Source organism: Trifolium pratense, linkage group LG3 (genome assembly GCF_020283565.1).
Source record: "Trifolium pratense cultivar HEN17-A07 linkage group LG3, ARS_RC_1.1, whole genome shotgun sequence".
Taxonomy (NCBI): domain Eukaryota; kingdom Viridiplantae; phylum Streptophyta; class Magnoliopsida; order Fabales; family Fabaceae; genus Trifolium; species Trifolium pratense.
The window spans coordinates 21,678,745-21,745,683 of NC_060061.1; the positions used below are offsets into that span (position 1 = coordinate 21,678,745).

At 34.2% G+C, this 66,939-nt stretch overlaps 3 protein-coding genes, 3 long non-coding RNA genes and 1 pseudogene across 11 annotated transcripts in view; 2 read left to right on the forward strand and 5 right to left on the reverse strand.

Moving 5' to 3' along the window:
- Positions 1-1,770, reverse strand: part of LOC123913147 — a 10,057-nt gene extending 8,287 nt beyond the window's left edge. Inside the window, exons 1-3 of one of the 2 annotated variants that reach the window (XR_006811578.1) lie at positions 1,423-1,770; positions 879-983; positions 699-753 (exon numbers count right to left, since the gene is read on the reverse strand). This is a non-coding gene — a long non-coding RNA (uncharacterized LOC123913147). Of the gene's footprint in view, positions 1-698; positions 984-1,422 lie in introns of both variants that reach the window. The other variant, XR_006811577.1, reaches the window with a different exon arrangement.
- Positions 1,771-22,891: 21,121 nt separating this feature from the next.
- LOC123913148 lies at positions 22,892-24,885 on the forward strand. Its single transcript, XR_006811579.1, has 2 exons — positions 22,892-23,007; positions 24,629-24,885. It is a non-coding gene; the product is annotated as an uncharacterized LOC123913148 (long non-coding RNA).
- A 3,847-nt stretch (positions 24,886-28,732) lies between these two features.
- On the reverse strand, positions 28,733-29,911 carry LOC123914759 (serpin-ZX-like). The gene has a single exon (XM_045965932.1). The coding sequence runs from the start codon at positions 29,909-29,911 to the stop codon at positions 28,733-28,735; it is 1,179 nt and encodes a 392-aa protein (XP_045821888.1).
- A 6,968-nt stretch (positions 29,912-36,879) lies between these two features.
- On the reverse strand, positions 36,880-46,260 carry LOC123914760 (annotated as a pseudogene).
- A 5,817-nt stretch (positions 46,261-52,077) lies between these two features.
- On the reverse strand, positions 52,078-54,727 carry LOC123913152 (two-component response regulator ARR11-like). 5 transcript variants are annotated; one of them, XM_045963754.1, is made up of 6 exons: positions 53,839-54,727; positions 53,513-53,733; positions 53,232-53,372; positions 52,846-53,151; positions 52,660-52,736; positions 52,078-52,548 (listed from the first exon to the last, which is right to left on the reverse strand). In XM_045963754.1, the coding sequence occupies exons 2-6, from the start codon at positions 53,616-53,618 to the stop codon at positions 52,363-52,365; spliced, it is 816 nt and encodes a 271-aa protein (XP_045819710.1). In that variant the 5' UTR covers positions 53,619-53,733; positions 53,839-54,727; the 3' UTR covers positions 52,078-52,362. The 5 variants fall into 5 exon arrangements, with proteins under 5 accessions (XP_045819710.1, XP_045819711.1, XP_045819712.1 ...); XM_045963755.1 differs by having other exon boundaries at positions 53,513-53,914; positions 54,245-54,726; XM_045963756.1 differs by having other exon boundaries at positions 52,078-52,536; positions 53,513-54,726.
- Positions 54,728-56,024: 1,297 nt separating this feature from the next.
- On the reverse strand, positions 56,025-60,397 carry LOC123913151 (cyclase-associated protein 1). Its single transcript, XM_045963753.1, has 10 exons — positions 59,842-60,397; positions 58,990-59,158; positions 58,853-58,917; positions 58,095-58,395; positions 57,867-58,014; positions 57,648-57,757; positions 57,481-57,536; positions 57,324-57,380; positions 56,992-57,135; positions 56,025-56,525 (listed from the first exon to the last, which is right to left on the reverse strand). The coding sequence occupies exons 1-10, from the start codon at positions 60,118-60,120 to the stop codon at positions 56,439-56,441; spliced, it is 1,416 nt and encodes a 471-aa protein (XP_045819709.1). The 5' UTR covers positions 60,121-60,397; the 3' UTR covers positions 56,025-56,438.
- A 6,004-nt stretch (positions 60,398-66,401) lies between these two features.
- LOC123913153 overlaps positions 66,402-66,939 on the forward strand; it is a 1,041-nt gene continuing 503 nt past the window's right edge. The window contains exons 1-3 of the long non-coding RNA XR_006811580.1: positions 66,402-66,437; positions 66,578-66,718; positions 66,799-66,939. The exon at positions 66,799-66,939 is cut by the window's right edge and continues 164 nt beyond it. This is a non-coding gene — a long non-coding RNA (uncharacterized LOC123913153). The remainder of the gene's footprint in view (positions 66,438-66,577; positions 66,719-66,798) is intronic.

Here is a 66,939-nt window from a genome sequence, read left to right on the forward strand (position 1 = left end):
AAATTTATATAGCCAATACCAATTGGACTTAAGAGTCATTCAGGCATCATATAACCATCTTAAAATATCAATTAGATTTAAGGGTCATCGGGACAACATTTAAACCATCTCCGAATTTATATAGCCAACAGAAATTGTACTTAAAGTCATAAAGGCAACTTTTGAACTTAACAGCAATCAAGACAAATAACTATCTAATAATTTACATAGTCAACGGAAATTGGACATATAAACCATCTCAAAATTTATATAGCCAATAATAACAATTTATTGAAAATTCAACGTTTGAGATTGCGATAAAAGGCACGGGCTTATACAATAGGGTTCTTGTATCCCTATAATTAGGAGTTAGTGTTTAGACTTTTGTATTATTATCAATCATTTTTAACCATAATTATATATATATATATATATATATATATATATATATATATATATATATATATATATATATATATATATATATATATATATATATATATATATATATATATTTTTTTTTTTCTTTCTTCTTTTTGTATTATCTAAAACAAGTAACTTGAACATGGTATTAGAGAGGTATCATCCACCGTGACATGTGCCACATTATTTTGTTGTAGAGTTCGAAAATGTTTGGGAATATACTCAGTAGTTATATTCAAACAAGCTATGAAATTTCTGAAAAGGAAAAATTTCAAATAGAGGAATATTGTGGTTACCTTGCTCTTTTGCGCTCTTAAACGAACTTTAAGGCCAATTTCTTCATCTTTTGGCCTAAAAGGTAGTGTGAAAATGGTGATTAGTTCTTCATATTAGTAACAAATATATTTTGGAGTAGAAATACCAAATAGCAGCAGAAAGTTGAAGATTATTGTGGTGAAAAGGTTATTGTGTTTAACAGCTTTATCTTCCCCTGTAGGACAAACTTCTAGCCGATCCAATGCAAAAAACTTGAATGCAATTCCTCCATTTGTCACTCCTGGATTTCCATAATAGACACCAATCTACAAAAGTGAGGCAACCGGATTTAAAGGCAATTCCAGACATCTTATGCAAAGCTTGGCTCAAAATCAATAGACAATAGTAATTCACAAAACCATTTAGTATAATAATTCCTTTCAAAATTCAAAATCAGTTCTTATCATTCAAAAGAAATCACCAAAAAAAAATTCAAAATCATTGTCATAAATAAAGGGCACAAAATCATCAATAAACTAGCATAGCATCTACTCATGGAATCTACCAAATTCTCATTATATATATATATATATATATATATATATATATATATATATATATATATATATATATATATATATATATATATATATACGCAAATTAGGGTTTCCCTCAAACTCGTCCCTTTCACCACAAATTTAGGGTTTCCCAGATAATAAGAAGAAACAGAAATAGAAAATCTTGATCGATTGAATAATAGCTGACCTGTGTTATCAAACGCCTCCAAGCCATGTTAACGTAACCGAGTCGGAGTTGCGTTCAATCGGTAGAAAACGAGTTGGAGATGAAAGATGAGAAAAACAGAGAAAATGTCTTTCTCCGTTAGACGCAAGAGATTAATGTCGAAAACTAGGAAGGCGGTGAAACGAGAATAAATAACGTAAGAATCGCCGTCGTGTACAAAGGAAGTGCGGTGTCGCTGGTGACGGTGAGAATTGAGACAAATTGGAATTGAGGTTTGTTGATGAAGAAGTGAGAATTCGAAGGGGTTAGTTAGTTAGGGATTCAAATTGGTTCTGTTCTCTACTAGAGACTAGAGAGAGAGAGAATAGTTTCTTTGTTTGTAAAATTTAAAGTGAGAAATAGACCGTTATAGCCTATAGGGATATCTATAACAATAACTAGTGGCCAAACGGGCACGTTCCGTGCCCGTTTGTGTGATCCACATTCTCTATTGTGTTAAAGTATATAAATTGTAAACAATGATTTTGTGTAAATTATTTTGTGTTAAAGTATATCAATTATTTTACTTTCTTTCTAGAAAGCAAAAATAACCCATTAATTTTGTCACCAATGATTGACATCCCCATAATTTGTTAAAAAAAAAACATAAACTTCGAAATTATAAATTCTTCTATTTTCGATCCAACTATTTCTGCTAATTTATGTAAAAGATTATTCTCAATTTTTCGATCCAACCAATTAAGTTACATATGTTGATTCCAATGCAAAAAAACCCCTTAAGTAAATAAATGAGGAACAAAATTTCTAATAGGGATAATGTTCAGGTGGCCATTAACAACTTAGAAAACTAAATTTTAAAAGGATGACCAAAAGCTTATAAAAAAAAACGTTGACCAAAATCTCAATTATTTTAAGTAGGACAAAAGAAATACACTTAACTATATATCTTTTTTTTTGACGAACACTTAACTATATCTTGACATAATAACATGGATTACTTTAGTAATGAGATTTAAATAAACGATATGAGTTAGGATCCTCTCCATTTCTAATTATTTCCATTTCCTCCATTATTATATAGTTTTGGGAATATAAATGCAAAAGTGTGACATTAAGTGGGTCCAAATATCATTTATACACCCAAAAATATTTAAAAACTTTGGTAATGGAAGAAATGGAAAGAATAGAAAATGGAGAGGATCCCAACTCAAACGATATAATCTCGTAGTTCTCTCAATATTTTAGAATAATCCATCGTTTACACTAAATAAATGGCAAATAGAAGGGAGTAATTTTATCACTAAAGAAGAAATATTGAGACAATATTTCATACATTCTACCTCTTTTAGAAGAAGAAATGAGTTCCTAACTTTCTTTTCCTTTAAGACAAATTTGTTCGTCATTCAATCCTCAAATGACATAGTGTAATAGATTTTACCTATTTCGGATATGCAGCAACACATAATCCAAATTGAAAATAATATACTTTAAAAAGAAAAGCCTTTGTAATTAATGGATTCTAATTGTCACCGCAAGCATTTGATTTTACAAATTACTCTATTTAAAACATCATATAAAAATGTTATACATGTTCATATCTCAATTGATGATATTGCACTCGAAAGAATAAAATTAGTTGTAGAAAATATATATATATATATATATATATATATATATATATAGTTTAACTTCGGATAATAATATTCACCCCTCCCTCCCTGTATTTAACCCATGGAGGCGGCCTCAATGGTCCCCTGTTTTCCTACTCTATATTCTCTATTGTCCTGTTCCTCCGAATCTCTTTGTTGATGTCGATAAGATCTTCTTATTTTCATGTTGAATAGATTCTAATAGAAGAAAAAAAAAAGATTATAAAAATTACAATAACCATTGTTAGATAATAGAAATATAAAAGACATTTATAATACAATAACCACAATGAGAAAAAAATTGAAAATAATATAGTAGGAACAAATTAAATTTTACATTTTGTGTGATATGAGTCAACATTCATTCGCTAGCACATAATATATTCATCTATGGACCATTTTAACAGAATTTGAACAAAAATTGCAAAGGAATTAAGAATGCAAAAATAATGAAATTGAAACAAAGAGTGAAAGAATGAGAATAAGAAAATATAATAATGTAGAAGAATAGTGAAAATTGGAGTAAATATGCATGGTAGAGAAATGAAGTAAGTACTTGATATGTTTCTTCTCATTGTGTGCTTTTTGTTTCAAATGTATTCCTCCATTTTCTATTTGTTGTGGTTACTGATTTATTCCTGAATATATTAACTGTTATATAGAATGGTTTGTTTTTTGGTGATCAATGAGCGGTTGTTAATATGAGGGAGGAGAATGGAACAAATAAAGAGAAACTACTTGTGTAGTTGGTTTTGAAAGTTAAAGAAAATATGGTTTTGGAAGTTAGAGTGTCAATAAGGGTAATTTGGAATTTTTAAAAAAAGGCTACACCAAAAGAAAAGTATTCCTTTGCAATTTTTGTTCAAATTCAGTAACCACAACAAATAGAAAATGGAGGAATACATTTGAAACAAAAAGCACACAATGAGAAGAAACATATCAAGTACTTACTTCATTTCTCTACCATGCATATTTACTCCAATTTTCACTATTCTTCTACATTATTATATTTTCTTATTCTCATTCTTTCACTCTTTGTTTCAATTTCATTATTTTTGCATTCTTAATTCCTTTGCAATTTTTGTTCAAATTCTGTTAAAATGGTCCATAGATGAATATATTATGTGCTAGCGAATGAATGTTGACTCATATCACACAAAATGTAAAATTTAATTTGTTCCTACTATATTATTTTCAATTTTTTTCTCATTGTGGTTATTGTATTATAAATGTCTTTTATATTTCTATTATCTAACAATGGTTATTGTAATTTTTATAATCTTTTTTTTTTCTTCTATTAGAATCTATTCAACATGAAAATAAGAAGATCTTATCGACATCAACAAAGAGATTCGGAGGAACAGGACAATAGAGAATATAGAGTAGGAAAACAGGGGACCATTGAGGTCGCCTCCATGGGTTAAATACAGGGAGGGAGGGGTGAATATTATTATCCGAAGTTAAACTATATATATATATATATATATATATATATATATATATATATATATATATATATATATATTTTCTACAACTAATTTTATTCTTTCGAGTGCAATATCATCAATTGAGATATGAACATGTATAACATTTTTATATGATGTTTTAAATAGAGTAATTTGTAAAATCAAATGCTTGCGGTGACAATTAGAATCCATTAATTACAAAGGCTTTTCTTTTTAAAGTATATTATTTTCAATTTGGATTATGTGTTGCTGCATATCCGAAATAGGTAAAATCTATTACACTATGTCATTTGAGGATTGAATGACGAACAAATTTGTCTTAAAGGAAAAGAAAGTTAGGAACTCATTTCTTCTTCTAAAAGAGGTAGAATGTATGAAATATTGTCTCAATATTTCTTCTTTAGTGATAAAATTACTCCCTTCTATTTGCCATTTATTTAGTGTAAACGATGGATTATTCTAAAATATTGAGAGAACTACGAGATTATATCGTTTATTTAAATCTCATTACTAAAGTAATCCATGTTATTATGTCAAGATATAGTTAAGTGTTTTGTCAAAAAAAAAGATATATAGTTAAGTGTATTTCTTTTGTCCTACTTAAAATAATTGAGATTTTGGTCAACGTTTTTTTTTTATAAGCTTTTGGTCATCCTTTTAAAATTTAGTTTTCTAAGTTGTTAATGGCCACCTGAACATTATCCCTATTAGAAATTTTGTTCCTCATTTATTTACTTAAGGGGTTTTTTTGCATTGGAATCAACATATGTAACTTAATTGGTTGGATCGAAAAATTGAGAATAATCTTTTACATAAATTAGCAGAAATAGTTGGATCGAAAATAGAAGAATTTATAATTTCGAAGTTTATGTTTTTTTTTTAACAAATTATGGGGATGTCAATCATTGGTGACAAAATTAATGGGTTATTTTTGCTTTCTAGAAAGAAAGTAAAATAATTGATATACTTTAACACAAAATAATTTACACAAAATCATTGTTTACAATTTATATACTTTAACACAATAGAGAATGTGGATCACACAAACGGGCACGGAACGTGCCCGTTTGGCCACTAGTATTATTATATAAGCTAAATTGCACTTTTAACCCTTAAGTTTCACAATGTTGCGATTTTGACCCTTAATTTTCAAAATAGCACTTATGGTCCTTATGTTTACCCCTTTGGCAGTTGAGTGATGACTACTTAAGTGACTTGTCATATTGGCATTGACTTGATCAAAATTGACCTTTTACAAAAAGGGTAAACATAAGTGGCCAAAATTGCTATTTTGAAACACAGGGACTAAAATCGCAACTTTTTGAAACTTAAGGGGGTCAAAAGTATAATTTAGCCAAATATTTTTTAATTTTTGTTAGATTTGGATGATGCATGGAACAAAAATATTAAGGATTGGAATTCGAATTAAATCAAAGACAAATGAAATAAGTTGAAATATGTATTGGCACATTTTCATTTGATAGGGGTGCATTCAAAAAATTTGTGCGTCATTTTAAATACGCGACTAAATAAAATGAATGAAAATAATAAATAGAATGTATCTATGAAGGTCCAAAATGAACACATTAATTAAGTTAATAAAAGATATGAAAAGGTGATTAAATTGCCTAATTAAGTTTATTTAAAGTCTTGATTTCATAAAATATTTTATTAACAAAAAGGCAAAATTGCCTTCGAATGTGTGAATTTATGGACTTAGAATTATTTTCACTTTTAGCAGGAAATAACAAGGGATTCGATGACTGGATTCGAGCGACAGTTAGAGTCAAAGAAGCGGTTACTCTTTTCGAGCTTGATCAAGAGATCGTGGGTTCATGGGTTTGGAGAGTTGGCGAAGCACATTTTCATAGGTAGTTGTGCATTCTCATCTCTATAAATAGTATTTCCTTTAGTTGGAATAAAAGTCACAATTCATATATAGAAAATTCACAAAACCTAAAGTATCCATGAGTTCGAGAGAAAAGGCTGCAGTGAAGAAAATGTATGAATTCGTGAACGATTTCTTTTCTTTGTAAAACTTTTACATTTTAATGCAATTTTTATCATTCCATTGCAATTTATCTTTTGAAGTTCTTAAAATAGATCTCTCATTCAAGTGAATCTTTTGTTTAATTTACATTTTCTTTTGTAAGTTATTCGTTCAAATCTTTTTCAAACTGATTTAGTAAATGTTTATTTCAATGATGAACATTCAAATTAATACACAAAACATGTCCTAGAACTTACTAGTTGGTCCTGCAAGTAATTAATTTAAACTAGCGGTTGTTTACGAAAAACCAGCATAAACACATGATATCAATTAAAATTTAACGACCTGAATTTTTTAATTACTTTCCATCCGGTCTTTCTCTTTGGTTTTATCCACAAGCAGTTTCAAGTTATCATCATGCAGAAGTTTAATACATTTGAGGTATTTGGAGCTTTATGATTTCGATGGTATAGAAACAATTTCCCGACTCAATCTATAACTTGCAGAAATTGAAAATTTTGAAATTGAAACCTTTTTTAAAACTGAGTTGTACCGAAACACTTAACTCGCTTAAAAAATCTCAGACATCTTATCATTTAGAACTGTTTATAATTGGTGTCTCGCGTGTCTTCTTTCATTGGAAAATTTAGAGACACAACACAACTTGGCAGAGTTACATAATCTAAAGCCGGGGGAAAAACTAAGCATAAAACGCCTTAAAAATGTTTTCATAGTTATTTATAATTTATAATTAAAAAGCATTATAATATTTTTTTTTTCCATAATTTTTAACATTTCCTCACTAATTTTATAATTTAATATTAGTGACGTTTATTTGTGGCGGAATATGTAAGAGGGAAATATTCCGGAGCAAACTTGTTAAAAAAAATTAACACATATAATGTTTGTGACGGAATATTTTCCTTACAGACTCCAAATTCACATTTTGTAACGGAAATATGTTTATGTTATTAACACAAGATCTAATTTTATATTGATATATATAGGTTGGAAAGCAAATGAGGGGAAAATGAAACCAAGTGCCTCCTCAAGTTGAAATGGGCATGCGTTGCTAGACGAAAATTGCTCATTTTCTAAAAATAAAGGATCATGTTGTTGTTATTGATATATACTTTGACAATCCATGTCACCGTGAACTCTACTTCAAAAGGTCTAGCTTAGTTTCACCATGAGCTCCACCTTCGTAGGCCTAGTTACACTTTATTATGAGCTCCACTTTCACAGGCCTAACTCAACTTTACCGTGAGCTCTATCTCCGCAGACCTAGGTCAACTTCATCACGAGCTCTACTTCAACATGCCTAGCTCAACTAATTCATTACGAGCTCCACTTCAACAGGCCTAGCTCAACTTCACCATGAGCTCCACCCCCACAGGTCTAGCTGCACTTTATTATGAGCTCAACTTCCCCAAACCCAACTCAACTTCATCACGAGCTCCACTTCAACAGGCCTAGCACAACTTCATTATGAGCTCCACCACTGCAGGCCTAGTTGCACTTTATTATGAGCTCCACTTCCCCAAGTCCAATTCAACTTCATCACGAGCTCCACTTCAACAGGCCTAACTCAACTTCAACATGCCTAGCTCAACTTCACCATGAGCTCCACTTCCGCAAGCCTAGCTCAACCTTCACGAGCTCCACCTTCAGCATGTTTAACTCATCTAGACCATAGTGACGTGAGCTACGGGAGCGTTCCAGTTCCAAGTGGTCTGCACGAACAAGTCACGTGAGATAAGCTGCTTATGGATCTCAGTGTTATAGCTTATTGTGTCTGTACACCTCAACCAAAAAAAAGGTCCATTAGGTCAAGGAATGTTGGACTATAAAAGAAGACACTTAGGTGAAAAAGAGGAGATTGATTCTAGGGAAAAAACATTGTATTTTACTTTAATCTCTTTAGAGTATACTTGGAGCTTCTCCATAGAGTAGCTCACCCTTTGTATTTTATGTTTACATACTTTTTTGGTACAATTCACTTGCACTCTTTCATGAATACTTGCATCTTTCACATAAATATTCACACTCTTTCATATAAATATTCACATGCCCTTTCTTATTAACATCCTTTCACATAATCATCATAAAATAATTATATTTATTAATTATTCTTACACCATTCACTATATGAATCAATCATTGGACTATGTTGAATCAATCAAGTAGTTAAATTTTCTTATTTTTAAAACTACCAAATATTACTGTAAAAAAAAAAAAGACCAAATATTGGTATTTTTTTATGGTTATATTATATATATATATTGAGACTAGAAGGAGTAATTTGCATTGACATTGATATTTTGTAGTCTCAATTAGTCTTTTGCTATTCTCTTCCATTTCCATTTTATTTTCTTCTAGAGTTCTATAGTGTTATACTGATCACATCACAGAAACATTCAATCCACATTGTGCTAGATCAGGTATGTCAATCTTCTTCCTTGTTTAGTATTCTTCTTTTTCTTGGCATGCAAGAAATACAATCTTGAGTATGGAAATATTCAAGAACTTCTTATTATGAAATGCAAATTACCACCTTATATGTAAACAATCAATATATTATGCAATGATTGTGTGATTTTTTGACTGTATAGGAATGCTTAATTAGTAATGATAATTGATAATATACATAAATGAATTTTTCAAACAATGTAATGATAATTGAGTAACAAGCAAGCTGTTATTTAATCATCTGCTATCAACACTATGCAAACTTGTTTGTTGATTTTTCTTATTGAATTAATCATGTTTCTTTTGTACCTAAACCCACCTGATCGATTACTTTTTTTTTTCTTTCTCCGTTCAATTTCACAGAATCTCCACAACATGGCCTCCTCTTCCATTTTCACTCCTCTTCAACTCTGCCACCGTCCACCATCCCCACATTTCCCCGCCGCAGCTTTTCACTCTTTTCCCTCCATTCAACTAACCCCTTCTCACCCTTTTCGACTTTCCGCCCTACCCCCTCTTCACTGGCAACAACAATGGTGGTGGTGGGGATGGTGGTTTCTGGGGTAATGACCCTTTTGACTCAGATGGTTTCTCTTCATCTTCTTCAGGTTACACCCTTTTCTTTACCTTACTTATTCTCTTCCATTACATTTTGTTTCTGCAATCTCCTTCTAACCAAATTGGCTATTTGACAGAACCTGCATCTACTGCGGCATCTTGTAGTGAAAACAACGAGGAGGAAAGCTCGTCGCTGCCTCCAGAAATAACAATCGGAATTGACATTGGCACATGGCCATGTTGTATTTCTGTGTGGAATGGTTCCAAAGTGGATCTTGTGAAACTTCCAAAGATCGTAGCAATGAAGTCTCACTCTCCCTAGAAAATGAGATTACAATTTTATACATGAAAGACTTTTGTAGCATAATTTTCGGTGAAAATGCAAGTTTTCCATTTCTGATGCATACCGTGGATATTAAGGTTCGCCCTTTTGTTGCTGCATTTGTGAACAAACTGTGGAAATCCGCTACTGTAGAAGAACTACTCGGAAAATTTATGATAGAATTAAGATCAATGGTTGAAACTCATCTGAACAGACCGATAAGAAATGTAGTGTTTACAGTTCCAGTTTCATTCGGTCAATGGTTTGAAGATATGCAAGGTTGTAACACGGAAGGAGTTTGAGGAAGTTAACAAAGAGGTGTTTGAGAAGTGTGAAAAGTTAATCATCCAATGTTTGCAAGATGCAAAGATAGAAGTTGAGAATATAAATGATGCGATAATTGTTGGTGGATGTTGTAATATACCAAGGGTGAAGAATCTTGTTACTGAAATATGTAATGGACAGGAAATTTATAAAGGTATGAATCCTGTACTCTGTGGTGCAGCAAATTTATATGCAGGAAGTTAACAAAGATGACATTGGTAACATGGACTTGTTTGCTTCTAGTAAATGGAAAGCAAATTTATAAAGTCATGAGAATATAACAAATTAATGCTTCATACATGTAAAGATATACACGAGATTATGTTCGTATATATCAGTTGAGAAATTTTATAGAAATTCTATGTACGTGATTATGTCGTTTCAACTTTGAATTAATATTGATGCATCATAACTACTTTTAGGCCTTTTCACAACGAGGGGTAAGGTGCGAGGGAGATGAGTAAGCGTAGAGAAAGTACGGTTCAGGGATATTCTTATAATCTAGACCGTAGTATTATATATATGGCATGTAGCATTGTAAACCCCAATTCATTTAAGTAATAATACGGAACTACAGCTACTTTGTAGTCATAGACTTATGCACGCTTTTCCGAACTGCGTAAAGAAACGGTCGTGCATCATTGGTTTTTATTTGCGTTTCTTTATTCTTCTGTTACAAAGTCCATCACCTGAATGCACTCAACATAATTGCAGCTTCTAGAATCAAAATGAGATAGACATTGGTTCCATAGTTGACAACAAAAACACACATATTCAAAAGCCTCAAAAGTAAAATCGAACTTATTGATATGAAACATCAACTACAAGCCTCAAAAGTAATTCAAAAAATGGCAAGATGGTCAATGGCTCCATGCATAAACTAGGAATATTTGGGGTTTAAAATCTGATTACAGTTATGGAATTTTTGCTTTTGAAGTTAGTATAATGCAGATAGCATCATAAAAATGTGTTACTTTCTCAAACACTAAGGGCCCGTTTGGATAAACAGCTTATACAAGTTCTTATAGCATTAAAAGCTTATAACATGAGAGTTTGGATTTAAACTTAAAAATAATTTTATTTTAAATTATTACAAACCAAGTCACCAGTTTCATGTTCCCGTGTATCTATACTCCTAAAAAAACCTCATCTTTTTATTGGTTTTTCTCTCTCCTTCTGTTAACATGTCATAGTTGTTATATAAATTGATTGAATAATTATATTGTTGATCATAAAAACTAGGAGAATATAACTAGCTTGTAGGATATTTACTCCAACAATATCACTTTATATGAGATGGGGACTCATGTGATTGAAGTTAACTGTCTTGATGGTGTCGGGAAACGGAATTTGAGGAATCGTTGGACAGGTTATATATCGATTATTACGAATTTGAGGAGACGCGTGAGTTGAGTGTGTAACTGTCTCGATGGTGTCCTCCCTGCACTTGACATAGAAGACTATGAGTCCGCTGCCAGGTATGTCCAGACTTTCCAACAAGTAGACGCACAGTTCAAGGATTCTGGCTCCAGTTAGATCCATATCCAGATGGAGCATTTACTAGATGCAAAGAAACAACTCGAAGGGAATGTGTGTGATAGGTATGATATTGTTTATGTTGGTGTTTTGATTGGCTACATTTTGCAAAAGCCAACCAGCCAGATGCTGAACTGAGATGCTGTAGCATTATAGTACAGCATACTGAAGCTCTGTTTTCGTGCAGAATTTTTATTTCAAATCTGAGTCAAGATTTGCTTCAATTATATATTCAGGCACGTGCGTCTAGGCAAGACGAGACTTACTCAGCAAGTTTTATTGAAGTCGGTCAAAGGAAAGTGATTTAAAACAAAAATATAATTATATTATATTTTTGGCGTTTTTTTTGTTTGGTACAACATGAAACAAACAAATTATATTTTTGAAATTAATTTAGGGTTGGGCCGCAATTCTCACAGCTGTACAAGTCTGAAGACCTAACTTGGACATCAAGACAATTGAAGACTATAAATATGTGAAGCCTCAAAGCTATTTAGCTCGCGATTTCTAAACCTTGTATTACTAAAGTGTGCGTTTTTGAGGTTTAGTGTGTGTGTCTTTTGTGAGCCTTTCTTGTATCGTTTTGATGCAAGTTTAGGACTGGGTTTGTGTTGTTTATTGTCAACTGCTCCTAAGCTTTTAAGCACGGAGTTAGTTTGTGTGATTCACTCATAAGCTTTTAAGCAAGAGTGTTATCTAGTTTCTAGGAGAGTGTCTCCATCCTGATTATTATTATTGACAGCAACATAGTACGTGTTGTTAGAGGGAATTTGGGACGGGGTCTCATTATCTAAGAGGTTCTTAGATAGGATTGCATTGGTAGTGTCTAGGTGATAAGTCAAGTACCGGGTGTTGGTCGAGGGCTTTGAACTAGAGCTATTATAGTGGATTCATTCCTGGATTGGTATCCCCCAGAGTAGGTGACGTTGCACTGAACTGGGTTAACAATTTCCTGTCTTATTTATTGTTCTGCAATTTATTTATTTATTTACTGTGTTCTGCGACTGTCTTGCTGCAACGTGTGCTATAGCATCTTGTGCAGCATTGTGTTCACTGCGTGCCAGATTTCAATTGGCATCAGAGCAGGCACCCTTTCTGGTTATAGGGTGAGCTCCAGGGAAAATGTCTGGCAACATTGAAAAGGAAGGAGGGCTTGTAAGCAGACCACCGCTTCTAGTTGGTGTCTCCAACTATGATTATTGGAAATCACGCATGATTGCTTTCCTAAAATCTATGGATAGCAAAACTTGGAAGGCTGTTCTGAAAGGATGGGACCCCCCCGTGGTCATTGACAAGGATGGAAAGCCAACACTTAAACTAAAAGCTGAGGAGGACTGGTCTAAAGAAGAGGATGAGCTTGCCTTGGGAAACTCAAAAGCATTATATGCATTATACAATGGGGTAGATAAACACATCTTCAAACTAATCAAAAAATGTGTCTCAGCAAAGGAAGCTTGGAAGATTCTTGAGAATGTTCATGAAGGTACTCCTCAGGTAAAAATGTCTAAATTACAGATTCTTACTACTCAGTTTGAAAACTTACGTATGAAGGAGGAGGAAACAATTCAAGATTTTCATATGACTATTCTAGACTATGATAATCAATTTGATGCTTTGGGGGAAAAAATTCCCGAAGAAAAGTTAGTAAGAAAAATGCTTAGATCACTTCCAAAGAAATTTGATATGAAAGTCACAGCTATGGAAGAAGCCAAAAACATATCTGAGATGAAGCTGGATGAACTGGTTGGATCACTCCAAACTTATGAAAGTGTTGCAAATGGAAGAAGTGAAAAGAAAAATAAGAGCATTGCCTTCTCATCTAAAAATAATGAAGAAGAACTGGAGGATGAAGAAGAATCTAATGAGAGTATCTCTGAGGCCATGGTGTTATTGGGAAAACAATTCAACAAAGTTCTGAAACGAATGGATAAGAGACCCAGATCAAATTTCAAAAACAATGCTCCAAGCACTATGCGCAGCAATGAAAGTCAAGGAAAACCAAAAGGTGATGAAAAATCAAACTTAAACAGAAACATTCGATGTCACGAATGTGAAGGATATGGTCACATCAGACCTGAGTGCCCAACATATCAGAAGAGAGCAAAGAAAGGGCTAACTGTCAGTTGGTCTGAGGATGATGACTCAGAAGATGATACAGCATCTGTAACTGCTAAACATATCTCAGTCCTAACAGGTATTGTTACATCTGATACAGAATCTGATGATGGAGAGGTAACCTATGAAGAGCTTGCTGCATCCTACAAGGAACTTTGTCTTAAAAGTGAAGAAATCTGCAGGGTTATTGAGAAACAAAAGGTAACCATCAATGAGTTAAAAGCAGAAAAATCTGAGAATATCTCAAAAATAGAGGAACTTCAAAAGAAGGTAAATTTTCTGTCCTCTGATCTTGAGATCTGCAGGGTTATTGAGAAACAAAAGGTAACCATCAATGAGCTAAAAGCAGAAAAATTTGAGAATATCTCAAAGATGGAGGAACTTCAAAAGAAGGTAAATTATCTATCCTCTGATCTTGAAGAAGCTAAAGGAGTCATTGAAAAATTAAATACTGACATTTGGCGGCTGAGAAAATTCTCTGACATGTTGTATAAAGATGATGAGCATCTTGACAAACTTCATAAGGCTGATGGACAACTGGAGGAAATCTTAGAGAAAAATGTTCGAAAGCCTAGAAATATTGGGCTTAGCTATGAGAATGTCAATAAATTCAAAAATTACAGTTCTGACGTCATGTACATGGAGCCTAAAGAAACTCAAAAGCAAAGGATGCCTTATCAGAAGCCGCAACATCATCAGCAGCATCCCATGTCAAGAAATAGAAGAAAGCACCATGCTTGGAGATGTCATTACTGTGGTAGAAAAGGGCACATAAGGCCTTACTGCTACAAGCTATATGGTTACCCTAACAGACGTCCTCAGCACAAACCTGTTTCTACAACTGCTCCTACTCAACAAGAATGGAAACCTAAAGAAGAAAATGAGAAGAAAAGTGATACAACTCAACCTGAAGAAGAGATTACTGCTCTGATTGCTCACACATCACTTAGAGCTTCATCAAGGGAAGACTGGTACTTCGATAGTGGCTGTTCAAGACACATGACCGGAATAAGTAAATTTCTTGTCGGAATAAAGTCTTACTCAACTAGTTTTGTTACCTTTGGTGATGGTGCAAAAGGAGAAATTGTTGGGATAGGGGAGCTCAGAAGTAATAGCTTGCCTAAACTAAACAATGTATTGTTAGTAAGAGGATTGACTGCAAACTTGATAAGTATTAGTCAACTATGCGACCAAGGAATGAAAGTAAACTTCACCAAATCTGAATGTCTGGTTACAAATAACGAAGGTGAGATTTTGATGAAAGGTGTCAGATCAAAAGACAACTGCTATCTATGGGTTCCCCAAGAAGGAGAAAATATGTCAACATGCTTAACCACTAAAGAAGATGAAGTAAAACTATGGCACCAAAAGCTTGGTCATCTTAATCTAAGAAGCATGAAGAAAGCAATATCCAAAGAAGCCATCAGAGGACTGCCAAATCTCAAAATTGAAGAAGGTAGCATATGTGGAGATTGTCAGATTGGAAAGCAAACCAAGATGCCACATCCAAAGCTGCAGCATCTTACCACTACCAGAGTTCTTGAACTTCTACACATGGACTTGATGGGTCCTATGCAAACTGAAAGCTTGGGAGGAAAAAGGTACGCATATGTTGTTGTTGATGACTTTTCTAGATACACCTGGATAAATTTTATTAGAAAGAAATCAGAAACCTTTGATGTGTTCAAAGATCTATGTGTTCAACTTCAAAGGGAGAAAAACAATGTGGTATTAAGGATCAGAAGTGATCATGGTAAGGAGTTTGAGAACTCCAGTTTCTCTGACTTCTGTGCCTCTGAAGGCATCATACATGAATTCTCATCTCCCATTACACCACAACAAAATGGTGTAGTAGAAAGGAAAAATAGAACTATACAAGAGTCTGCAAGGGTAATGTTACATGCAAAGAAGCTTTCACATGGTTTTTGGGCAGAAGCTATGAATACTGCATGCTATATTCATAATCGTGTCACCCTGAGATCTGGAACAACAACTACTCTATACGAATTATGGAAGGAAAGGAAACCTACTGTTAAGCACTTTCATGTGTTTGGTAGTAAATGCTACATCTTGTCTGATAGAGAACCAAGAACCAAAATGGATCCTAAAAGTGATGAGGGCATATTCTTGGGATACTCAACAAATAGTAGAGCCTACAGAGTATATAATAATAGAACCAAAACCATGATGGAGTCTATAAATGTGGTAATAGACGACACATCAAGTGAAACTGCTGAAGATGATGCAGAAGATGCTACAGCATCTATAACAGGTGATGTAGATTGTGAAACTACTAATGAATCAAAGAATGATACAGAGGTTACTGCATCTGACCAAATCTCTGCTACTCCAAAGAAAGGACCTTCTACTCGTACTCAAAAGAATCATCCTACAGACCTGATTATTGGTAATCCCAATCAAGGAATTGCTACTAGAAGGACACTTGACATAGTTTCTAATGCTTGTTTTGTGTCTAAATTTGAGCCAAAAAATGTGAAGGAAGCTCTGACTGATGAGTTCTGGATAAATGCTATGCAAGAAGAGCTAAATCAGTTCAAGAGGAATGAAGTTTGGGACTTGGTTCCTAGACCTGAAAATGCAAATGTAATTGGTACCAAATGGGTCTACAAGAACAAGTCTGATGAAAGTGGAACTGTGACCAGAAACAAGGCAAGGCTGGTTGCACAAGGATATTCACAGATTGAAGGGATAGATTTTGATGAGACTTTTGCTCCGGTTGCTCGTCTTGAATCCATTAGATTACTTCTAGGAGTGGCATGCATTCTAAAATTCAAGTTATTTCAAATGGATGTGAAAAGTGCCTTCCTCAATGGATACTTAAATGAAGAAGTATATGTGGAACAACCAAAGGGGTTTGTTGATCCAAGCTTTCCAAATCATGTTTACAAATTAAAGAAAGCTCTTTATGGATTAAAACAAGCACCTCGAGCATGGTATGAAAGATTGACTGAGTTCCTTATTAGTCAAGGCTACAGGAAAGGAGGAAATGACAAGACTCTATTTGTGAAAGAAGATCAAGGCAAATTTCTAATAGCACAAATCTATGTTGATGACATTGTCTTTGGAGGAATGTCTAGTGAGATGGTACAGCATTTCGTGCAGCAAATGCAGTCTGAGTTTGAGATGAGTCTTGTAGGTGAACTAACCTATTTTCTTGGGCTCCAAGTAAAGCAGATGGAAGATACTATTTTTATCTCCCAAAGCAAGTATGCAAGAAATATAGTGAAAAAGTTTGGTATGGAAAGTGCTGCTCATAAAAGAACACCTGCAGCAACCCATTTAAAGCTTACCAAAGATGAAAAGGGAGTTGATGTAGATCAAAGTCTTTATAGAAGCATGATAGGAAGCTTATTATATCTTACAGCCAGCAGGCCTGATATTACTTTTGCTGTAGGAGTATGTGCTAGGTACCAAGCTGAGCCAAAGATGAGTCATCTTGCTCAAGTGAAAAGAATTTTGAAGTATGTGAATGGTACATGTGATTATGGGATCTTGTATACTCATGGTGAGAACTCTATGCTAGTAGGGTATTGTGATGCTGATTGGGCAGGTTGTGCAGATGATAGAAAAAGCACCTCAGGAGCTTGTTTCTTTTTGGGCAACAACCTTATATCTTGGTTCAGCAAGAAACAGAATTGTGTATCTTTATCTACAGCTGAAGCAGAGTACATAGCTGCTGGTAGCAGCTGCTCCCAGCTATTATGGATGAAACAAATGTTGTTGGAGTACAATGTGGTACAAGATGCTATGGCATTGTACTGTGACAATCTTAGTGCCATCAATATTTCAAAGAATCCTATCCAACATAGCAGGACGAAGCATATTGATATTAGGCATCACTTTATTAGAGACCTAGTTGAAGAAGGTATTGTGACTCTTGAGCATATTTCAACTGAAGAACAATTGGCTGATATTTTTACTAAGGCTCTAGATGCAGTCCAATTTGAAAAATTGCGAGGCAAACTTGGGATTTGCCTATCTGAAGAGTTATAGCAATTATTGCAAGTGTGGCGTGCAGTTTTCTCTTCAACTTATTTAGTAATGCACGCTGTTATGGGTAATGTTGAAACATCTGAAGATTTGGTAAGAATTGTGTGTTTGTTGATGATAAGGATGTTTCTTGTGGTGAGAAAGTATTTGTCAGAGAAAGTTATGTGGTGTTCTCCCCTACTGTGTTTAACATTTGTTGGTAATGATATTAGCGCTCCAATTGAGGTCAAAGATGACTCTGTGTTGGAACATGTCAAGAAGAGTGTTCCTGAGAAAGATGCTGCACATGATGCTACAACATCTGCAGCACGGGAAAATTTGGATAACATCTTGATACCCGAGTCTCCAGATGATGTTATTGTTCCTGACAAAGAAAAGGGTTCTGAAGCAACTACTACTGATAATGTTTTTGTTCATGATATCTATGTGATCCCTTATGTTGATGATAGTGGTAAAACTATGTCTGTTCCTTTGAATGTTGATGAATCTGCTGAGAAAGATTCAAATGTTATTTATGTGGACAATCTCAACCTTACTGAGAGGACTCCTGCTTCTAGTACTAGGAGGTTAAAGAAGGCTTGATGTGGAAAGGAATTTAAGTGAAGATTTTTTACAATGCTAAAAGCTTGTTGATTTGATTAAAGCAGAAAACTGCAACCGGCTTCAACTACTCATTCCAATACTCTGACTACAGGTTTGGCTCGGTTTATAAATGTTGTAGGGACCAGATCACCCCTTGACCTTGGTTTCCATATTCTTGATGAAACTGTTCTGCATGGTAAGTCATGTGCTGTGAAAATGCCTATAGTTTTCCCTACACTGATGTGTGATTTTATTCTAGCTCAACATCCTGGCATTTGTACTGAGGCTGGTGTTTCTAGTAAGAGAGGTTGTGATTTTTCTTTTGATTTTAGACTGTTTGAGGGTACACATGCTGCAGACTGTGCTGCATCATCTGTCAATCAGTCAACTGATGTTTTGCCTATAAAGCAAATGATTGTTGACCTCAAGGTGTTCTCCAATGTCAGTCCTGGTGTTCTTGATGGTAATGCAGGTGGTGATACTGAGGTAGAGGAGGAGGACTCTGACGCAAGTCCTTCTATGTGACCTGCTTATGCTTTATTTGCATGTCCTTTTGGATTTTAATTTTGTGGGCTACGCCCTGATGCTCTCTGGATTGTAACATGCATAAATCCATGTCTTTGGGTTCGATACTCCAGGTTTTCTATGCCCTGATGGTTTGTATATGCACTTTATGAGTTCTTATGCTCTGATTCTCTCTGCACTCTATGTTTCTCTCTGATCTGATAACTCTGTGGAAGTTCTGCTCCTACTGTGTGATACTGACTTTATTTGTCAGAATTTATGGCTAAAAAAGGGGAGTAATATCTGTTGTGCATGATGTGATGAAAAATGCTATAGCATCTAGTATAGCATGTTTTATGTGATATGCATGTTTTGAGGGGGAGTGAATGTTTATGCATAAATTGAGGGGGAGTAGGTAGAATTTATTTTTCTACTACTTTTAATATGCATGCTTATATAGGAATTTATTTTTCCTATTCTCTGTGGCGTTGCTTAAATTTTAAGTAGTTTATTTCTCCGATCTTGAATCCACTATGTGAGAGTTTATTTCTCTCTGTCTGTACTTTGAGGCTAAGATGTGTTATGTTCCGCTGTTGCATGCCTCTGATGCTTACGTGCTAGCTATCTATTCATCTGATGAATTCTTTTACTTTCTTTCCTAGTTGTGTGCGTATGTTGACTCGAAGGAAAGTTCAAATAGCTTAGCATCGTTCTACTTTCTTTCCTAGTTGTGTGCTTATGTTGACTCGAAGGAAAGTTTAGACTGTATCTCTCTATGCACTGGCCTAAGGTTGTTTTAGCCAAAATTTGCCAAAGGGGGAGATTGTTGGTGTTTTGATTGGCTACATTTTGCAAAAGCCAACCAGCCAGATGCTGAACTGAGATGCTGTAGCATTATAGTACAGCATACTGAAGCTCTGTTTTCGTGCAGAATTTTTATTTCAAATCTGAGTCAAGATTTGCTTCAATTATATATTCAGGCACGTGCGTCTAGGCAAGACGAGACTTACTCAGCAAGTTTTATTGAAGTCGGTCAAAGGAAAGTGATTTAAAACAAAAATATAATTATATTATATTTTTGGCGTTTTTTTGTTTGGTACAACATGAAACAAACAAATTATATTTTTGAAATTAATTTAGGGTTGGGCCGCAATTCTCACAGCTGTACAAGTCTGAAGACCTAACTTGGACATCAAGACAATTGAAGACTATAAATATGTGAAGCCTCAAAGCTATTTAGCTCGCGATTTCTAAACCTTGTATTACTAAAGTGTGCGTTTTTGAGGTTTAGTGTGTGTGTCTTTTGTGAGCCTTTCTTGTATCGTTTTGATGCAAGTTTAGGACTGGGTTTGTGTTGTTTATTGTCAACTGCTCCTAAGCTTTTAAGCACGGAGTTAGTTTGTGTGATTCACTCATAAGCTTTTAAGCAAGAGTGTTATCTAGTTTCTAGGAGAGTGTCTCCATCCTGATTATTATTATTGACAGCAACATAGTACGTGTTGTTAGAGGGAATTTGGGACGGGGTCTCATTATCTAAGAGGTTCTTAGATAGGATTGCATTGGTAGTGTCTAGGTGATAAGTCAAGTACCGGGTGTTGGTCGAGGGCTTTGAACTAGAGCTATTATAGTGGATTCATTCCTGGATTGGTATCCCCCAGAGTAGGTGACGTTGCACTGAACTGGGTTAACAATTTCCTGTCTTATTTATTGTTCTGCAATTTATTTATTTATTTACTGTGTTCTGCGACTGTCTTGCTGCAACGTGTGCTATAGCATCTTGTGCAGCATTGTGTTCACTGCGTGCCAGATTTCAGTTTATACAAGGAAGCGTAAAAATAAAGAGAGAGGTGCGAATAGCCACGTGGTGGAGAGAGAATAGGGCTCTAGTTTCCTAATTATTCGGATTGGAGAGAGAATAGAGATTTAGTTTCCTAATTATTCGGATTGGAGAGAGAATAGGGATTTAGTTTCCTATTTATTCGGATTTGCTGATTGGAGGAGTACGCAGAAAAATATTCAGTCGCAGTCTTTGCAGGGGAGTGCATAAGCAGCTCGAAATGCTTATTTTACCCTAATTTCCTGCTTTTATTTCTACTTTTCTTACTATACTGTATTCATGGTTAGATCTCGTTTGATCTCTAACCTTATTCAATAAAATAAGTATAATTTCCCTTTTGTTGAACTCTGTGTTTCAATTTTCCTTTTCTATATCAATTGAACCCTATCAATTGGTATCTAGAGCCTTGGTTAGATCTCTGACAGTGTAACAATATGGAAAATAGAATTGATCTCGTAGAACAGAAAACAAGCACGATGGAGGCGACGATGGAACAAATGCGTCAGATGTTGGTAGAATTGCAATCGCGTCCTCAGATCTTGGCGGATCAGGTTCGTCAAATTATGGCTGAAACACAAAATCGCCAGCGTCATGGACGAAATCGGAACCACGAGGAAGACGATTGGAGCGATCATAGCGACGTGTCATCAGAATCACGACGTCGTCCAGCACGTAATAATGGTGGTCGCCGTTTTCAATTGGGAAGAAGTGGGAGGCGATTAGATATACCGATCTTCAAAGGGGAGGATGCGTACGGGTGGTTAGTACGAGTAGAACGATATTTCAGGTTGGCTGAAATACGTGTGCAGGACAAAGTGGATACTGTGGTGTTGGCGTTGGAGGAGAAGGCTTTGAACTGGTTTCAATGGTGGGAAACACAAACACCATTGCGAACTTGGGGAGAGTTCAAAATAGCAGTACTTAAAAGATTCCAACCTGGGTTATTGCAGAACCCATTGGGACCACTACTAAGTCTAAAGCAAAAAGGGACTGTTTTGGAGTACAGAGACAAATTTGAAGAACTGGTAGCACAATTGAAATTATGTGAAGGATGTAGTGAAGAGGAGGAAGGAGAAGAATGGGTGGAAGAACAGAAGGAGGAGGTGGAATTAGTGGAGGAACTAAAGACATTACAATTGTCCTTGCAGAGTAAAGAGGGATTCACCTCCAACAAGTCGTCCTTTAAGGTGTGGGCTGATATAGGAGGTAGGAGAGTGTTGACATTAATAGATTCATGAGCTACAAGCAATTTCATAGCTTCTAAATTGGTGAATGAGCTTAGTTTAGCAGTGAATGAGACACTTGCTTATATCATTGAAGTAGGTAACGGAGAGAAGGTGAAAAATCATGGGGTCTGTGAAGAGTTGGGATTTAGCATCCAAGATGTTAAATTTCAACAACATTTTTTTATCATGGAACTTAGTGGTTCAGAGATGGTTTTGGGAATGGACTGGTTAGCTAGTTTGGGCAATATAGAAGCAAACTTTGGTAACTTGTGTCTGAAATAGGAGGTGCAGGGCAACAAGTACATGATTCAAGGTGATCCATCCATGTGCAATAGTCAAGTTAATTGGAGAACATTGTTGAAAGCTATCTCTAAAGAAGGAATGGGGTTTTATGAAGTGCAGAGAACCAAAGTAATCATGGAATTAATTCTGACTGGGAAGAAGTAATTGCAAGATTTGAAGAAGTGTTCAATATGCCTATTGGGTTACCACTGTAACGCCCCAAAAATTAGGATTTTCTCTATTTTAATTATTTAGGTGTGGTGTTGATTGACGATGTTTGTTTAATTATTTTGTGTGGAAATTAATTAATTAATTGATAAATAAAAATAAAATAACAATGTTGCTAATTAGAAGGAAAAAAAATTAAAAGAAATAGGAGTAGAAAATTATATACTGAGGTGTGAGAGCATAGTAGGAGGTGTAGATAGGAAATTGGTAGAGGGAGGGATGAGAAAGGAATAAACATAGTTTTAAATTCCATTGAAAGGAATAAACATAGTTTAATTTCCATCGAAAGGAATAAACATAGTTTTAATTTCCATTATTAGGTTTTAATAATAATAATAATAGACTGAGTTAATTTAAATAGACAAAACAAGAGAGATGTCAGATACCGAAAAAAAAAACAAAAAAAATACAATGTGAGAATAGAGAGAGAGTAGTAAGTGAAGAAGAGAAGGGAAAGAAGGGAAGTCTCAGACCTCAAGCTTAGGAGGAAAATCACTACAAATCCAAGTAAGGGCGCTTACACTGTGTTTGTTTAGGTTGATTTACAAAAGAGAGAAATAAGAAAGAGAGAGATAGCAAAGAAATAGGCTATTTCTATAGTTTGGATGAGGAGATAAATCAGGAAAGAGAGAAATGTAATAGTTAGCAACTGCCAAAAACAAATCTCTTCATATTAGGAGAGATTTGTGTGTCAAGAAGTGAAATAAATAATTTTACAACAATACCCTCATTTAACTAGTTTATTTTCTTGTAAAAATGGTAAATTTGTTATTTTCACATTTTTATTAATTTCTCTCTTCTCACTTTTCTATTCATCCAAACCATATAAAATTTCTATCCAATTTGTCTTCTATCTCTCTTCTCTTTTATTTCTCTCTTCACTATTTCCCTCTTCACTATCTATTTGACAACCAAACATAGTGTTAACGAATTTATCTTTAAGAACCGAGTTTAGTAATCATATGAGTATAGTTTTTCCCTTTCTCTTTGTCTTCCTTTAGTAATTCTAAGAATTCATATTAGAACCAAATCATATGGAATTATTTTGAGAACAAGACTATGCACCGATTTAATTTTATTGGCGTTAATTACTTCTCAGTATTTTGTTTTGCTTGGCATATTTATATGGGTTTCTTTTCATGATTATTCTTTACATGCTCTGGTATACCATGTTTCGATTGATTGCTCTTTACAACTTAATTGTTCTTCGGTTCATGCGATAGCAATGATATTGGGTTTGGTTTTGATGAATATAATTAATTTGATTATTATCACTATTATTTTATTTAAACTTTGTGATGTGGTTGAGCCTATTTCTTTTTAAAATAAGGTCACGTGACCCATACTTATATGATGCATAACTAATTTTATTTTGGCTTCTTTTAGTTTGAATAACATATGTTTTTGGTTATAATTAAACAAACATGAAAAATGCAAGTTTTGTTCAATTCATGGGTGTATATGGTTTTACTTTTAGTATTGCGGTGCACTGAAGGCTTTGCCGGTTTCAGTTTGAATCTTATAAAAGTTAAAACATGAACCTCTACCTATAACTGAAACATGTTGCAGACAATCTAAATTTTGTGAACAATTGCCACTTGAACCTGTTATGTTTGTATAATGCAAAACCTGAGAACTACTACCTTATGCTTAATTAAGTGTGTTTTGTCTATTTCGTTCATCTATATTGGAAATTAGATGTGGCACTAAATTGATATTTTTGTTGTTATTGTTGTCGCTATTGTGGCAGTTGCGTTGCCGTTTGTCGTGTTGCTATGGTGGCCGTTGAGCTGCCGTTTGTCGTGTTGTTATGTCGTGTTGTTATGGTGACCGTTGTGTTGCCGTTTGTCGTGTTGCTATGGTGGCTGTTGTGCTGCCGTTTGTCGTGTTTCCATGGTAGCCGTTGCGCCGTCGTTTGTGGTGTTGCCGTTATTATAGTTATGAGTTGCTTTATTTTGTTAATTATTGAGTTGATCCCGTTGTGTTTGATTCTTCAAAGACGATGACATTTTGTTTCGCTGACTTCTATTTTTTACTATAACTTGTGTTGCTATTATTTTCGGTTTCTTATGTGATTTAGTTATTGACCCCTTGTTTCCTTATGGCTTCCTATGGTGTGTAACCGTAGATTTTTCAGGTAACAGATGAGTCTTAGCCGTCGAGTGTCGAGGATGGCTATAGGATGCTATCTTCTTTTTCTGCTTTCAATAAATTAAATCGCTCTGATAGGAGGCCAATTGGGAGGGGGACTCTTATTTACATTTTCAGTTATTATTACATTAAAAGAAAAAAGAAACTATTGTAATTTCAGTTGTTTTTCCATCTAGACTATTGAACCATGTTATTCGTTTTAGTGATTTTCAATCCAGGCTTCAGGATTCATAATTTTTAACTTTTAATTTTTCACTGCAATTTTATGCAGTTTAGAAATTAATTTGAAGCTGAGTAACACTCTCTCAGTAAATAAATCATTTTATTTTTATAAAAAAAAAAAAATCAAGGGAATTTGAGGGTGTTACAACCACTACCCAGAGAACATGACCATGCTATAGTTTTACAACCAGGTGCTTCTATCCCTAACCTAAGGCCTTACAGATATCCTTTCTACCAAAAGAATGAAATAGAGAAAATGGTAAAAGAAATGATGCAGGCAGGGATTATCAGACACAACACAAGCCCTTTCTCTAGTCCAATATTATTAGTAAAGAAAAAAGATGGAGGCTGGAGGTTCTGCACTGATTACAGGGCTTTGAATAAGGTAATTGTAGTTAACAAATTTCCTATACCTGTTATTGAAGAGTTACTTGATGAATTGGGAGGGGCTATCATATTTTCTAAATTAGATTTAAAATCTAATTATCACCAGATTAGAATGAAGGAAACAAATATAGGTAAGACTGCTTTTAGGACCCATGAGGGTCACTATGAATACTTGGTCATGCCATTTGGTTTGACCAATGCTCCATCTACATTTCAAGCATTAATGAATGATGTATTAAGACCCTATCTGAGAAAATTTATGTTGGTATTTTTTGATGACATTCTAATCTACAGCACCAACAAAGATGAACATATTTTACATTTGACAGAAATTTTGCAAACTCTACAAAGTCACAAATTGTTTGCAAATAAGAAAAAATGTTCATTTGGCCAAGCAGAAATTGAATATTTGGGCCATATATATTATTTTTGGTGGAGGAGTATCTGCAGACCCTAAGAAAATAGAAGATATGTTAAAATGACCAATTCCCAAGGATTTAAAAGGGTTGAGGGGATTTTTAGGCTTAACAGGGTATTATAGAAAGTTTGTTAAGGGGTATAGCAAAATAGCTTGGCCTTTAACCCAGTTATTGAAGAAGGATAATTTCAAATGGGGTGAAGAACCACATCAAGCTTTTGAAGTATTGAAGAAAGCTATGATCACTATACCAGTTTTAGCCATGCCAGATTTTAAGAAAGATTTCATTATAGAAACTGATGCTTCTGGACATGGTATAGGTGCAGTCTTGATGCAAGAAGGAAAACCAATAGCATACATGAGCCAAACTTTATCTACTAGAGCTCAAAGCAAATCAGTGTATGAAAGAGAACTCATGGCTATAGTGATAGCTGTACAAAAATGGAGACCCTATCTTTTAGGTAGGAAATTTGTAGTTCACACTGATCAAAGGAGTTTGAAACATATTACTGAACAAAAGTTGATGGGGGAAGATCAACCGAAATGGATAGCAAAGCTGATTGGTTTTAACTTTGAGGTAAAGTATAAACCAGGGAAGGAAAATACTGCTGCTGATGCCCTTTCAAGACAGATGCAAAATGCTACTATTTCTATGGTACAATGTGAAGCTTGGGAAGGGTTAGAAGAAGAGATACAGGGAAATGAAAAGTTGAAAAATCTTATTCAAGATTTAGTGAGTAACTCCCGAGTCACCCTGGTTATCAATTGAAAGGAGGTAAACTGTTTCATGAAGGAAGGATAATGATTCCAAAGCAATCACCCAGGATTGCTTGGATCCTACATGAGTTTCATGATATAGCCACTGGAGGACATTCTGGCTTCCTAAGGACTTACAAGAAAATTGCAGGTTTGGTGTATTGGGAGGGAATGAGAAAATGCATCAAAGCATATGTTGATTCTTGTGAAGTTTGCCAAAGGAATAAATACCAAACTCTGAGTCCCGGAGGTCTTTTACAACCATTACCCATCCCCACTCAATTATGGAGTGATATTTCTGTGGACTTTATTGGTGGACTGCCTAAGGTCCAAGGAGTTGATACTATTATGGTAGTAGTTGATCGATTGACTAAATATGCTCATTTCTTACCAGTAAAGCATCCTTACACAACCAAAGATATAGCCGAACTGTTTATCAAAGAAATAGTAAGATTGCATGGATTTCCTAGCTCAATAGTTTCTGACAGGGACAGAGTTTTTATGAGTTCATTTTGGACAAAGTTATTCAAACAGGCTGGTACAAAGCTGAAGTACAGTAGTGCATATCATCCCCAATCTGATGGACAGACTGAGGTAGTGAATAAATGCTTGGAAACGTACTTAAGATGCTTGACATGGAGACAACCTAAGATGTGGCCTAAGTGGATAGCCTGGGCTGAATTTTGGTACAATACCAATTATCATGCTTCTATCAAGTCCACTCCTTTTGAAGCTTTGTATGGGAGAAGCCCACCAATCTTAGTTAGAGGAGATGTGCAACTTTCTGCGGTAGAAGAAGTCAATAAATTGACTGCTGAAAGAAATGAAATGATTAGGGAAATGAAAGATCAACTGCTGAAAGCCCAAGATCAAATGAGGGTACAGGCCAATAAGCATAGAAGAGAGGTGGATTATCAAGTAGGAGACATGGTTTATTTGAAAATCCAACCTTATAAGTTGCAAAAGTTGGCGAAAAGGTTCAATCAAAAATTGAGTCCTAGATATTATGGACCCTATGAGATATTGGAAAGAGTAGGAGCCGTGGCTTACAAACTTAAGCTACCTGAAGACAGTAGAGTGCGTCCTGTTTTTCATGCATCCTTGCTAAAGAAGGCAGTTTCAACTAATGTAGAAACTCAACCTTTACCTACTTGCATGAATGAGAGTTGGCAATTGGAACCAGGCCCGGCGGAGGCAAGAGACACTAGGGTCAATGAAAAAGGAGAGTTGGAGGTGTTAGTAAAATGGCAAGGATTACCAGAATTTGAAAACTTATGGGAACTGGTTCAAAAGATGAGACAAGAGTTTCCTGATTTTCTCTTTGAGGTCAAAGAGAGTCTTGAAGGAGGGGGTATTGATAGGTATGATATTGTTTATACACGGAAGCGTAAAAATAAAGAGAGAGGTGCGAATAGCCACGTGGTGGAGAGAGAATAGAGCTCTAGTTTCCTAATTATTCGGATTGGAGAGAGAATAGGGATTTAGTTTCCTAATTATTCGGATTGGAGAGAGAATAGGGATTTAGTTTCCTATTTATTCGGATTTGCTGATTAGAGGAGTAAGCAGAAAAATATTCGGTCGCAGTCTTTGCAGAGGAGTGCATAAGCAGCTCGAAATGCTTATTTTACCCTAATTTCCTGCTTTTATTTCTATTTTTCTTACTATACTGTATTCATGGTTAGATATCTCTAACCTTATTCAATAAAATAAGTATAATTTCCCTTTTGTTGAACTCTGTGTTTCAATTTTCCTTTTCTATATCAATTGAACCCTATCAGTGTGGAAGAAGCATTCTTCCGTGGTGGATCACCGCGACCACCCTGTCATTCTTAGGTTTGTTCGTCTTTATACACTGCTTATACACTACTTTTTTGGTACTCTTGTCTGTTATAGGCATCTGCAAAATACAGTAATTTTCTTGTTTACTGTGTGGCTAGTTGGTGTATCAGTTGCTCTTTTCTTTTCTTTTCTTTTCTTCTATAGTGATAGACTGATAGCCTCTAAAACACTTCATAGATAAGCTAGTTGTTCATGATATAGCAATTTCCACAACTCAATTTCATGATCCTTCATACATGTTCATGCCACTCATTCATAGATCATATAAATAACAATACTATTTTTATGATAAATGTATATTTTCAATGCTAAAAAATATATATTAAAATAAAGGAAAAATTCGAAAACAGGTGACAAAATAACCAATACAAGAAACAAAACAAGTAAAAGAAATACAAAAAGAGAAGATAAAAATCCAAATTAAAGAGTTTCCAATTTATCCATCGGCAACAACTAGGATCACCTAGCAAGAGGATTGAGCACTTGCCCGATAAAAAGGATTTCTTCCTTCAAATCTTCTCTAATTAAAAATAAGAAGGGATGGTCAGCAACAAAGTCTAGTCTAGATCTAGGTCGAGCACACTTATATGAAAAGCCTGCATCACTGGTTGCAGCAGCTTCGGTGCCTTCTTCTCTTTCTTCTTCTACTTTGAAGAAAGACTTGTGAAATATGTTAGAAACAAAAAGGCCATGACCCACATCAGAGTTCACAGTTTTTGGAGAGAAGGGTAAATCCACTCCTAGGTCCTTAAGCATATCAGTAGCTTCAAATCCAAATGAAATATTGAACTTTGGAATTCTGCAGTCACGTACTTCCAATCGAGAATTAAGAAAGTTGCGGAGTAAGTTAGGTGTAGAAGTCAGCCTCTTAACTAATGCCGACAGTCCATCTTTTGCATTTGGAAGGAAAAGATACATGGAGAATCGACGCTTATCTTCACCACCTTTCTTATAAGGAAGACGAAGAACTTTAAAATCACTAAAAGTTTGAATACACTGCTTCTCCATGGTGATCATGAAAGGAACCTTAACTGACCTTCCATTGAGAAGGTGAAAATCATAGTCTTTAGTTTTTGAAACATCAAACTTTTGATCCCATGCTCCTTTGAAGAACAATGCATTAGCAAAGATGAGGCCAGTGTTGGGATCGTTTAATCTTGGAGGAAGTAGTTCTTTAATAAGGCAATTTGTCTTTTTTTCAACCCATAAATTCACTGCTTTAACCGCTTCTTCAGCCTGGTTTTTGAAATCATAGGAAGCCAGAATGGTTTTATAATTTTTAGACACAATTTGTTTGAAGGAATCTTGAAGAGGAAAGGTTTGTTCAACAAATAGACCATCCAGAAAAGAGAGTCGAGGGCCACCGGCAGGAGCAGCGTCATTGAGTGTATCGGATACGAGATGAGAGGCAAAATCGTTGAGATCATCGGAGGATTTGGACAAGAGGAAGTTGAGAAGCTGCTGCTTTGTGGGACCCTCAGATCCAGCAGCGATGAGGCTGAGCACAAATTGGAGAAACAGTGGCGAAAACACAATGTTCTTGTTCTTATTTGATTCTTTCAAGAACAGATGTTTGGCAATATTGATGGAAACCTTAGTTTGGTTGGTGGTTAATAATTCATTGAAAGAAGAAGACATTGTTCTTCTTCCAAAAAATTTAACCTAGAGCGGCTGTGTAGTATTGTGTGCCAAAAACTCCTAATAAATAATAGAAAATTACTTGTGCTTCAAGTAATAAGAAATAAATAAAATAAAAGGAAATTACTTGTGCTTCAATAAAAATAAACCCTACCTTCAAGCCTATGTAACATGAGTACTCCAAGTACCCGTACCAGGTACGTACCAGTACTGGATACTCCATGATACTCGTATGGTACGCATTGATTCTGTACCCATTTTTATTTGGTTGATTTATGATGATGAATACGGAAAAAATATATTGGCTGTTGAAAAATCTCTTAAAAAATATTATAATTTTTTATTATATTTTAATTATCTCTCATTTTTTATGAAAATAGTTGAGACGGTGGACCAAAAAAAATTAAATCTTCAAAGTATGATGATGATAATTCACTTAAAAATAATTTTTTTAATATTTTATATTAACGTACTCGTACCTTAAATTTTCTAAAAATATCGTACCGCGTACAGTACCCGTATCGGATACCGGTACCGTACCCGTACCTAGGCAACATAGGTAGAAGCCTTATAATCTGTGGCAATCTTTTAATTTATACTGTATAAAAAAAAATCTTGATTTCTATCAACAATTATTTCATATAGTATCAAATATTGATTTTTCTTAAAAGAATAAATCAAATCAAGTATTGTAACCAAAAAAAAAATCAATTCAAGTATTGATTTCACAAATATGATAGTATATACATTAACTAAGATGCCATCTTTACCAAATATATACGAGTCAGTCAGCAAGTGTCAAATTTTACTTTTTGACAATTTTACTTTTTGACACTAAATTCTAGGGTGCTCAAATCCAATCCAATCCAAATAAAAATCGTAAACTGATCCAAAAAAATTGAAAACCACAAAAAACCGAATATTTTTGGATGTGTTTGGATGTTCTTTTAAGAAAACCGTTGGATCGGATCGAATTTCGGATTGATTTCTCAAAACCGATCTAAAACCGAACCAACCGCATACATATATTTTAATACTTATTTATATTATTATTAGTATGAATATACGTTGAATTAAACTATTTTTTTGTTCATTTTAACTTTTGATATTACTATTTGTTAGTTTAATTTAATTTATTTCTTACTTTTTTATATGTTTTAAATATAATTTATAATTGTCATTCCAAAATATTATTTTTTAATGTATTATATGTTATATTTTACATCAAACTTAATATTTATTTCGTCAAAAAATTCAAACCGTTGCTTTATGGTGTTTTTTATAATATTAATATTTAATAAAAAAAATTACAATTTATAATTTGGATATCCAAAAACCGATCCAAATTAAACCGCATAAAATATTGGATCGGATCGGATTTTTTTTATTTGTCATCCAAAACCGAACCAAACCGCAAATAAAATTAATTTTGGATCGGATGAGTTTTTGCCTCAAAACCGATCCAAACCGAACCGCGAGCACCCCTACTAAATTGTATCCATTTATTTTATTTAATCTAATAGATGAAATATGTTTGATATCTTTTTTTTTATTACAAAAATTTGAAAACAAATCTTCTAATAATTAAAGCAATGGTTTTCTCCTAAATTATCTCTCGCTAACTCCAAACTACACAATCCCTCATAGTATTGATTAAGAAAAGAACTGGTTATCTTTTTTGTTGCATTTTGCTTTGAAAGGGAAGATCTAAAAATCAATTAGCACTGCACTCGGCGCGGCACGCCCTCGTTCCGGCGCGAGGCGCAATTGGCATGCGTGTGACCTATAGGTCACACTGCCTTCTGCGCGGGGCGCAATTGCGCGTTGGGCATCTTTTCTTGTGATTATTACTGTCATCCTCACTTATTGATTGCTTAATCGATTGTATTTGCTCCACACATTGTGATTATTGGTGTGAAAAGAATTATTATTGAAAAAAATATAAATTATCCCGTGTTTGACAATAAACTTAATGTAGATTTTCTATAAAGAGTCGGCTGAAGATGAAAAATAAAATAAAAATCATGGTATATTTTAATTTTATGGGAAACTAACTACGCTTGCAAAAAATCTCAAGGCCAGAGCATATTTTGAACCCGTGGGAATATCAAATAAAATTCTACTTTAAAATTCTATTAGTTTAAAAATTGATCTGATTTAGTTTACCAATTTAATCTTTTATTTAAAGTTATAGGTAAATTAATAAATTAAGATCAAATATTAAAGATTAACTATTTTAAGATTTTACCAATCACATGTCATAAATAAAGTTGATTGGAACATGCGACGTGAACTTTCATAAAAAAGACAGGAATAAAATCCTTAATTATAAGTAAATTCAAGATAATTACATGAATAAAAGATGAACCCGTGCGAATATCAAATAAAATTCTAGGCTTAAGATGACGATCAATTATATGATATTTTTAGTAGTAATTTAGGGTAGTTTTAATAGTAATTGAAGCCCAAAAGCAAGCAAATACATAGAAAAGTGAAGTTACTTAACCCAAAAGCAAAAAAGTGGAAAAACATAAAAATAAAAATAAATAAAAGGGAAAAAACCGTAATAAACCGCGCGAGCCATCGTACCCACAATGAGAAGCAGCGTGGCACGATGAAGGCGGTTTAAGAAAAATAGAAAATATGGAGAGAATCTTCATCGTAGCACGATATGATCCATCGTGGCCATGATGAGACGATTTTGAACGTCATCGTGGCTACGATGGGTACGCAGAAAAAGCTCAAATCCAGCTGAAAAACTATAAATAGAGCTCTCCTCATTCACTATTATTCATTCCAAAATATTCAGAAATCACTCAACAATAGTGATACTTATGAGAGAGTTAGGAGAACTCTGAGGAGGAGGCAAGGAAGGCCAAGGAACTCCGAGGCAATAAGGTTCTTTTCTTTTATTGTCTTTGTAATTTATTTTTCCTAGGTTAGGTCGAGTAGATGAACTCCCTTACGAATGCTTGAGACATGTAATTATGGTTCGATAAAGTTTATGCTCAATTGTTGTTAAGTTATTTTCTATGTTTGTCTTTGCTTTAATTATTCATTCTTAATATTGATCACATTAAGTGAATAAACCTAGAGGAAATTAGTTGATCTCGTGACAACAGAATTAATATGCCAGACCAAAAAGACATTTTATCTTACCAATATGAGACCATTAAATTCAGTATCTGACGGTACAGGGGCAAGATTAAAAATCGCACGTGTTAAATTCTGCTATGTTATTAGGAAACCGAGCGGACGTAGAAAGCTTGTTAAATTCTGCTATATTTGTCCTTCAGTTGCATATTTCTACTATCAGAAGTAGGTTTTTAATCTATTGTCCTACACGGTTGAACATACGTTAGGTATCCTATTGTTCTTTTATATACTCCCTCCGGTGTTATATATATAAGAAAACAAATTTTATTTTTTAGATTTATCGTAGAATTGATGTATCAAAATCTAACAAACATTGTTCTAAAACTCATTTTGCTTTAAAAATAGCTTATGTACTTAACAAAAAAATAGCTTAGGTATAAATACTTATTATGAAAAGTCATTGTACTATATAAGCCGCAAATAATCTGTTTATTCAAAATCACATTGCAAGTTACAAAGCTAGTGATGGACCGATTATCTCCCACCTACAATATGTGGATGATACTCTTTGCATTGGGTAAGCTTCAGTGGAGAACCTTTGGACTTTGAAGGCAATTCTTAGGGGTTTCGAATTAGCTTCCGGCCTTAAGGTGAATTTTTGGAAGAGTCGCCTTATGGGAGTAAATGTTAGTAATGAGTTGATAGAGATGACATGTAATTTTCTTAATTGTATTAGAGGTGATATTCCTTTCAAGTATCTTGGCCTACCGGTAGGGGCGAATCCAAGGAGATTGTCCACTTGGGAACCTTTAGTGACTAGCCTCCATAAAAAATTGAACTCTTGGGGCAACAAGCATATAAGTCTCGGTGGGAGGTTAGTTCTTGTTAATTCGGTGTTAAACTCGCTCCCTATTTTCTACTTGTCTTTTATGAAAATGCTGGCGCAAGTGATAAAAAAGGTTACTCGTATTCAAAGAGATTTCCTTTGGGGAGGCGTAAATGGTGGTAGGAAGCTTTGTTGGATTAAGTGGAGAGTGGTTTGTCTTGATAAGAGGAATGGTGGTCTTGGTTTCCGAGATATAAAAGCGGTAAATCTTAGCCTTCTCATGAAATGGAGATGGAGACTCTTAAACAATGATGTTTTGGGGCTTTGGAAGGAGGTGTTGGTAGCTAAATACGGCTCTCACATTTTACATAATGTGGTTTGGCCTCGTGGGTCAATTCCACATGTAGCCTCCCTTTAGTGGAAAGACATCCGTGATCTTGAAACTTGCGTGGAGTCAAAGAATTGGGTGGAGGAGGTGATTTCTCGCTCTCTTGGGAATGGTGCGCGTACTCGTTTTTGGTGTGATAAGTGGCTTGGAGACTCGTTGTTGAGTGTTAAGTTCCCCCGGTTATTCTCTCTTTCTCTCCAAAAAGAAGCAACGGTGAATGAGTTGTTGGTGGTAGAGGGGGAGAGGATGAGGTGGAATTTTGTTTGGAGGCGTAGACTTTTCCTTTGGGAGGAGGATATAGTTTCTCACCTTTTGGCCTTGCTTGAGTTTGTTAACCTCTCCCATGAGGAGGATAAATGGAGGTGGGTGTTAGATCCGGAAGGGTGTTTTTCGGTTAAATCTGCTTTTGAGTCGCTAGCTAAAAATCTTGTTATTAGTCCTAGTCTCCCGATTTTTGAAGAAAGGGTTTTTAATGGGATTTGGGAAAGTCCAGCCCCTTCGAAGGTAATTGTTTTTTCTTGGCAACTTCTCCACGATCGTGTGCCCACTAAGGATAACCTTCTTTTGAGAGGGGTTCTACCGAGTGATAGTGGTGGTAATTGTGTTTGGTGTAGAGATATCCGGGAATCCGCCTTACACTTGTTTCTTCATTGTAAGGTGGTCTTATTTGTTTGGTATGAAATCTTCAAATGGCTAGGTGTGGTGATTCCCGCCAAATATTTTTTACCTCTTTGATTGTTTGAGTGAAGCGGCGAAGAATTTGAAGTCCAAAAAAGGCTTTAGATTGGTCTGGCATTCGGTAATTTGGTCGATTTGGATAGCTCGGAATAATAAAATTTTTAAAAATGTTGCAATGGATCCTTTGGAGCTTGTTGAGGCAGTTAAAGTGCTCTCGTGGAAGTGGAGTGTGGTTAGATTGAAAATTACTCCGTGTCTATTTGATGAATGGTCTTGGGATGCCGGAGATTGTTTCAATCGGTAGGTTTGGGTCCTAGGCATGGTAGTGGAGTTTTGCCTATTGCCCTTTTTGTTTGGGTGTTTTTCTTTGTTTTCTCCTTTTCCCTCCCTTGGTATGTCTTATGCCTTGGTTTTAAGGTTGTTAATAAAATTTGCAGTTTCAAAAAAAAAAAAAAGTTACAAAGCTAGTAATTAGGTACTTAATTCCAGAAAATGAAAAATCTCCGGCAGCGGCCATAACGCGGTGAAGTTCAAGCTATCATGGCCGCACGTTTGGTAGCAATTGAAATAGGAACATAAATGCATTTAGTTTTTTATTTTTATTTTTATTTTTAATGTTGCTGCATGTCCAAGCCAATAATCGAACTCATGACTTTGATTAAGCTAGAAGAGATTTGTGCCATCTCATTTAACTTTAAGCGCTCTTAGTTATGTATATGATCTTTTGGTGGACTTGTTTAATTATTTTAAAGTTTGTACCTTTTTTTACCAACATTCAAGTGATAGATATTTGAGCTCTTAACCATTTGGTCCTGAATTCAATCTATGGCCGGTGCGTATGGAAAAACTTTGTAGATAGTACCAAAAAAAGTTTGTGCCTTTGTAGATCCTCTGTTCAAGTTAAACAATTCAAAAAAGAATTAACTCTTGATTCTGTTTTTATGTTGGCTGGGTCGGGTGCAATTTTGTGGCAGAAGTAGGAGAGGAGTTGTGGAGGCCAGCCAAGCGCCGTCAATGATGGTATACATATGTGAGTGACTTTCACCTCCCACAGCTACCACAATACTTGATTTCAAATGTGCATTACCATCGCAAGCAATGTTCGACATCTGAATGATAACAGAGAACTTTCAATAATTCGAAGATGAAAATCGAGACAATTGGAGACAGAGTAAGCAACGAATCAGAAGTCGACAGGGCAGATGCTTGGTAGTGGCAACAAGGTGCAACAGCAAAGGTAAAGATATATATAAATTACAGTCTTTGTTTTAAGCTAAAATGATCTAGCATTTAAAGTCTACCAAATCAGTGTATGGACTAAATGAATCTAACAGTTGAAAAACATGGTCAATCATATGATTCCATGAACCATATGAATCCGTCGTTAGACTGGAAATCAGTAGAGAATTGACCTTGGCTCGACTTAATAAAAATTGGTTCAGAATCACATAATCCAAAAGTGAATTTTTTTATATCCTTCACCTTTTTATATCTTGTATTTTAGTGGTGTTAGCCTGTTCATAATATGAGTTAATTCACTCTTATTCTGAAATTTACATTTTTGGTACTCTTGTCTGTTATAGGCATCTGCAAAATGCAGTAATTTTCTTATTAGCAAAAGAAAGAGCTTTTGGACTTCTTGTTTACTGTATCAGTTGCTCTTTTCTTTTCTTATAGTGATAGACTGATAGCCTCTAAAACACTTCATAGATAAGCTAGTTGTTCATGATATAGCAATTTCCACAACTCAATTTCATGATCCTTCATGCATGTTCATGCCACTCATACATGAATCATATAAATAACAATACCATTTTTATGATAAATGTATATTTTCAATGCTAAGAAATATATATTAATATAAAGGAAAAATTCCAAAACAGGTGACAAAATAACCAATACAAGTAAAAGAAACATAAAAAGAGAAGATAAAAATCCAAATTAAAGAGTTTCCAATTTATCCATTGGCAACAACTAAGATCACCTAGCAAGAGGATTGAGCACTTGCCCAATAAAAAGGATTGTTTCCGTCAAATCTTCTCTAATTAAAAATAAGAAGGGGTGGTCAGCTACAAAGTCTAGTCTAGGCCTAGGTCTAGGTCGAGCACACCTAGCAGTGTTAAGGACTGCAAGAGTGACTACAGCGGCTTCTGCGCCTTTTTCTTCTATTTTGATAAAAGACTTGTGAAATATTTTAGAAACAAAAATTTCATCACCATGGTCAAAGTCTACCATTTTAGTCAAACCTCCCGGAGAGAAGGGTAAATCCACTCTTAGTTCCTTAAGCATATCAGTAGTTTCAAGTCCAAATGAAATATCGAACTTTGGAATTCTGCAGTGACCTACTTCCGTTCCAAAATCATGAAAGTCAGGAGGTGTAGACGTCACCTTCTTAACTAATGCCGACAGTCCATCTTTTGCATTTGGAAGAAAAAAATACATCGAGAATCGACGCTTATCTTCACCTTTTTTATAAGGAAGACGAAGAACTTTGTAACCATCAAACATTTCAATACTGTGATTCTCCGTGCTAGTCATGAAAGGAACCTTAACTGAGCTTCCATTGAGAAGGTGAAAATCATAGTCTTACGTTTTTGAAAAATCAAAATTTTGAGCCCATGCTCCTTTGAAGTACAGTGCATTAGCAAAGATGAGGCTAGTTTGGCTGGTGACTGATCCTGGAGGAAGAAGTTCTTTAATAAGGTAATTTGTCTTTTTTCCAACCCATAAATTCACTTCTTTAGCGACTTCACCAGCCTTGTTTTTGAAATCAACGGAAGCCAAAGTGGCTTTATAATCAACAGACCGATTTGTTTGAAGGAAGGTAGAAGAGGAAGGGTTTGTTCAACCCATATACACCATCGACGAAAGAGAGTCGAGGGCCACCAGCAGGAGCAGCATCAATGAGTGCAGAGGTTACAAGATGCGAGGCAAAAGCATTGAGATCATCAGAGGATTCGGACAAAAGGAAGTCGAGAAGTTGTTGTTTGGTGGGACCCTTAGATCCAGCAGCGATGAGGCTGAGCACAATTTGGAGCGATAGTGGCGAAAACACAATGTTCTTATTTGATTCTTTCAAGAACAGATGTTCGGCAATGTTGAGGGAAACCTTAGTTTGGTTGGTGGTTAATTCATGGGGAGACATTGTACTTCTTCTTTTTTTGTTTTTTTGATGGAGAGACATATTGTTCTTCTTCTAAAAAAATTAACTGACAGATTCAAAAGGCTATTATTGTAGGCGGCAGTGCATTGGTGCCAAAAAGTCCTAACTCCTAATAAATAAGAGAAAATTACTTCTTCTACAAGAAATAAGAAAGAAAAAAAAAACCTACGTTGAAGTTTTTTTTTTATTATTATCCCTATGTATGTTGAAGCCTTATAATATGTTGCAATCTTTTTTTTTTTTGACAAAAAAAAATTCGGTTTTTTTTTTATAATTCAATCTTTTGGTTTATGATCTCGTTTTATACGTTTCAGATTTATACGAAGTTTTTTTTTTTTTAATGGAAACTTTTTGCATGGAATTTAGGTTTAACTTTTTTTTTAGAACAGATATTTTATGTGTATGTGTATTTTTTAGAACTAGAACATCGACCAGTGCAGTGCACGGGTCTAATTAGCCGTAAGATGTAATGATAAAATAAAATATGATAATTGCAATAATGAAAGGTATATGAAAAAAGTTGAGTAACATTAAATGATAATAATTTTGGATAAAGAGTAATCAGTCAATTTAATCCCTAAACTATCACTCTCTCGCCAACTTAGTCCCTAAACTATTAAAAACAACTAAAAGGTCCCTAATCTATTTTTCATCCGTCAATTTAGTCTCTAAACTATCACTCTCTCACAAACTTAGTCCCCAAACTATTAAAAACAACTAAAAGGTCCTAAACTATATTCACATCCTTCAAATTAGTCCCTCATAAACATCATTTTATGATTCCTAACAAACCTGTTATAATATCTCCAAAGCACTTCTTAACACACTGGCATGGATGAAAAAAGCTAGCTCCTATAGTATTACCAATAACACAACCAGCCTGCAAAGATAATTCACTACACGTGCTTGGAATTTAATAAGAATTTGTTAGCATACTACATATAATGGCACTTTTGTACCCTTTATGTCATCATTAAACACACTAACACACCCCAAAATATTCCTTACAATAACAGAAGAAAAGGAATAGAAGGATAAAAAAACTCTCAGACCCGCAAGAAACAAGAGATCATAGCATAAACTTCAAACGGATAAAACAAAATCACAAACCCTTACAAATTTACAAAAGTGAGAACAAAAAACAGACCTGATTTTAGCGTAGTCTCTAACAAGAAAAGTAAATGCTTGAGCTTGAGAAGCTTCTGGTCCAGTGGGACCATAAAACTCACTAGGATAAGCAGTATTATTAAACCAGACAAAACAACAAACTATAAAACCAAAAACGGTTGAATCATATCATTTTTTTTTGTAATCTTTCAGTCAAAAAGTTGAATAAAAAAAATATTTTGTGTTAAAAAAAAAAGAAACCGACAATTGCCACTTTTTCATACTAAAGATCTCTTTCGTTCTAAATGATTATTCTGAAAGAATTAATTAAGTTCGGCAACTAGAGGTTGTTTTCGTCGAAGCACGTGTGATAGACAAATTGCAAGTATACAATTGTCGTCAAGTTTCAATTCAAGATTCAATTCATACATGATCAAAGCATAAAAGCATTAAGACTAAAATTCATTGTATAACACTGAAATAGAGAAATTCATTACATCTACTGGTTGATCACATTGAGAATTACATAATCAAAGCCTAAACATGTATCCAACCTCTTGAGAAATCAGTTCTTCATGGTGGAATGGTCAAGAATCAGCTCCCACTCCATAGCTAGAACTTCCATGGATTGTGCAGCTGCAATGGTGACCGATCTATGACTTAGAATCGAAGTGGAAGTGATCCAATCACGATCTCCAGCAATCAATGTCAATTTTCGCTCCAAAAAGTCGAACCTTTGCACTGGAAGCTCTGTTTCCTTTTATAATTTCAACAACCTGCGCCATGCGCAGGCCCTCGCGCCCTGGCGCAAAGAGGCAGTTACACCTGCGCAGTGGCGCAGGCCTCTGGCGCCATGGCGCAGCTTCCAGATCAAGAATATTTACCCAGACATTCATCTTGCGCCATGCGCAGCTTCTCTGCGCCATGGCGCAGCTCACAGAGCCCAGATCATCCTTTTCGAGCTTTGATTGCGCCATGCGCAGCTCCTCTGTGCCATGGCGCAGAACCTAGAGAGAAATTCTTCCATTTTAAACTCAATTGCGCCATGCGCAGCTTCAGTGGCGCCATGGCGCAGAACACAGAGAAGATTCATCCAAATTCCTTTCCAATTGCGCCATGCGCAGCCCAGTGGCGCCATGGTGCAACTTACAGAGGCTTGAGCTCTTCAATTTTGCTCAATTGCGCCATGCGCAATACTCCTGCGCCATGGCGCAGCTCAAAATTCAAATTTCCCCTATTTTGCTTGCGCAGCACTCTACCTTCGTTTCGGCTCTTTTTTCACTCATTGTGACCAACTTCCTTACATTATTACCTATGAATTGCCTTAAATATGCTCAAATAACATGTAATGATGAGGATTCATCAACGTGGAAGAAGAAAGGGTGATAATATTTTAGGATTTTATAGACAAGTTAACCGAGGACTAAATTGACGGATGGAAAATAGATTAGGGACCTTTTAGTTGTTTTTAATAGTTTAGGGATTAAGTTGGTGAGAGAGTGATAGTTTAGGGACTAAATTGACGGATGAAAAATAGTTTAGGGACCTTTTAGTTGTTTTTAATAGTTTAGGGATTAAGTTGGTGAGCGATTGATAGTTTAGGGACTAAATTGACGGATGGAAAATAGATTAGGGACCTTTTAGTTATTTTTAATAGTTTAGGGACTAAGTTGGTGAGAGAGTGATAGTTTAAGGACTAAATTGACTGATTACTCTTCGGATAAATATTCACTTCTTTAGCCACTTCATCAGCCTTGTTATTGAAATCAACAGAAGCCAAAGTGGCTTTATAATCAATATGTTAGAATTAGAGATACACAAATAGGAAAATAGAAAGAGACGGCTAGGGTTTCAATAGAATACCAATAGCTTGACATTACAAAAGAGTTACTAGAGAATATATATAAAACCTAAGAGACTATAAACTAACAGGCCCAATAACATAACCTATTATTTTATTATCTAACACCTACTCTCAAACTCATTATGCATCAACAAGAGGCATTATGAGTTTGTCAAACAAAATACGAAAATAAAATAAACTACCAAATAAAATAAAATAAACTTCTAACATCACCCCTCAAGCTAAAGCTTACTAAGCTTTAAGCTTGTTACAAATTAGCCCTGACAATAAATCAACCCAATTAAGATCATGATCAATTGAGAGCAGCCATTTGTAGTCACTACAGACACCATCAAAGAAGGGAGAAACAAATCAAATTAATCCAACATCCAATCTAGTTCGGTCCAAAGTCAACCAATCCAAATCGTACCAAATCAAACAAAATCGGACTAAACAGAAGAATCAACCAATAGAGAGAGATGCAATAAAACAGTGCAATCAATCAAAGAAGTGCAATAGGGAGAAGTGCAATGCAATCAGAAGAGAAGTGCAATAGGGGGAGAAGTGCAATACAATCAGAAGTGCAATAGGGAGAAGTGCAATGCAATCAGAAGAAGTGCAATGCAATCAGAAGAAGTGCAATAGGGGAGAAATGCAATACAATCATATGTGAGTAATCATCCAAGAGAGAAGTAGCATCCAAAGAGAGAAACCATCAGATAGAAGCATCCAAATAGATCATGAGAGACAAACCAAATTAATTACCTCCGGCCAAAATGCACATATATCTTTTGTTTTACTATGTGTCGTCGCTGGTAATCACCACACTTGCCAATTTAGCTTTCAAACTTCAAAAGATACATTTAACCACTCTACAAATTGCAAAAGACTTAAATACATAGTAGCCTTTAAATTCCAACGAGTCTTTCATTCCACTGCCGTATGCGTTTTTGTTTTTAATTCAAAACACACAATTAGCCAAACAAACCAAGCTGCCAAAGAACAAAACGCAACACCGCATGAAGTTCCAAACTCGGATTCACAACCAACGCAAACTAGTAATCAAAATCAGCAACAGCACCACTAAATACCAATCTTGCATCCAAACAAAACCAACAAACAAACAAAAAAAAAACTACGATTATATTCCCAAATATATAGGAATTTACACAACGGAAGCAACAAACAGTTCAAGGAGGATCAAACCACGCTCTAGATACCATGTTAGAATTAGAGATACACAAATAGGAAAATAGAAAGAGACGGCTAGGGTTTCAATAGAATACCAATAACTTGACATTACAAAAGAGTTACTAGAGAATATATATAAAATCTAATGGACTATAAACTAACAGGCCCAATAACATAATCTATTATTTTATTATCTAACACAATAGACGCGATTTCTTTGAAGGAAGGTTGAACATGAAGTGTTTGTTCAACCCATACACCATTGACAAAAGAGAGGCGAGGGCCACCTGCAGGAGCAGCGTCATTGAGTTCAGAGGAAATGAGAAAAGAGGCGAAAATGTCGAGATCATCGGAGGATTCAGACAAGAGGAAGTCCAGAAGCTGTTGTTTTGTGGGACCCTCAGAGCCAGCAGTGATGAGGCTGAGCACAACTTGGAGCGATAGTGGCAAAAACACAATGTTCTTCTTTGATTGTTTCAAGAACAGATGTCCGGCAATATCTTAACTGACCAAGACTCAAAGACTATGTACCAGGTGCTGTGCAAAAAATTCCTAATAAAATAAGAGGAGATTAATTCTGCTTCAAGAAATATGAAGAAAAACCCTGTATTGAAGTCTTATAATCTGTTGCAATCTTTTATTTTATATAAAAAAAATTCTTGAGTTTTGTCAACAATTATTTCAAATCAAATATTGATTTTTCTTAAGAGAATAAATCAAATCAAGTATTGATTTCACAACTATGATTGTATACATTAACTAAAAGTTGAAAAGATGCGGTCTTTAGGAAATATATAGCACATACGGACCTGTACTGTAACGAGGAGATGAAGGAAGCGATCGATGAAGACTGAAGAGTAGAGAGAGCCAACCTTAGAGCTGCAATCTTTTGGTTTATGATGTCGTCTTATAGATTTCAGATTTATAGGATTTTAGGTTTAACTTAAACAGATGTTTTATTTGAATAATAAAAAGAAAAGAAATATTGAGTTTATTATTAATTTTTTTTGGTTTTTTACTACCAGTTTAATCTGTTTCGGGGGTCAGTTCTAACATCAAGTGGTTTCAGCCCCTCCCGATCCCAGTTGCGGGATATCGAACCGTGGTCCTCCCTACCAAAGTTCAGCATCAATCACCACTGAACAAAAGAGCTTAGAAAATTTGATCTATGAATCAATTTTATATCCTCTCTGTTGAAACTCATTTAGATCATAGTGTAAATCAATTAACCGTCTCTAAAATTAGAATATGTTGAGATCAAAAGATGCAATCTGCAGAAGAATAGAGAGCCAACATTAGAGAGTTTAATCAAAGAAGCTGCCTTCCCTACCCGACAAAAATTGCAGGAACGTCACGTACCATGTCCAAGTAACTGAGCTTTTTTTTGTGAAAATCAAGTTGATAATGATAATTGATAAGCATATTTTTCTATTGCGCGGTATAAGTGAAGATTGTTGGCGACTGGTGGGGCTTTCAATCTGTGGTTTATAACAGAATGTCCTAATTCAATTCAATAGATAGGGTGCTGCCCTGTTGCTGATGAACTATATATTTCAGACTCTGCAGTCTCAATTGCTCTTTTTATCTGACTGTTGTGTCGTGCTAGAAGCTCGCGTCTACACTGTAGGTATATCGGCTCTGTTGCACCACATTCTGCTGCCCTGTTGCTGATGAACTATTTCAGACCTCTCTCTCTCTCATGAGAATTGATTGGATTGAATTACTTCCCAATTGTTCCACAGACTCTGCACAGTAGCAGTCTCAACTTCTCTTGGTTCCATATCATATTTTGGTGCAACAGAACTGATATACCTGCAGTGTAGACGCGAGCTTCCAGCACGAGACGAGGACTAACAAGAACTTTCGGCTGTTGTATTAGCGACATGAGTGGGGAATTTGTTTTGGCGTATTTGGATGGACTCAACTGAACCAGTCTACTCGTACATGAAGGGAAAGTGTTGATGCAGTTAACAACGAAGGTATCGCGGAATTTAATGTTTTAATTTCTAATATTGTACATGTCGATTTAAATCATAACTTTGAGGTTAAATATATACTTTTGTGTGGATGCTCTTGCGAACATGGATTGTGATCACAAGTCTGAGTTGAACACTTATGATTTGTATCCTGCTAGATTAAGCTATTTAATTTTAGCTGATGCTCTTTAATCGTTTTTATTTTTTCTTTTTGAGCTTATGCTCCTGTTGTACCCAATATTATCCAACGGCAAACAAATAAGATATTTCATTCCCTGGTAATATCCAATATTATCCAACGGCAAATGAACATGGTAGTTCATTCCTTGGTAAGGGCGGTCATTTACCATGCTAATCGACATCTTTATGAGTTGAGTTTATTTCGTTAAAAACAATTATGTATAAGTAAATTGGTCTGAATTCAATTTCAATGGGTTTAAAAAAACAACTTATGTCAAGTTCTGAATGATTATTGAAAAAATTGGTCCATACCCAATGAAAATGTTTTAGAGTAAAACTTTTGCCACTTGTCCCAATTCAAAATTTCAACACTTAAATTAATTTATAAACACTCAAGGTTTTTAACTTTTAAGCCATCCTAACAAGTCTGTTGTCTACCTATATCAGACCAAGCATATCAATCAGTGATGCACATAATACTATACTATTTCATTCATGTTCATGCTACATGGATCATATAACAATACTATTTTCATGATAAGTTTATTTTATCTATGAAAAAAAAGATATTATAATAAAGGAAAATTACAAAAACCAGGTGACAAAAGAAACAAACCTAAAAAAAAACTAATAGAAACAAATAAAAGAAAAAAGAAACATAACTAGAGAGAAAAAACAAACCAAACTAAAGAGTATCCTATTTATCGACAGCCGCTAAGATCACATATCAAGAGGATTGAGCACTTGCCCAATAAAGAGAACTGTTCCTGTCAGATCGTCTCGAATTAGAAATAAGAATGGGTGGTCAGCTACAAAGTCTAGTCTACTTGGAATGCCCTTGAAAATGCATGCAACACTAGCTGCAGCAGCTTCACTGCCGTCTTCATCTATTTTGATGAAAGATTTGTGAAATGTGTGAGAAACAAAAAGTCCTTGACCCACATGAGAGTCCACCATTTTTGTCAAACCTCCGGGAAAGAATGGTAAATTCACTCCTAGCTTCTTAAGCATATCAGTAGTTTCAAGCCCAAATGAAATATCAAACTTTGGAATTCTAAAGTCACCTACTTCGTTTTGAGAAAGACGAAAGTTGGGGTGTAGTAAACTAGGCCTAGAAGTCACATTCTCAACTAAAGCTGACAATCCATCTTTTGCATTTGGAAGGTAAAAATGCATAGAAAATTGACGATTATCTTTACCTTTCTTATAGGGAAGATGAAGAACTTTAAAACCATCAAAATATTCAATAAGCTGCTGCTTCTTGCTAATCATGAAAGGAACCTTGACTGCACTTCCATCTGGAAGATGAAAATCGTAGTCTTGTGTTTTTGAAACATCAAACTTCGAATCCCATTCTCCTTTAAAGTATAGTGCATTAGCAAAGATGAGGCAAGTGTCGCTATCAACCAATCTTGGAGGAAGAAGTTCTTTAATAAGGTCACTTGTCTTTCTTTCAACCCATAAATTCACTTCATTAGCCACTTCATCAGCCTTGTGTAGGAAATCAACGGAAGCCAAATTGGCTTTATAATCCGTCGACACGATTTGTTTGAAGGAAGGTAGAAGAGGAAGGGTTTGTTCAACCCACACACCATTCACGAAAGAGAGGCGAGGGCCACCTACAAGAGAAGCGTCATTGAGTGCAGAGGAAACGAGATAAGAAGCGAAGGAGTTGAGATCTTCGGTAGATTTGAACAGGAGGAAGTCGAGAAGCTGTTGTTTTGTGGCACCCTCAGAGCCAGCAGCGATGAGGCTGAGCACAACTTGCATTGATAGTGGCGAAAACACAATGTTCTTTTGTGATTCTTTCAAGAACAGATGTTTGGCCATGCGGAGGGAAACCTTAGTTTGGTTGGAGATTGATTCACTGAGAGCCATTGTTCTTCTTCCAGAATTTTAACTGTTTTGTGTGCAAAAAATTCCTGATAAAGAGGAGATTAATTCTGCTACAAGAAATATGAAGACAAAAAGCCCTATATTGAAGTTTTATAATCTGTTGCAATCTTTAATTTATATAAAATATAAAATCTTTTGTCAACAATTATTTCAAATCAAATATTGATTTGCTCATAAAAAATATAAATAGAAACAATGAATAGATGCAATCTTTAGGATGAATGGCTCGTACGTACCTGTACTGTAAAGGGGGGATGAAAGAAGCAATGGAGAAGAGTAGAGAGCCTGCCAGTGCCAATGTTAGAATTTAATCTAAGAATAAAAAGAAAATAAAACTGTCCGTTCAGATTTTATAGGATTTTTTTACCGGCGCAAAAAAACCTATATTGAAGTTAAAATAATCTGTTGCAATCTTTTATTTTATACTATAAAATATAAATCTTTTGTCAACAATTATTTCAAATCAAAAGAAAATAAAACTACACATCGTTAGTTGGTTCAGTGGTGATAGAAGTTAAACTTAGTAGGGAGGATCACGGTTCGATTCCTCACAACTGCAATCGGGAGGGGACTAGAACAACATGATGTCAGAACTGAGCCCCCGAACCAGATTAAACTGGTGGTGAAAACAAAACAAAAAAAACAAAAGAAAATAAAATAAAACTGTCGATTCAAGATTTTAAAGGATTTTCTCCATAAACTTTGCAAGGAATTCTTGACCAAAAAAAAAAAACTTTGCAAGGAATTTAAGTTTAACTTAATGTCCACAGTGATGCCCGGAGAGGGGTGTGGTTATGGTGCATAAGCCTAAACTTATGCACCATGCATAAACTTGCTTCCTACACCCATCATATTTGCTTCATACACCAAAAGTCAAACAAAGGTCAGCCCAAGCCCAAAATTAGGCAATCCATTACTCGCGCGCCCCCCATATACTACCCCATTACTTGCGCCCCCCCTTTTGCTTAGCGCACCCCCCCAATTTTTTTTTCTTTTTCTCCTATATTTCTTGTGAGCCCCCCAATTTTTTTCCTCCCCTAGATTTCTAGCGCGCCCCCAATTTTTTTCCCTCATCCAAACTTCTAACGCACCCCCCCCAAATTTCTAGCGCGCCCCCCGTTTCCAATTAAATAATAACTTTTGTTCCTTTGAAGTATATATTATAAAAATCCATTTTTAATTAATTTTCGTCATACACCCCCTCGAAGCCCAACATAATAACGAATGGTTCATGTATATATAAAACATACTTGTCAAACATACAATTTAATTTTAAGTTTTATCAATCATAATCACAATATAAATAAAATTTCATACATTAATTAATTACATATATATATCAATTTTTCTTTACAATAAAGAAATGATCGAATCCAATATCTCATGCATACTATCCAAATTATTTTCAACTAAACTAACCTTAATTGCTTTATATGATTTTTTGCTTTATGTAGCATGGTTTTGTAAAATGGTTATGTGATGTTTTACTTAATAACAATGGTTTCAATGTATAACATCTTGGCACTAATGCCCATATGAAACCATTTAACTAAAATAATGGTTTCAGTGTATAACGCTATGAAACCATTTAACTAGACTAATGGTTTCAGTGTATAACATCTTGAAACCAAATAACAAGACTAATGGTTTCAGTGTATAACGCTATGAAACCATTTAACTAGAATAATGGTTTCAGTGTATAACAGTATGAAACCATTTAACTAGACAAATGGTTTCAGTGTATGACATCTTGAAACAAATTAAAAGGACTAATGGTTTCAATGTATAACATCTTGGCACTAATGCTCATATAAAACCATTTAACTATAATAATGGTTTCAGTGTATAACAGTATCAAACCATTTAACTAGACAAATGGTTTCAGTGTATAACATCTTGAAACCAATTAACAAGATTAATGGTTTCAGTGTATAATATCTTGACACTAATGCTCATATAAAACCATATAAGCTCTTGGATTGGTTCTTCTTCGGTGAATGCTCAGACTCTTTCAGAACACTTTGTTCAGTTTTCGGATTCGGCAGGCGGTTCTAAAGCTCGACGTTCTTTCATGCAGTTAGTTTGGCTTGTTTGTGTTTGGGTTGTGTGGACTGAAAGAAATCATCGATTGTTTACAGGCTCAGCAAACTCGGTGCATCATATGTTGGACAAGATCAAGACTTTCTCTTATCGGTGGTTGAAAGCGACGAGTAGCACTTTAGCTTTGAACTGCCATAGTTGGTGGTCTAGTCCTTTGCTTTGCTTGAGCCTTGTTTAGTTTCTTTTGGTTCCTGTATTGTTGACTTTATTTGTAACATTGTTTGGTCTTATTGGCACGCCTTGTGCTAAGAGACTATTATCTTTATATATATATATATATATATATCTCATTTTGGCTTGTTCAAAAAAAAAACCATTTAACTATAATAATGGTTTCGGTGTATAACGCCATGAAATCATTTAACTAGACTAATGGTTTCAGTGTATAACGGTATGAAACCATTTTTGCTGTGGAATGGTTTCAAAGAGTTGTTCTCCAAAAACATATTTAACCCTTAATAAAAATTGTCAAATAAATTTAAATTTTTAAGACGATATAAAACCGAAGAGAGTGAGGTATCCCCAACCGTTCCAAATAATTCAAAATACCCTAAATAAAATTTTGGGAAAATTTTATTAATATCTTATATTTATAAAAGCATATTTACCTCATTTAATTAACTAAAAATAGTTCCATGTCTCAGAAAAATACCAAACTGATCCCAAAATTCTCAGAAAATTATTTACTATTTTTATGTAAAAATAATAAAAAAAATTGGAGTCTCCTAGGCACCGCACGCGCCCCCACGCGCCGCCAGTGAGAGTGGGCGTGGACGCGCGTCACTGTTCATCATCTTCCTCACCCATTTTCTGCAGAAACGGGTCACGACGACCCGGTTCGTCGACCCGGTTCGTTCTCCCTCAATAATCAACGAAACTCGACGTTCTTTATACCGTTTTGATCGTCGTTCGATTTTATGAATGTTTCCGTTATTAATTTTCGAAATTGGTGATCGAATCGCATGTAAAATGTGGCCGAAATTGAGCAAGCAAAAATATAAAGTTCTTTAGTTATGATTATAACAAGTGTAAAATCATCTAATGACTGTGAATGACTTATGCACCATACATAAGAAAAGGCTTATGCATATTAACTATTGCCCCCGGAGAGTAGTGTTTACAAGAGAATAATCTCTCTTTCTTTTTCTTTTTTTTTCCTTTTTTCTCTCATGTAACCAAAAAAACATGTATTTTTGTTAAAAAAAAAAAAAAAAAAACTTAAACGTGTATTTTAGTTTTCTTTTGTGTCTCTTTTATCTAGTAACTAGCGGGCTAGACAGCGCGTTCCGCGCCTGCCTGTGTCTAACTTATGTAAAAAAAACTCTTATGTTATGAAATTAAAAATCAGAGATTAATAAAGTTTTGCAATTAAAAAATGTACCTTATTTAAATTTCTGCAAGAATTGTGATAGTTGGAAGACCTTAATAAGAAAGAATCATTGTGTTATTTGAATTTAAAATTTGAATTTAAAATGAAGGGTAATTTGGACAATATAAAAAATTCAGCCCAAACTCACATATTCTTTTTATATACTATTATAGATAATAAAGTTTTGCAATTAAAAAATGTATCTTATTTAAATTTCTGCAAGAATTATGATAGTTGGAAGACCTTAATAAAAAAGAATCATTGTGTTATTTGAATTTAAAATTTGAATTTAAAATGAAGAGTAATTTGGACAATATAAAAAATCCAGCTCACATATTCTTTTTATATACTATTATAGACAATAAAGTTTTGCAATTAAAAAATGTACCTTATTTAAATTTCTGCAAGAATTGTGATTGTTGGAAGACCTTAATAAAAAAGAACCATTGTGTTATTTGAATTTAAAATTTTAATTTAAAATGAAGGGCAATTTGGATAATATAAAAAATTCAGAAAAAACCACTAGAACCAAACATACACTTAGTTGTGGAAAGGTGAAGGGACTTAACATTGACTTAATTATTTTTCATTTACCTAGCTGTGTTCATCACAATTGAATATATGGTTGTAGCTTGTGCTCTTTTGGAGTCTATATGTTTATTTGTTTACATACATGGCATATATTTGATGATTGACTTATCTATTTGAAATCATGCACGCACATAATATATGTTAAAGTAGCCTACAGCAATCTTGCATAAGTATTGACATTGCATCTACTTTGAGCTGCACTGCACATCTAGACGCTAACATTGTTTTTCATAGCTCTTCAAGTTTCAACATGTAAGATTTGCCTTTTTCTGGAACGAAAGCGCTAATAAGACATGGATTGTCATGCAACCTGTACAATCATATTTGAAGATTTTAAGTTCATCTGGGGTAAAGTTCACGTTCAAGAATATAAATTTGAAGAATCCAAACGAGGAGTACTCTTTTACTGTCTGCCATGATAACAATACTTACACGTGTAAGCAGTGTATATGATTTTATTTATAATCTTTAGAGTATGTTGACATGACACACTTCATGAAACCTAAACTATATATGTCTGGTTATATTTCAGTGTTAAGATGTGAACCTTCCCTCGATGGTATTGAAGAGTTGGTCCATGAATTAAACAAGACAGATTGTCTGTTTATGTTTGTCAGAGTAATGAGGAAAAAAATTCAAGAAGTAGTGGCACAAGGTACGACGATGGTCCTTTCTATCTTTTAGATGAATGTATTCTTGTGAGTAGGTAGGAGCTTTGCATATTGGAGACTGAAAGGACCACTTGAATTGTAACAAGAGTTGATAAACGAATTGTGAAGCCTTACAAAAGGTGTAGCAGAGGGCTAAAAACTATAAAAAGCATGTCGAGCACCTAAAGAAGGTTTTTCGATTGTTGTTTGCGACCTCCTGGGGTGCTTTAGGTGCAGAGGTCATTATTAATGTGTTCTTTCATCATTTAATTGTAATAGTTATAATATGGCTAACTTTCTAAGTGATATTTTTTATATGATTCTTGCACAAGCTAATACTGATGTCTAATATATGTAACAGACTAGGAAATAAAATACAAAGGATGTTTGCTACCTGATGATATGTGCTGAGCTCCCCGTGGTTGCTAAGTGTTTGCTAACAAACTAATTCGCACATTCCTGACTTATCTGCGTTCTGGTTGGCAAGTGTTTTTTAACATTCACACTTGCCAGACTAATCGGCATTGATGTATTGTCTATGACCATTGTGTATTGTTATGTCTTGTTTTATTTGTATAGGTTCTTTTCATTTTCCCGAAATTATGTAATATTCAGTCAGTAGGGCCTTGATATTGTTTATTGGTAATGTATCGGAAATGGATTTCCATGATTTTTGGTTTTTCTTTTCCTCCTCTTGTGTCCTAAAAATAAACTTTCACATTTCATGTGAATCTTAATTTGCATTATTCTACATACACTTCGGCAAGTTAATACCGTGAAAAACACAAATAATTACAAATGTGGCAATGTGCTAAATAACAGACAACTAACATGGTTTTTAAACTTGTGAGACTAAATTGACCAACATTGTTCATGGTTTTCAAATTGTGTCTCAAAATGGAGAGTCATCTTTCATCTATGTAATGGACTTTAGAGACTGTCCAGTGTACACTACTTGTGCAGCTGATGCTGCTGGTTTCTATGGTCTCAACTGGTTCTCTTGCTCTTATGTTATTTTCTCATTCTTGAGCGGTGATTTTCCAGAACAGTTTGGGTAAGAATCACAATTATGCAGAATGGAAGACATCACTATAATACTAATGGAAGGCAAGTAAAAAAGAAGATTTCATTGATGGATTCAATATGAACAATAAAAGTGAAAATAGAAATCGACCTTTTACAATATGACATTGTTTCAAAACAAAGGTCTAAAAGGCTAAAATACCTAAAGCTTAACTACATTACATTAAGACAATGTAAAACAAATGATAAAGATAAGAACATAGGTTGCTAATGTGGACTTCCATTCTTGCCCTTCTCTACCTTCATTTTTTTTTTTTTGGAAAAAGTCTGCCTTCATTTCTACTTCAGGCAGAAATAGTCACGACATAACATTTTTATAAGTTATCAACATGATCTGGGAACAATTCAGACAGGTCAAAAAAGATGTCGCATTCGCCAATTTCGGTCAAATGTTGTTGTTGTGTAGGAATTTCATCGTGACCTTGAAAAGCAGATAGCCTACTGACCTTTGATTTTTTTATTTCCCCTTTTAAATACTTCCTATATTTCTGCAAAACAAACAACATTGGAATAACAATGTTAATTTCAAGTCACGCAAAACACTAACAAACATTAAAACACATAAGTTCATCCTCTTAAGGAAAAACAAAGAAATTAAAACTAAGGCAAACCTGTAAATGGCTAGCTACTTGCCCTGTTGTCAAATCGGGAAAGTTCATCAGCTTAAGAATTTTTTTGGGTGTTGCATCTGAAAAATAACAGAGAGAAACATTCAATAAGTTGATTATCATTATTGAGTTTTTGAAGAATACAAACAAATAGCGAGGAAAAAGAAAAGATTGAGGAAAGATTCATACTAATACTATTAACCCCGAGTTGATTCACAGCCGATAAGAATTGTTTGTCCAAGTCGGGTGTCCATGACAAACGGCTTTTCTTTGGAAGCGGTTGTTTTGGTAAATCAACATCTTCTCTTCCTCGTTTTTTTCCGCCTATAACCTCCAATGTTTGAGGAAGTTCAGGAGTTTCGCTCAAAGCCTTCCGTACAAGATGTTGCCACATGATCTTAAATTGGTTCTCATCCAAGGGCTTGGACCAGAATGCGCAAGCCCCTTGGGTAATTGAATCCATAACAGAAGAAGGCGTGGGATCAAGAGACATCACTGCGAAAAAGAATCATTCTTTGTTAAGCACATGTATAGCAATGAATTAATGAATGTAAATATGAAGAAGAAATACCTACTCATGACAGGAAAATGTGAAGTAATTTGTTCAACAAAATCAAAAGTATCATTGCTTGGCATATTAGCTTCAATAAGAATGATATCAAAGTTTTGGTTGAACAAGTAATTCCTTGCATCAGAAATAGTGCAACAAGTGATCACCGAAAGAAATATGTAAAGTTAGAAATTTTATTTTATAATAACAAAAAGTTGAAAACTTTTAACAAAAAAATAATAAAAATGGAAACTTTAGACTAGAAATTGAATAAATAAAGTGTGGGTGATGAAATAAATAATTAACCTTGATAGCACAAGTCATTGCATATGTCCCGTATAGTGCAGAGAGCACCAACTGCAAGAACTTTGAGACCAACCGGGAAGGATGGATTGTTAGTGAAAGAAGTCATTGAATTTGAAATGAATGAATAAATTTGTGAGAATGGATGAATTTTTGAGAAAGAATGAATTTTTGAGATGGGTCGGCAAAGTGGAAAGAGAAATAGAGAGGATAGAAGAAGAATCCTGTGAAAAGAAAGAAAGATAGAAATTTTATCGATTAAAATTGGAAAGAGATAGAAGAAGTTAATAAAAACAATAGTACTAGAAATTGAAAAGTTTAATTGTTACCTCAAACGTTGTTGTTGCAGCCCCAGCGAAGAGTATTAGACTTAGAGGAGTGATGAGTGAGTGAGTGAACAGTGAACTGAAAGGAATGTATTTATAATGGTGGGATATGTGTAACGGTAATATTTGTTCATCAAGAAACATATCAAACGCGCGCGAGATATGAAACAGCTGTCCTAGTTTTTTCAATAACAGCTGTCATGGTTTACTTGTACACACACTAATACAAACAAGTTTCAACTTTCCTTCCAAAATCCCACGCACGATTACTTTCTTTTTTCACACATAATAATAATAATAATAATAATAATAATAATAAAAACAGATTTATACATAAATAAATCTGAATAGACATGAATTTTACTAACAGAAGACATAAAAACACTTTACTAAGATTAAAAAATAAAACAAACCGATTCAAAACAGATATAATGAGTTTTGTCCTGCTTTTGACGTCTTTTATTTTGTTGTCGTTCTTGCATCTACCTTTTCCGGCACGGTGGCTAATTTTCCGGCACGGTGGTCGGAAAAAATGTTCCAATCTTAATTTTTCTGTGTGGATTTTGTAAAGGTGATGGAGGGGAGTCTATATATGGTAATGATTTTTTAAAAGGTGGTCTCCGATTGTCAAGATCTAAGAAAAAAGGGCGGTGGAGTATTTCAAAATTTCTCAGATTTGAGAAATTTGAGAGAAAAATAGAGAAGAAGTGGAGGACGAAGATGGTGATGGTTGAACAACCAAACATGGTCGGAAACAAACTGAAGGTGGCTGTGAGATATATGTTTGCTACGGCGGCTAGGTTTGATAGAGGGAGAGAGAGCTTCCAAAAATTTTGGTTAAGAGAGAGAATGAAAATAGCAAATGGACCCTTGCTTGGTTTGTCAAAAATAAAATAATCCAGAGAAAGAAGCGTAAAATAAGTTATTTTTTTTTGGGTCTAAAATATTTTTTAATATAAAATTTTTGGGTGTAAATTGATTGTCTCTCTTATAAAAAAATGTATATTAACACCAAAAACAAATTAAAAAAGTATATTGAATGTCTCTAAAAACATATTTTATTATATACGGGACAATAATCATCATATACTGTTTAAAAAAAAAAAACTATTATATACTGAATCCGAATAAATTATTATCGATATAAATTTAAAAAAAAAATTATGATGTTAGATAAGTTTTTTTTTTTTTACATATGTTAGACAAGTTTTAACTAATGAAATTTTTTAAAAAATTATTTTACACGAGATAATTTATAACTCACGTAAATTTTAACTAATATAGACAGGATAAACTACCACTGATAAAAATTTTGAAATAATTATCGTACGTGAGACGAGTTATAACTAACTAGCCACACAATCGGGTTCCGCGCAAATTTGTGTCTATTATGCAAACTTATGTAAAAACAAAAAAAAAGTTAATGTATTGTTAGTATTATGAAAAGTCCACACCAAAAGTTTTTGTATCCTCTTTATATATAGGTATAGATAAAAATTTCAAAAAAAAATATTTTACACGGAATAAGTTATAACTGACATAAATTTCCCAATAACTATCATATACGGGACAAATTATCACTAATACAAATTTCAAAATAATTATTAAACAAATTCTAACTAATAAATTTTTTTAAAAAAAAAAGACTATTTTACACTAAGAAGTTATAAGTGACATTTAATAAAAAAAACGTTATGAGTGACATAAATTTTAACTATCATATATGAGATAAAAAATCCGTGATAAAAATTTCAAAATAGTTATCATATTTGAGACAAGTTATAAGTAATAAAATTTCAAAAGAACTATTTTACACTGAACAAGTTATAACTAATAAAATTTCAAAAAAACTATTTTACACTTGTAACTGACATAAATTTCCAAATAACTATCATATATGGGACAAATTATCCTGATAAAAATAGGAAAAAAAAAATTATTGTATGTGAAACAAATACTAACTAATGAAATTTTAAATAGAAAAGTGTAACTTTAAAAAAAACATCGGCATAACGTTACGACCCGTGCGATATTACTAGTTGATATTGTAAAACTATAAAATAAGACAAGTTTTTGTTGCTAGAACACAATTATTGCGTGGTCGAAACTGGAAAGAGTGACATGTAGGCAAAAGCCAATGGCACCCATCAACTCATCATTTTCTCAATACAAACTGGGGAATAAATATATTCAAAAAGACGCACAAACAATTTTCAAAGTGCAACAAGGTACATCATTGTTCAGTCCTCAAAAATATGCAAAACTTTGAGAATCAAACCAAGATATCAAGACAAATGTATGGGTATTCTGGAACCTATTGGTTCAATTGCATAATGCATCGAACAAAAGAAAAAAGCTCAAGCAGACGCAAACTCTGACACACACACACACCCAAAAAAAAATATGGATGTTTCCAATGGTTCCGCAAGCCATCGGAAAAATAAAAAGCACGGGCAGCCCAGCAAGAATATGATAAACAAATATATAGGAAATTAGGAATGTATTTGTAAATGAATCAGATAAACAAGGAATTGAAGCCACTCCCACAACAATCCAAGGAAACATGATGTAAAATAATAAGAAACTCTCAATTGCCAATCATTTTAACCTCCAGAGTGAGAAGCTGGAGTTGTTTCAAATCGGCCTTCCTTGAATATATGAATGTACTGTTGCGGTAAAGAATGCTCCACCTGAAACATAAGATGAGGTTGAAATGTGTAATGTATAACACTTAAATTCCCTATTTCACTAATTTCTGACCAGAATTGAGCTAGTAAGCCACGTGTATTTTTAAAATGTTCTAAATAAGATTGTAAATAGATGGATTCCATCCACTACAATATGAGACATCGTATGACAGATAAGCAAATTCATATTGCACATGGTACAGATTGAGGTGGGAAGCAAGACTTCAAAGTTGCATTAAGAAAAGTAGAAAATGCATTAACAGCAACACAAGCATTTTACAATATTCAATGGTTAAGGCATCAAATTTTCCTTCAAGAAATTAGGGGGGAAAGAGGCAAGGCTCTATTGAAATTGAAAGCATTCATGTTTAGATGATGAGCTAAACTTGGGATAAGTAAATTACAGGATTCAAAACGGTAAAACCAACCCTTGCAGTATTAAATATAGAAATGGAAAGTGAAAACATACCCAATCACCGTCAGACTCAGCGTTAGGAACTAATACATTGATCTCACTTGACTTTGCTGTAGATATGGAAGTTTCTAAAGAGTCTTTGCTCAGATATATCTGGCAGCCAGAAGTGTTGTCCACCGAAATTGTAGGAGCCGAGCCCTATTATTTGTGAAAGCAAGCAAGCATAAGTTCATGTAAATCATATTTGATGTATCAAGTTTGAATTTATTATTAAATCCTTATCTTTTCACCTCATCAATTATAACATTGGCAAGACAGTACACAGTACCGCCACTGCCAGAAATTGTTGTGAATCTAAAAATAAGAGGAAGAAGGTGTAAGGGTACCTGGCATTGAACCTCAACCCCATTACTGTTTACAATCTCAAAAGCTGCAACAACATCCTACATTATAAAACCAAAAGAATGAATTGGCATTATCATCTACAAGAAATGATTTCATTATCTAATATTACCAAATCTCTAATTATCATGTCTCACGAACCTTAAATACAACTCCCGTCTTTTTGCAATTGTCAATAGTTATATTGTTGACCTTGCCTGCAAAAATTGTTTAGAAGTGAAGTGATTCGGTCACTTGCGGCTTTTTTTCACCAAGTGATAAGTTGGATAACAAAAACAGAAAGAAGCACGTAATATAATTATGACTACCTTGAATCTGCAACACAGAGTTTTTACATCCATAAACATATACAGACTGCTTTGAATCACAATCTTCAATGATCAAGCTTTTCTGCTCAATTTGATTCTCAACAACCCACCTACCGTAGCAGGGAATAATTAGGTTAAGGATACAGAATAGTGAAATTGTTGGCATTGAATTTAATATAGATCATAGCAACTAAAGCACAAACACATGTATAAACATACTTGCGGCCCATTTGAAGTTCTAACTTCGGAGGTCCTACTTTAGGAACTGCACGTGCACTAGCTTGACTTTCTTTTACACTACTGCCAACAACTCCAGATCTATCTGTGCGATTCTTAGTCTTCATATCATCCGTAACCTTTCTCAGGCCTATTAGGTAATGTTTATAATTAAATAAACTATGAATATTCAATCAAGAATCCAAGAGTAACTGAGTAAGCATAACCTACCTGCTGTGACATCTCTTGTACCAATCTCTTGAAAAACAGCAGACATCCCCACTTTTGGCTTAGAAGATGAAGCCTGAGATGATTCAGAACTAAAGAGAGATGCAGGCGGGGGAGGAGGGGCAGAAGGTGCAACAGAAGCATTAGCTTTTGATGGAGCAATCACTTTTCCTGTTTGACTCCATACAGGGCCTAATGCATGAAAGCTCTTAACATAATCCCTCAATCCAGGTACATACAACTCTTTGAGAGCTTTGACCCACTCAACATGATTTGGGTCTTTGTTTCTGTACTCTACAAGTACCTGATCATCACAATAAATGTAAGGAAAGATCATTATCCTTCACTCCTGAAAGACCAGGCAATATGAGAAAGGAAAAGTCTAGGATGCTAGTGCAAGATCAGTACACAACATTCTGTACATAAAAAAGTTAGCATAAGCAAATTGCAAATCAAGTTTTCAAAATCACAATTATCGAGTCTAAGCATAGAAACATTAAGGCTGCTGATCGTCATTTGTGTCTTTTCTCAGCCATTAAGCTGATGCAAGTCAAGAAGGGGATAGACATGCATTTTGGAGTAATTTGAAACTATTTTTTATGCAATATATAACAACACTTTTATATTAATAAAAATGCCAAGGAAGAAAATTCATCAATTGCACACAACTCCATATTTTCATTCTACAGAGAAAGGAGTAAAGACCATCATGTAAGTTATCCAAGACAAATCAATAAGCCAGTAGCATATATCAAGAGTACCTTGTTGCTATAAAACTCAGCCATTTGCCAACTTTCTTCCACATGTGCAACGGGCATACTCATACCTTGAAAAAAAATAAGTCATAAGACACCATAAGATAAAGATTCATCCTAGAAAAGAAGCAACATGCACCTACCACAACCCTTCCCAGTAAATGCAATCCATGCTAGAGCAGAAAGACTGTCAACAGCAGCTTTCAAGTGATTAAAAAAATCAGATCTCCTTCCTTCTGTCAAAGCAGCAGCTTTCGTGATCACTTCATTCAATGGTTTCAGAAATTCAGAAATCCCAGCAGGGTCAGGTTTCTGCACAATGAATGATCATGTGAGAGGAGTAGGAGTAGGACATATACTCCAAAGAAACATAAAAAGTTAAAGTATAAGCAATTATATGTGCTTTCTTTTTTCCTAACTAAATTCAACTTCTATTGGCCATAAACAGCTATGTATTTCTTATATAGTAATCCTAGTACTGTAGTCCAGCTACCTGTACAACAGTGCATTCTTGTTTCGAAAAGTGCCCGATGCAATAGCCATTTGGGAGAAAAATTCAAAGTAAACTAAATATGTTTGGCTAATTTTCCGATTCTGTAGAGTTGATTCTCCAGCTGAGAAGGATTTCCTATTTCTTTATTTCTGATAGAAAATCAATTCTAGCAGCTCCGTCCACTAGAATCATACAAATATCCCTAATATTAATTCAACCAAGTACTCTTTTAACACCTCATCACTGATTTATCTACAATAAACTCACAAACCCAATTCAAAATCAAAGCAACATATATTTTTCTATCATCCGTATTTTTCTGTACAAACAAAACAAACCCAAATGAAAGAACATAGTACATGCATTCAGTGAAACACATATTTAACAGAAATTAAAATCACAATGTCACAATATCACATGCAACGAACCGATTTCATCACAATGTCACACACGAAATTAAAATCAATCCATCCAACACCACGATAAACAAAATAAAATCAACCTGAGTGGTTTTAAGCTTAATCAAAAGCTCTTTCTGAACAGCAAAAGCTTCCTTCACCCTATTAGTAACCTCCAACACCTGTCCACCAATAATCTCGGCAGCAGTGGAAACCCTACCGACAAATTGATCAATCAGATCGCCGTATGCAACAACTGATGGATCGTGTGCCGCATCGGAACCGTCGGACGGTGAAGTGGTGGCGGGATGGAATCCGGTGGATGATATCGCCTCTAAACGCGTAACCGCCGATTCCAATCGGTGTATGAGATTTGCATCCATGATGAATTAGAGGCGGAAATGAAATGACACAGATCTGGTACCGGTTCAGATTTTGAAGCCGTTAATTTTTTATGTTTTTTTTTTATTTTTGTTTTTTATTTTTAGAAAATTAAAAATGAAATGATGAGGGAAGGAATAATTGTTGCTTAAAAAAATAAGGAAGGAAAATCACTTTATTATCTTTATTTATGCGTTGCGCGGGGTTGGGTTTTTGGACGACGCACGTGTCATGTTATGCGCATGCAGTAATGGATAGATAATTACGTAACTGGGCTTCTCATAAACACATATTTATTGCACATTTTTAAATGGATAATGGATAAATAATATGGGAATAGTTATTTTGGTCGTTCAATGTATAACTCGTTGTCATTCTGGTTCTTTACTGAGGAAAAACTATTAAATAGTCCATGAATCTGCATTCGTTAGTCGGTTAGTCTCTGCTGTTAAGTTTGTCCGTTAACTCAACAAAAAAGTTGACGTGGTATTTTTTTGGACCCACATCAACTTGTTGAGTTGACACTAGGGACGGGGAAACAACCATTTTGGTACGTGAATATGCAACTCTCTGTCATTATGGTCCATAACTCAAGAAAAAATACAAAATAATTCTTGACCCTGCAATCCATTAGTCATTTTGGTCCCTAATGTTAAAAATGGTCGTTAACTTTATAAAAAAGCTTATGTGACATTTTTTTTTAGTGACACGTGGCACGCAGAGTTAACACATTTGTGTAATAGCTGAATGGATGATGTAGTCAGGGAATAAAATAACATTACTTTATATTCTCTTCATTTATTTATCTCCTTCCCCTAATTCTTCTTCATCTTCTTCATACATTCAATAACCTAACAACAACTTATTTCGCTTCTTCTTCTTCTTTCAAATTTTGTTGTTATCTATACTTTTTTTTTTCTTCATTTATTTATCTTCTTCCTCTCATTCTTCTTTACTTTCTTCATACATTAAATAACCTAACAACAACCTCTTTTGCTTCTTCTTCTTTCATTTTTTTTATTGGCTTTCACCACCAGTTTTATCTGGTTTAGGGGTTAGTTCCGACATCAAGTGTTCCGACCCCCTCCTGATCGCAGTTGTGATAGATCGAACCGTGATCCTTCATACCAAGTGTTCAGCAACAATCATCACTGAACCAACTAACGATTTGTCTCGACAATTTGTCTCGACAAATTAAGAATTCCGTGATTTAATTAAGAATTCCTTGAGCAATAAAGTACCTTCAATGTGAGTTTTTCAGTTGGTAGGGACATCACAAGAATTTATTTTGTTAACAAATATGAATTCCTCATATATTATGCAGGAATCAGGATTCAAACCTCAAACACTCCACTTATTTATTTTTAATGTGAATTTTCTAGCTACTAAACTACTAGACAAAAAAAAAAGTAACAAGTACTACCTTTGTTCCTAAGTATAAGATCCTCTTTACATTTTTTCTTTGTCCCGTTTTATAAAATTCATTTCATATTTTCAAGTACATTAATTATTTTTTTACCAATATACCCCTAATTAAAATAGATATTTTTCTACAAATACTCGTAATTAAAGAAGTACTTGCTCAAGGAATTCTTAATTAAAGTTGTGGTGCAGAGCCGCCATTGCCTACCTTTATAGCATCCTCAGTGTCTTTTCCTTTCCCCAGTGTTATATTTTTCTTTTGAAGAAGGTCTTTGATATTACTTTTCGCATAAAGATCTAACGCGAGCTTAAAGTAATCATATGTTGTCATTGTGGAGCAAGTTCTGTGAACTGTCCACTCATGAGTCCAGAAGCCAAAGTCGTTTCCAGTTAGAGACGGCCAAACGTTTGCAATCCCAGGCTTCAGTGGATCAAGCTGGTAAAATAAATAGAAGTAAATTATCACATTTCCAACACCATATAAAAATAATACTAGTAAAATTAAACCATTAACGCTATTGATCCAGATAAACAAACCACTTTTCTCCACTAATTTAGTAGCTGTGCACTGTGTTGGGTGAGGTGAGGAGTTGTTCTGTGGCCAAAGGCCGTGGATACTAAATTTTGAAGGTATAAAAGAGATACATGTCTTAATTTGACAGAAAGATGCTGGCCATGTTTCAGCCAGCATGAAGTAATCAAAGTTAATTGTTGCAGAACTTGAGTGTATGAACAAAGAGAATACTAACAAAAGAAGGTAATTCATTGTTTGAAGAAGTTCCTCCAAAGACTTAATTGTTTTGATTGCGTTTCATTGATTTCAAAATACTGAATTTATAGGATCATTGCCAACTGCACCATTAATTGATCATGAAAATAGGGACTTGTTTTGCTCTCACACTACTTGCTAAATTGTGTCTTTGCTGATAAGACTTACTAAGTCTAGCTATGAAATTTGATTCTATTAGGACTTTCTAATATCGACCAAATGATCAAGTTTTGTTTTGATTCCTATCAATTTAAACAAGTTTTATTCATATAAGTATTTCCATCTTTATATTTATTCAATTGTAGAAAATACTTTGTTTCACACAATGTCATAATAATTTTTTACACATGGTCGATATACTCATTTTGCACATGCTTTCTCTTTATCTTTTAATTGGTTCACACACAAGGATCTAAATTTCAATAATTTGAATCTCTAAGCTATATTTTTATTCTTAAGAACATCTTAACTATTATGCTGAATATTCTTATTGTATATGTTTTCAGGCTAATTTGTTTTTTTAAGGTTAATTAATACTACATTTTATAAACAAACTAGACACCGATCCGTGCTATCGCACGAATTTTGTACACTATTATATATGATATTACAAAAAAAAAATTAAAAAAATTAAATAAAAAGAACTCAAAATATAGTGATGATAAAAATAATAATATTTTACAATTTAACTACTAAACATTATGAAAAACTTCTTTATAAACCATATTTCTAGTTTCGTCATGTATCTTCTCCTTTTTCATCCGTTAACAATATTTTCAAGCCTTTCTTGAAGTTACTCTTGATACTATAGTTGCCCATGCATGGGAGAAAATTGACTGTGGAAGATATACACCAACATATTTAAGTGACTGATCTTGACTCTTGTTGATAGTCATATCAAATGAAAGAACCAATGGAAACTATCTACGTTTAAACTTAACAGAGATTCTTTTATCTGAAGGAGTCAATGATAATCTAGGAATAAAAACTTTCTCACCAATATTGCTGCCGGATATCACTCTTCCTTCAACGACATATGTTCTCAATTTTGTAATTATCAACTAAGTACCATTGCATAATCCAAAAGATTGTTCAATGTTTCATAGCAACATTACCGATACTCTAGCTTTTAATCTTAGCTTGTGATTCGGAATTTCAAAAGAAACGATAGTGTTCAAGAATTCACGTGTATGAATATCATATGGTGTGTCAAGATTTGATTTGGCATGACACGGAGAATCATAACTCAAATAATATTTTTTTGGAACTAAATTCATTTATTACATCAACAATTGTATTTTAAGGAGCTAATATAGCTCTATTTATTATAGATGGAGCATCCAAATTTTTATACACAGGATGAAGATATATTCTCTAGATTATATTATTAGCTAGACTCGATGTAGAGAAATGGAGAATCTAGGGTTTGAAATGCAATCCCCTTAATAATGTCAAAATTTACCAAGTGGGTTATATTCATAGACCACGGGAATGAAAAATTTACAAGTATAGAAATTAATGAATGTTTAATATTAAATTACTTATAAGATTTAAAATTTTCAAAACTTTGTACGTAGAAAAATAAAATTTAAAGATTTGATCCTTTAATCCTAGACTAGGGAATATAGAAATTAATATACACTTTCAGTTTTTTTCTCATAGGAACTTGAAGATTAACTCACAAAAAAATACTTATAACCACATGTCCATTTAAATTTATTATTAATTTTTTTACATTTTAATATAATTATTATTAAAATACTGTAAAAAAATTGATATCATATCCATAGTATAAAATAACTGATATTTTTATAAGTAAAAGTAATTTATACTAGTTCGATATATATATATATATATATATATATATATATATATATATATATATATATATATATATATATATATATATATATATATATATATATATATATACTAGCGGGCCAGGCAGGCGCGTTCCGCGTCTGCCTTTCTCTAACTTATGTCCAAAAGAAAATATTTTTCCTTCAAAAAAAATGTTACGGTGGGTTTGATAATAAATTTTTTTTGCTGCAAAACTCATGTATTATCCTTATATATAATATAGAAGAAAAGAAATAAAACCACTAAACACTTTGTGCACTGAAGTTAGTTTTAATTATGATATTTGAGAGCAGTTTTTTTTTTTTACTATTGATCAATGGAAGTTTTTGAAGGGTAAAATTTACGATAAGAAAAGTTCAGTCCAAACTCATCTATCATCAACAATCCTTCATACCAAGCGATGAAATACCTTAAAAAAAAATCCATTCATGACAAAATATCAATAAGGTTTAAATAATTTTGTATCCACAAATATACACCTTCGCTTATAATTCTTGAAAAAATACCTCAAAAAAATAATTCTTGAAAAAAATAATCCCTCGGCTTAGTCCTCAAAATTTAGAAAAGTTAGCTTTTGTCTCTATAATGTTGGTCAATTCTTCAATTATCCTTCTAATATTTTAGTCTATGGAATAAGAACTACATAGGAATTAGGAAATAATTCTAACATAGACCAACAATATATTACATATAGTAAAATTGGTGTTATTTGCGGGTCGCAATCAAGTGCGGCTCAAACGAGAAGCCACACGAATCACAATCAAGCTCATCGATCATTATCAACCGTCGCTCACTATCCACATCATTTCAAGTCAAAAGTATTCAACAAAAGGGTGAGTAGTCAAAGTTACACTTCCATTTATGTAACTACTCTTTCCACTTATTAGCCTATGAGCGTCAGAGTCCTTGCAGCTGCAACACCTCAATTTTTTTTAAAAAAAATATTATCTAATGTGGAATTTAAATCATAAATATAAATGATGTTTTTTCACGTATACAAGTCACGTCAGATTTGCACAGTAATATGTCCTGCTGTACACCCAGGAGGCAAAATGAGGGAATCTATTTTTTGCAGGAGTAAACAGAAAAAAAATCTGCACATGTGGGTAAACAAAAATTTGCTTATTTTGCGGGAGGGGTAAATAATCATTTACCCTTCATAAATTTATAAATTAAAAGTAAAATTAACAATTTTAGATTAAGTTTAACATGAAATTATCGATTTCAAATTTCAACATCTACCAATGATATTGAATGTCAGACAAATTAATTGGTTAACATTCACTAACCGTTTTGACAAGTAAGCACACGCACGACAACCCGATAGTTGACATTAACAAATATCCGCACGTCGTCCACCAAATAATGCACTGCTTCTCTAATAACAGTCTCCATACGTATGAGTCGAAAATTAAATATAAATGATCGATGAATCCTAGCATATATGCCATAGTATGTTGATAATTTTAGATTAACTTTATTAAATACCAATGGAATTTACCTAAATTAATAGATCTGCTTATCGGTTGAATTAAATTTTAATGTTTTATTGTTATTATTTTTTTTTCTAGGTATATTATTGTTATTATTTTTATTTGTGAAAAAAGAAAGTGATTGTTGGATTGCCTAAGAAAAGTTTGTAACTAAGAAACTAAGAAAAAACAATGACAGCTGTTATTAAAAATTAGGACAGCTGTTTCATATCTCGCGCATTTGATATGTTTCTTGATGAACAAATATTACCGTTACACTAATCCCACCATTATAAATACATTACTTTCAGTTCACTGTTCACTCACTCACTCACTCACTCATCGCTCCCTCTAAGTCTAATACTCTTCGCTAGTTCACTGTTCACTCACTCATCACTCCCTCTAAGTCTAATACTCTTCGCTGGGGCTGCAATTTCAAACAAGAATTACAACAACGTTTGAGGTAACAATTAAACTTTTCAATTTCGCATACTATTGTTTTTATTAACTTCTTCTATCTCTTTCCAATTTTAATCAATAAAATTTCTTTCTTTCTTTCTTTTCACAGGATTCTTCTTCTAGCCTCTCTATTTCTCTTTCCACTTTGCCGACCCATCTCAAAAATTCATTCTTTCTCAAAAATTCATCCATTCTCACAAATTTATTCATTCATTTCAAATTCAATGACTTCTTTCACTAACAATCCATCCTTCCTGGTTGGTCTCAAAATTCTTGCAGTTGATCACGACATCAGTGCTCACTATACAGGACATATGCAATGACTTGTGCTATCAAGGTTAATTATTTATTTCATCACCCACACTTTATTTATTCAATTTCTAGTCTAAAGTTTCCATTTTTATTATTTTTTGGTTAAAAGTTCTCATCTTTTTGTTATTATAAAATAAAATTTCTAACTTTACATATTTCTTTCAGTGATCACTTGTTGCACTATTTCTGATGCAAGGAATTACTTGTTCAACCAAAACTTTGATATCATTCTTATTGAAGCTAATATGCCAAGCAATGATACTTTTGATTTTGTTGGACAAATTACTTCACATTTTCCTGTCATCAGTAAGTATTTCTTCTTCATATTTACATTCATTAATTCATTCCTTTACATGTGCTTAACAAAGAATGATTCTTTTTCGCAGTGATGTCTCTTGATCCCACGCCTTCTTCTGTTATGGATTCAATTACCCAAGGGGCTTGCGCATTCTGGTCCAAGCCCTTGGATGAGAACCAATTTAAGATATGTGGCAACATCTTGTACGGAAGGCTTTGAGCGAAACTCG

What these genes read in the sequence shown, in the direction of transcription:
- LOC123913152 (XM_045963754.1), bottom strand. Translation starts at nt 53,618, where the DNA reads ATGACTTCTTTCACTAACAATCCATCCTTCCCGGTTGGTCTCAAAGTT. An exon ending in CAATGACTTGTGCTATCAAG is followed by an intron (nt 53,373 to 53,512) that starts GTTAATTATTTA and finishes TATTTCTTTCGG; the next exon opens with TGATCACTTGTTGCACTATT. An exon ending in TTCACATTTTCCTGTCATGA is followed by an intron (nt 53,152 to 53,231) that starts GTAGGTATTTCT and finishes TCTTTTTCGCAG; the next exon opens with TGATGTCTCTTGATCCCACG.
- LOC123914759 (XM_045965932.1), bottom strand. Translation starts at nt 29,911, where the DNA reads ATGTCTTCTTCTTTCAATGAATTATTAACCACCAACCAAACTAAGGTT.
- LOC123913151 (XM_045963753.1), bottom strand. Translation starts at nt 60,120, where the DNA reads ATGGATGCAAATCTCATACACCGATTGGAATCGGCGGTTACGCGTTTA. An exon ending in CTCTGTGTTGCAGATTCAAG is followed by an intron (nt 57,537 to 57,647) that starts GTAGTCATAATT and finishes CAATTTTTGCAG; the next exon opens with GCAAGGTCAACAATATAACT. An exon ending in CTGAGTCTGACGGTGATTGG is followed by an intron (nt 56,526 to 56,991) that starts GTATGTTTTCAC and finishes CTTATGTTTCAG; the next exon opens with GTGGAGCATTCTTTACCGCA.